The sequence below is a fragment of the Macaca fascicularis genome, chromosome 5 (assembly GCF_037993035.2).
Source record: "Macaca fascicularis isolate 582-1 chromosome 5, T2T-MFA8v1.1".
NCBI classification, from domain to species: Eukaryota; Metazoa; Chordata; class Mammalia; order Primates; family Cercopithecidae; genus Macaca; species Macaca fascicularis.
The window spans coordinates 1,762,397-1,831,490 of record NC_088379.1 but is presented as its reverse complement, the minus strand read 5'-3'; the positions used below and the strand labels follow the sequence as shown (position 1 = coordinate 1,831,490).

At 54.6% G+C, this 69,094-nt stretch overlaps 1 protein-coding gene across 10 annotated transcripts; it reads left to right on the top strand.

The window, feature by feature from the left end:
* The first annotated feature begins 12,337 nt into the window (after positions 1 to 12,337).
* FAM53A (family with sequence similarity 53 member A) lies at positions 12,338 to 59,408 on the top strand. Of its 10 annotated transcripts, XM_065544660.2 has the most exons (6): positions 12,462 to 12,552; positions 29,484 to 29,556; positions 30,536 to 30,775; positions 42,907 to 42,961; positions 44,702 to 45,447; positions 58,877 to 59,408. In XM_065544660.2, the coding sequence occupies exons 3-6, from the start codon at positions 30,701 to 30,703 to the stop codon at positions 59,189 to 59,191; spliced, it is 1,191 nt and encodes a 396-aa protein (XP_065400732.1). In that variant the 5' UTR covers positions 12,462 to 12,552; positions 29,484 to 29,556; positions 30,536 to 30,700; the 3' UTR covers positions 59,192 to 59,408. The 10 variants fall into 10 exon arrangements, with proteins under 10 accessions (XP_073895316.1, XP_005554331.3, XP_065400732.1 ...); XM_074039215.1 differs by lacking the exons at positions 12,462 to 12,552; positions 29,484 to 29,556 and adding an exon at positions 12,338 to 12,389 and having other exon boundaries at positions 44,707 to 45,447; XM_005554274.5 differs by lacking the exons at positions 12,462 to 12,552; positions 29,484 to 29,556 and adding an exon at positions 12,338 to 12,389.
* The last annotated feature ends 9,686 nt before the right edge of the window (positions 59,409 to 69,094 follow it).

Here is a 69,094-nt window from a genome sequence, read left to right as displayed (position 1 = left end):
ATGCTGTGGTGGGGTGAAACTTGGAGGCCTTGGCAGGGGATGAGCATATCTTGGTTTTGGAGGATTGTAAATGAGTTGTGGCCAGAGGGTGGACTGTAGTGATCTGACTGCTGGAGCAGGGGAGAGGGATAGGGTCAGGGGAGGGTGCTGTGAGAAAGGCAGCAGCTGTGCTTAAGTACAGTGGGCAGCCAGGGGCCTTGGGCAAGGGTGTGATTCCCGTTGTAGAAGAATAGCCTGGACTGCTAGGTTTTGCTTCACATTTACATTTTTGGAATGCTCTTTTTGTTATTTTGTTTTTTGAGATGGAGTTTTGCTCTTGTTGCCCAGGCTGGAGTGTGATCTCGGCTCACTGCACCTCTACCTCCCGGGTTCAAGCGATTCTCTTGCCTCAGCCTCCCGAGTAGCTGGGATTACAGGCACCCACCACCATGCCTGGCTAGTTTTGTATTTTAGTAGAGACAGAATACAAAACAGGGTTTCACCATGTTGGTCAGGCTGGTCTCAAACTCCAGACCTCAGGTGATCCACCCACCTTGGCCTCCCAAAGTGCTTGGATTACAGGCGTGAGCCACTGCGCCCGGGCAAAATTCTTGGAATGCTCTTAAGCACTGAGGAAATAAATTTTCAGACTTTAGTTCTTGCCTCTCTTAACTGCTGTTAACATAATCTAGTATTTTTTTTTTTTTTTTTTTTTTTGAGACAGAGTCTCTCTGTCGCCCAGGCAGGAGTACATTGTGCAATTTCGGCTCACTGCAACCTCCGCCTCCTGGGTTCAAGTGATTCTCCTGCCTCAGCCTCCTGAGTAGCTGGGACTACAGGTGCCGCCACCACGCCCGGCTAATTTTTGTATCTTTAGTAGAGATGTGGTTTCACCACATTGGCCAGGCTGGTCTCGAACTCCTGACTTTGTGATCTGCCTGCCTCAGCCTCCCAAAGTGCTGGGATTGTGGGTGTGAGCCACCGTGCCCAGCCAACATATCTAGTATTTTCTGTATGAGTGTTACAAATAACCAGTGGGCTTGGATTGAGTTGTCTTTATTCTTGACTCTTCTACATCGAACCAAGCGTCAGAACTAAAGTAAGTTTGCCCAGCATGATTAATTCTTCACAATCCCACACTGATTGCTTGCTATCTCATCCCCATCAGTGAGTCATTTTCTTGTCTTTCCACACACAGCTGGGGTCAGCTTATCAGGGCTGTCATCCCACATCCCCTGACTGACTTTTTCCATGTATTATGAAGCTGTTCTTATTTCCTGCTGGCCTGTCAGGAACCTGTCCTTTGGGTTCTCTTTTTTAGCAATTCTGCCACCAAGTTGCTGACTCCTCCGTCCCTGTGGGAGGAAGATGTCAGTGGAGTCTCCCAGGAGTCAGCAGCCTCTGCCGAGCCCAAGGTCCAGCCACTTTTGGCTTTCTGGACCCATGGGGATGGCTCTTATGATTAACTGGGTTTCAGGATCTTTTATTTGATTTAATTAATTATTATTATTTTTGATACAGAATTTCACTCTTTCGCCCAGGCTGGAGTGCAATGGCGCAATCTTGGCTCACTGCAAGCAACTTCTGCCTTCTGGTTTCAAGTGATTCTCCTGCCTTAACCTCCCAAGTAGCTGGGATTACAGGTGCACGCTACCACGCCCGGGTAATTTTTGTATTTTTTTTTTGGAGAGACAGGGTTTCACCACGTTGGCCAGGCTGGTCTTGAACTCCTGACCTCATGATCCACCTGCCTCGGCTTCCCAAAGTGCTGGGATTACAGGCATGAGCCACCGAGCCTGGCCTAATTTATTTTTTGAGACGGAGTCTTGCTCTGTCACCCAGGCTCAAGTGCAGTCACTCGATCTCAGCTCACTGCAGTCTCTGCCTCCTGGCTTCAAGCAGTTCTCCTGCCTCAGCCTCCTGTGTAGCTGGTATTATAGGGGCCCGCCACACCTGGCTAACTTTGTATTTTTCGTAGAGACAGGGTTTCACCATGTTGGCCAGGCTGGTCTCGAACTCCTGACCTCAAGTGATCCACCCGTCTCGGCCTCCCAAAGTGCTGGAGTTACAGGCGTGAGCCACCGCGCCTGGCTGGGTTGCAGGATGTTTTGTTTTCCACAGAGGCAAATTTGAAAAGTCCGCTAAGTGAAGTCACGTTTCAGTGCCTGGCGAACAAAGTGCCTGGCACGTTGGCGTGTTGGCTTCTACTTTGAACCTTGGTTGGTTTGCGGGGAGAAGCATGCCTATTTGATCACCTGTCAGCATATAATTGTACATTTAAGGATCTTGGCTGGGTGCGGTGGCTCACACCTGTAATCCCAACACTCTGGGAAGCTGAGGCATTCAGCTTGGCCAACATGGGGAAACCTCATCTCTACTAAAAATACAAAAATTAGCCGGATATGGTGATGCATGCCTGTAGTCCTAGCTACTCAGGAGGCTGAGGCGTGAGAGTCACTTGAACCTGGGAAGCAGAGGTTGTAGTGAGCCGGGATTGCATCACTGAACTCCAGCCAGGGTGACCCTGCCTTAAAAAAAAAAAAAAAAACAAACAAAAACCCAAAAAACTTGGTTTGTTTTTCTTTGTGCTTTGCTTTGTTTGCATTTTAATGTGCAGATGCAACCCAAGCCAGTTGGCAACAAACACACTGCGTAAAGTTTTCAGGAAAAGCCACTCTCAGACTCAATAGCTGAGGTTCCAACAAAGATGCTGTGTAGGATATTCGTGGCACCTGCTGCCTGGCCTGGCACTTTCCCTGTGGTGGGGTGTGGAATGCAGACCTGTCATCTCATCCCAGTTCTGCTGCTTCATAGCTGCATTACTTGGCCTTCATGTTCCTGTCTGTGAAATGTGTATAGCATCTACTGCAGAGGATGGCTGTAGGGGCTAAACAAGCTGGGGTGGGGTGCCAACTGCATAATAATAATAATGCAAGACAATGGTAGCTGTTGTTGCTGAGGGCCCCACTCATCCCTTAATTCCTCAGGCTGCACTAATAGGCTAAGGTCTTCAGGCAAGGATAACAACAGCAGGCACTTAGGAAGTGTGACGTTCACGGGGGCATCCACACTGCTTCGTGGAGGCTGAGAGGGGACGGCTCTGCCCAAGGGGATCCCGGTCACCCCCTGCCAAGCCTCTGGAACCCAGTCCTCGTTGTGAACATGAACATGGGGGCATGCAGCATCCCCTGGTGGTGGCCCCAGATGCGGTTTTGAGAGGGGTTTCCAGGTGTGACGGCTGACAGCACTGGCTATGGGCTTCAGAGAAAAGGCAGACGGAGTTTCCAGAGGCACCCCCACCCCTTGGGCAGAAGTGCCGAGGCAGGGGCCTGCCACAGACGCGGGCAGGCAGCGTGAGCCCAGGTGAGTCATTAACGCTGCGTAACAAATCACCCCAAAGCCTAGTGGCGTATGAAACGGTCTTTACTATCTCAGTTTCTGGGGGCCAGGAACCTGGGCGTGGGTTAGGAGGGTCCTCCTTCCGACTCCCACAGGCTGCACTCAAGCTGCTGGCTGAGGCCAAGCCCTCATCTCAAGGCTGGGCCAGGAGGACCCACTTTCAAGCTTGCGCATGTGGCTGTTAGCCTAAGTGGGCCCTCAGTTTCTGGCTAGGTGGGCTTCTCCACTTGGCAGCTGTGTCATCATCCTGCGCAGGGGGCACAGGAGGGTGTGAGCGTGATGGAGTCCTGGCCTTGTACGGCCTGATTTGGTGGCGATGGCCTGTCTCTGCTGTCGGTTAGAAGCAAGTCAGGCTGCTGTTGGGGGAGGGGATTACACCAGGGCGTCAATCCTAGGAGGTGGATTGCTGGAGGGCCTCTTAGAAGCCTGCCTCCCACAGAGGCCCTCGTGCTGCTGCCCAGCACCTTGGCCTCCTGAAATCTCCCTGCTTCCTGATTCCAGCCTTTGGAGGGCCCCTCGAGCTCCTTGAGGGGAGGGGGACAGCAGCCCTTGACTCCGTGGGACAGGGTGGGCCTTCTCTGCCATCGAGCCTGGAGCCGGGGAGGGCCCGTCTTATTCTGGCTGGGGGCTGGGGCGCTGCTGATCTCTCCTGCCAGGACTCCTCACCCCAGAAACTCCAAGATATGCCCTCGCCTAATCCTCTCCTTGGTCTCAAACTTGTCAATCCAGCTGCAAGCGGACAGCCCTGCTTAGGGGCGGGCAGGTACTAGGAATGCACAGAGTGCGCCTGCTCTGTGCCCGGCTCCATCCAGTCTAAACGTGCTGCTCTCAGCCTGACCTCCAAAGCTCACCCAAACCCGGGGATCTGGGTGGGGCACCAGCTTCTAGCTCTCTCCAAATCCCCACAGAAAAACAGGCAGGGTGGCAAGCCCAGGCTCTCATGGACAACAGTTATGACCAAGCCATGTGACAAGATATTTTCACAAAACCCAGATGCAAGTGGTGGAGCAAACCCTTGACAGCCCCATGGCCTGTGTGGCAGCAGAAACTGGTGGGGAAGAGGGAGGCGGTGACCCAGAGGCTGAGGCCCTAAGAACAGGGGAGCCCAGAGGAGCTGTCCACGTCCCTGGAAGCCCCTCAGGCTGGTGTGGGAGGAGCAGCCATGCCTTTGCCCTCTCCATAGGGTGAGTGAGGGCCATGGGAGGAAGACACATGGGCTAGAGCCATCCAAATCCTGGGAGGTCCCCAAAATGACCACCAGGAGGATCCACTTTCAAGCTTCAGCATGTGGCTGCTGGCCTAAGTGGCTCCAGTGCTAAGTGGAACCAAAGGGGCAAGAGGGACAGACAGCCCAGTCTCTAAGAAGCTTTACAAACACAAAGGAGAGGGAACTCGGGGAAGGTGGACACTTTCCTGAGACGCATATGGTCCTAAAGGTTAAGAAACATGAGTAGAAAAATGTCCTGGTCAAATCCCATGCAGCATGACTATAAGAGAAAAGAGACTGCAGAGCAGGATGCCATGCCTAAAAATATTTTTTTTTAGGTCGGGTGCAGTAGCTCACACCTTAATCCCAGCACTTTGGGAGGCCGAGGCAGATGGATCACTTGAGGTCAGGAGTTTGAGACCAGCCTGGCCAACATGGTGAAACCCCACCTCTACTAAAAATACAAAAATTATCCGGGTGTGGTGGCGTGCACCTGTAGTCCCATCTCAGCTACTCAGGAGGCTGAGGCATGAGAATTGCTTGAACCTGGGAGGTGGAGGTTGCAATGAGCCTAGATTGTGCCACTACACTCCAGCCTGGGCAACAAAGTGAGACTCTGCCTCAAAACACAAAAACAAAAGGCCGGGTGCGGTGGCTCACGCCTGTAATCCCAGCACTTTGGGAGGCCGAGGTGGGCAGATCACTAGGTCAGGAGATTGAGAGCATCCTGGGTAATGCAGTGAAACCCCATCTCTACTAAAAATACAAAAAATTAGCTGGGTGTGGTGGCAGGTGCCTGTAGTCCCAGGGAGGCCGAGGCACGAGAATTGCTTGAACCCGGGAGGTGGAGGTTGTGGTGAGCCTAGATTATGCCACTACACTCCAGCCTTGGCAACAAAGTGAGACTCCACCTCAAAAAAAATTTTATATATATATTTATATATATATATTTATTTATTTAAACTAGAATACTTAGTTTCAAATCTAACAAAACATGTATGGGATCTGTATGCTGAAAACTGCACAACACTGATGAAATAAAGATCTAATACGTGGAGAAATGTAACATGTTCATGGATTGGAAGACTCAATAAAGATGTCAATTCTTGGGCCAGGCACAGTGGCTCACACCTGTAATCCCAGCACTTTGGTGGGAGGCTGAGGTGGGCAGATCACCTGAAGTCAGAGTTTGAGACCAGCCTGACCAACATGGAGAAACCCCATCTACTAAAAATATAAAATTAGCTGGGTGTGGTGGTGCATGCTTGTAATCCCCACTACTGGGGAGGCTGAGGCAGGAGAATTGCTTGAACCCGGGAGGTAGAGGTTGCAGTGAGCCAAGATCGTGCCATTGCACTCCAGCCTGGATAACAAGACCGAAACTCCATCTAAAAACAAAAATAAATAAAAAATAAAAATAAAATTAGCCTGGTTGGGCATGGTGGGTCACACCTGTAATCCTAGGACTTTGGGAGGCTGAGGAGGGTATATCACCTGAGGTCGGGAGTTTGAGACCAGCCTGACCAACATGGAGAAACCCTGTCTGTACGCAAAATTAGCCGGGCGTGGTGGCGCATGCCTGAAATCCCAGCTACTTGGGAGGCTGAGGCAGGAGAATTGCTTGAAGCTGGGAGGCAGGGGTTGTGGTGAGCCGAGATCACGCCATTGCACTCCACCCTGGGCAACAAAAGCGAAAGTCATTCTCAAAAATAAATAAATAAATACATAAAATAAAAATTAGCTGGGCATGGTGGCACAGACTTGTAGTCCCAGCTACTCCAGAGGCTGAGGTGGGAGGATCCCTTGAGCTCAGGAGTTTGAGGCTACAGTGAACTATGATCACACCAGTGCAACCCATCCTGGGTGACAGAGTGAGACCCTGTCTCAAAAAATAAAATAAAATAAAATAAAAATAAAAACTTTTGTTTTACCAAATACCCTGTTAAAAGAATGAAAAGGGCCGGGCGCAGTGGCTCACGCCTGTAATCCCAGCACTTTGGGAGGCCGAGGAGGGTGGATCACGAGGTCAGGAGATTGAGACCATCTTGGCTAACACGGTGAAACCCCGTCTCTACTAAAAATACAAAAAAATTAGCCAGGCGTGGTGGCGGGTGCCTGTAGTCCCAGCTGTTGGGGAGGCTGAGGCAGGAGAATGGCTTTAATCTGGGAGGCGGAGCTTGCAGTGAGCCGAGGTCACGCCACTGCACTCCAGCCTGTGGACAGAACGACACTCCGTCTCAAAATAAATAAATAAAAAATGAAAAGACAAGTTACAGATTAGGGGACAAAAATGTAAAGCCACAGGTACCCAGCCCTTGGGCTGGGGACTGGTACCAGTCCGCGGCCTGTTAGGAACCAGGTCACACAGCAGGAGGTGAGACAGCGTTACCGTCTGAGCTCCGCCTCCTGTCAGATCATCAGCAGCATGAGATTCTCACAGCAGCGTGAGCCCCACTGTGAACTGCGCATGTGAGGGATCTGGTCCTTATGAGAACCCAGCTAATGTTTGATGATCTGAGGTGGAACAGTGTCATCCTGAATCCATCCCCACTCTGTCCGTGGAAAAACTGTCTCCCATGAAACCAGTCTCTGGTGCCAAAAAAGTTGGGGACCGCTGGTGTAAACCACATATCCAACCGAGGACTTGTATCTTTATGAGAATAATTTTTTTTTTTTTTTGAGACAGGTCTCACTGACTACAGGCACGTGCCACTGCACCCAGCTATCTTATAATTTTAAAGTGCACAGTTCAGTGGCATTATGTACACTCACATTGTTGTATAACCATTATCACTACCTATCTCCAGTACTTTTTTGTTTTTTTTGAAATGGAGTCTTGCTCTGTCGCCCAGGCTGGAGTGCAGTGGCGCGATCTCGGCTCATTGCAAGCTCCGCCTCCCGGGTTCACACCATTCTCCTGCCTCAGCCTCCCGAGTAGCTGGGACTATAGGCACCCACCACCATGCCCAGCTAATTTTTTTTGTATTTTTAGTAGAGATGCGGTTTCACCATGTCAGCCAAGATAGTCTCAATCTCCTGACCTCCTCATCTACCCGCCTTGGCCTCCCAAAGTGCTGCGATCATAGGCGTGAGCCAGTGCGCCCGACCTTAAATTTTTTATAATAATAAAAAATAACATTAGGCCTGGTACAGTGGCTCACACCTGTGATCCCAGCACTTCGGGAGGCTGAGGTGGGCTGACTGCTTGAGGCCAGGAGTTCCAAGAAAAAAAAAAAAAAAAGGCCAGCCATGGTGGCACACACCTGTAATCCCAGCTACTCAGGAGGCTGAGGCACAAGAATCATTTGAACCTGGGAGGCAGAGGTTGCAGTGAGCTGAGATTGCACCACTGCACTCCAGCCTGGGTGACAGAGTGAGACCATGTCTCAAAAAAACCAAACCACAACGATTACTCCAGAACAGTGGAAACAAGTAAACAAGGGAGAAAGAACAGATATGATACACAGAAAAATAGAAAAAAGCAAGGTGGCAAATAATCAACTATACTGATAACCACATTAAATATAGAGGGTCTAAATAATAAGAGTCAGAGACCGTCAGACTGGATAAAAAAGTAAGACCGGCCGGGTGCAGTGGCTCACGCCTGTAATCCCAGCACTTTGGGAGGCCGAGGTGGGCGGATCACAAGGTCAGCAGATCCAGACCATCCTGGCTAACATGGTGAAACCTCGTCTCTACTAAAAATACAAAATAGCCGGGTGTGGTGGCAGGCACCTGTAGTCCCAGCTACTTGGGAGGCTGAGGCAAGAGAATGGCATGAACCCGGGAGGCGGAGCTTGCAGTGAGCCGAGATCGCGCCACTGCACTCCAGCCTGGGTGACAGAGCGAGACTCCGTCTCAAAAAAAAAAAAAAAAAGTAAGACCCATGCTGCCTACATGAAACCCATTTTCAATATAAAGGCATATATAGGTTCAAAGTAAAAGGATAGAAAAAGATACACTGCATTAACACAATGAAAAGAAAGCTTGAGTGGGTATATGGTATATTAATATTAGACAAAGTAGGTTTCAGAACAAGAAATGCTAGTAGGGAGAAAGCAATTTCCTAGTGATAAAGGGGTCATTTCTGCAGAAAGATTAGCAATCCAAAATGGGTACACACTTGATAACACAGGTTAATAACACACAAAATAAAAGGCTGATATAAGTCAAATGAAAAATAGACAAATCCAGAATTATATTTGGAGATTTCAACACTGCTCCCTCAGTGTTGATAGAACAAGTAGATTAAAAAAATCAATAAGGTCCGGGCATGGTGGCTCATGCCTGTAATCCCAGCACTTTGGGAGGCCGAGGCTGGCGGATCACGAGGTCAGGAGATCGAGACCATCCTGGTTGATACGGTGAAACCCCGTCTCTACCAAAAATACAAAAAATTAGCCGGGCGTGGTGGCGGGCGCCTGTAGTCCCAGCTACTCGGGAGGCTGAGGCGGGAGAATGGTGTGAACCTGGGAGGCAGAGCTTGCAGTGAGCCGAGATCGTGCCACTGCACTCCACTCCAGTCTGGGCGACACAGCAAGACTCCATTTCAAAAAAAAAAAAAAAAGGATATAAGTGTGAGCCACCTTGCCTTTAATTTTTTTAAATTGTGAAAGATACATGAGGTGTACAGAAGAGTATGGAAAATAACATAAAGCCTATGCACACATAACCAGTTTTGTCAAATCTTTGCCAAGATGGCTTCCAGATCCTTTTGTTAGTTTTTTTTTTTTTTTTTTTTTTTGAGATGGAATCTTGCTCTGTCACCCAGGCTAGAGTGTAGTGGCACCATTTCCGCTCACTGCAACCTCTGCCTCCTGGGTTCAAGAGATTTTCCTGCCTCAGCCTCTGGAGTAGCTGGGATTACAGGCGCCCACCACCATGCCCGGCTAATTATTGTATTTTTAGTAGAGACAGGGTTTCACCATCTTGGCCAGGCTGGTCTCGAACTCCTGACCTCATGATCCACCTGCCTCAGTCTCCCAAAGTGCTGGGATTACAGGCGTGAGCCACCCTTGTTAGTTTTTATGGAGGTGAAATTCATATAAAATAAAGCACTTAAAGCATACAACTTAGTGGCATTAATACATTCACAATGTTGTGCGACCACTCCCTCTATCTAGTTTCAAAACATTTTCATCACCTCAAAAGGAGACCCAGTACCCAGTAGGCAGTTGCTCCTCATTCCCCCCAGACCCGCTAATCCACTTGTTATTTGCCTATTCCGGACATTGCATGTAAATGGAATCATCCAGCATGTGACCTTTTGTGACAGTGTTTCTTCAGTCCAACAGTCAGGCAAGGGAGACTTGGTCAGGCCCGTCCTAGGGTCCCTGCTACCCAAGCCAGCCCCATCCCAGTGGCTCCAGGGAACCTGCCCAGAAGAGCCCTGCAGCACCAGAAAGGTGTGGGCACCAGGCCAGCCCCGCCCTTCCCTTCAGGGCTTCATCAGCGCCAGGCCACCATGGACCCAAGACAAGGTGGCTTCTCCTGGATGGGAGCATTCTCAGAGGGCCGTCAGGAGAGAGGGTGGTGGCAAAGCCACAGACTGTCACTATGGTGGGACAAATGCCTTTGTTCTGAGGCTCAGCTTCCTTATCTGTAAAATGGGGAGGATTCCAACATCTTCCCACGGGCTAGTCCACAGCAAGGGCTAGATAACAGGGCACTGTGATGACTGCCCCACAGCGCCTGAAACATGGCCCTGATCTGACTCCTCCCACATGAGGGAGTGGTCTGAGCTCTGAGACCCAGCAACTATCTCTGGCCTGCAAGTGTTTTCCTGCAACCTGCCCTGTAGGAAGGCTTTGAAATGCTTTTCGATTTTACTGGAGATCATCAAGTCAAATGGGACATTACTTTAAGGGGGCACAGACTCTATTTCTTTTTTTTTTTTTTTTGAGACAGTTTCACTCTTTTGCCCAGGCTGGAGTGGCGCGATCTCGGCTCACTGCAACCTCCGCCCCCCAGGTTCAAGCGATTCTTCTGCCTCAGCCTCTCAAGTAGCTGGGATTACAGGTGTCTGCCACCACACCTGGCTAATTTTTGTATTTTTAGTAGAGACCGGGTTTCCCCATGTTGGCCAGGCTGGTCTCAGCCTCCCAAAGTGCTAGGATTACAGGCATGAGTCATCGCGTCCAGTCGACTCTCAGTCGACTCTATTTCTTAATCTACTAAAAGCCCTTAATAATTACCCAAATAAAGGCTGAGAGGGGTGGGTAATATAACTGAATCAGTCACACAGCTTTGACCTTTGTGATTTGAGGTGGCTGACTCCGGTCCAGAGGGGTCAGGACGGAAACCAAGCTCAGGAGGGGCTGCTATGGGCAGAGCCTCGCCCTGGGCACAGTTGCCCTCATCCTGTTCTGGCCACTTTCTGCTCTGGTCCAGGTCACAAAGACACTTGTCCTTGGGTAACCTGGTCAGCACAACCTAACTGTTGCAGGTGGCGATCACCGGACCCCAGCAGAGAGAACGGCCTGGACGCGTGCTCCAGCCCTTCTCCCCTCCCCAGCCCCGCTGGGACTCCCGCTCTTCCAGTCAAGTGAGGCTCTTTCCAGCCCATCCTGGTGTCAGCTGGCCTGGCTTCACAGCCTGCACAGGACTAGCCTTACCAGGCCCAGAACGTGTTGGAGGCCCCAGCCTGACCCCCGGGAGCCCCGATGCCTTCCCCAACATCCAGCCCCAGGGGTGCTGCGTGGCCTCACCCAAGCCTATTCCCAGAACCAGCCGACCTCCATGCATCTGTCTCAGTGTCCACTGTGGGACCCGGCCATCGAGCCCCACGGTAGCCAAAGGACACAGGTAGCTCTTTCTCCCGTCAGACTACCCCTTCTCACCACCCCCACCAAACCCTCAGGGCTTGGGGATACACATGGGGAGGCACTGGACTGCAGGGTCCCTCAGGCCCCTCCCACCCCAGGGACCCCTCTCCAAGGGTGGGGAGCATTTTTCTCCTGCACCTTTGAGAAACCATCTGGTCCGAAACAAATCCCACCCTCCCTCAGTGGAATCTGCAGAGTCGGCGGATATCCACACGGCCCAGGGCCATCACACCTGGCCGTCAGAGGCCCGCCCTGGGTCAGGTGGCTCATCTCACCCAGGACACACCCGACCCCCAGCAAAAGAGGCTGGAGAGGGAGGCAGGGACCCCTTCCTGGGAGTTTGCTGGAGACCCCGAGAGCGGGGCACGGCCTCCTTCCGCTGCCCGCTACCTTCTCCTCTGCAGGGTGCTCATCACCAGGGACCCCCAAGAGCCCGGTCTCCCTGGGCCTGCTGTGCTCAGACGGAACCAGGCCCCAACCCCGCCTATCGCCAGAAGGAGCCCTGCAGCACGGTCCCCCCGGGCGCCCATGAGCGAAGGCCTAATTCACACTGTGCCGGTGCAGAAAAGTGCGACCCGAGAGCGCGAGTGACCTGCCCACGGCTACACAGCGGGCAGACGGCAGGCGGGAAGGCGGCGGCGGCGAGCCTCGGGCTCCGAGACTGCGCGCTCCGGGCTGGGCCACCGCCTGAGCCACTGCTAGTGCCGGCCGGGCCCTCCCCGCTGCGCATCCCTCCCCGCCGCCTCAGGTCGCCGCCGCCACCAGTCTTCCCTTCCCGGCCTGCAGAACGCAGCCGAGCGCCGGGCACGCACGCGCGCAAGGGGCGGGGCGTCGACTAGGGGGCGGGGCCAAACCGGCGCACAGGGCGCGCTCCGGCCTCGGTGGGCGGTGCGGAGGCTGGACGCCTGGAGGCCCCGCCCCCTCCGTCGGCGCAGCGCGGCGCGGCTGTGGGCCGGCGTGGAGAAGGCGGTGGCTGACGGGTTAGCGGCGGCGGAGGGGCGCGGGCGGCCAATGAGGGCGGCCGGAGGGGGCGGGGTGGCGGCCGCGGTTTTGTTCCGCCGCGGCTGAGGCGCGTCGCCCTGAGCGAGTGGGGCCTGGGCGGCCGGCTGTCCTCTCGCTCCGCCGCCCGGCGGCCGCGCTCAGGTACCGAGCCCGGGCGGAGCGCGCCGCCGTCACCTCCCCTCTTGTCCACGCCGTCCGTGCCTCGGCGCTCCGGCTCCGACCGTTGCCCGCAGCACGTGGAGGGCGCGGGCGGTCGTGGGCGCGCGGCCCTGCGCTCCGAGCCCCAGCCGTCCGCGCCGCCCGTCGGAGCGACTTCCCCGCACGAGGCGAGGCCCGGCCTGGTAGCTCCGCGCCGTGGTTTGGTGGCGCGAGAGGCGGGGAGTCGCTGCGGTAAACGGGGCCTTGGGGCGTCCCGAAGGGGACCCGGACGCGGGAGGCCAGACTTACCCGACGACCCGGGGAGGGGACTTGCGGCGGATTCCAAAGCCGCTTTTTCTGCGTAGTCTGGAGGGTGTAAATCGCCGACATTCTCCCGTGTGGAGAAGGCGCCGGTGCCCGCCCGCTGCTGCCCGACTCTAGAGGGGCGTCTTTTTCCCTTAATCTGAGCGCAGTCGCGGAGCCCCTGTTTCCCACGCAGCCTGTGTTAAGTGGCCTCGTGAGTTTTCGCACGCCATCCTTGGTGCCTCTTCTTTGAAGCTAAGCTTCCATAACTTTAAAGCACTTTTCGTTTTAAACTCAAACCAGACTCACACTTAGTGTTTCTATGATGATCTCCCAGTACGAAGAACTTTGTAAGATGGATGAGTTTGGCTTCAAGAATGTGCTTGTGGCTGGTGCCAAGGGAGTGAGTTGCCTCTGTTGCTTGTTCAGTCCGTTACAGATCGAACTCCTTGTTCCACTCTTTCCCCCTTCTCACTACTACACTTGACTAGTCTTAAAACAAAAAAGGAAAATAATGGGCTTCCGTTTCACAATATTTAAGAAATTTGACCTGAGCATATTGATGCTGATTTAAAAAACACTCTCCTGTCGCCTGAGCTTGTCCCTCATCAGAGTGGGTGCTAGAAGGGAAGTGCAGCCTTGCTCCCCGAAGGTAGAAGGCTGGGAAATGTTTTTCATTTATTCGAAGCTCTTGAATGTTACCCCAAAATGGAAATTGGCATTGTTTAGAAACAGTGGCTTTTCTTTAAATTGGGTTAGTTAGCGCAGGAAAACTAGGTGGTACTTCTTTCAGACAGTTGTAGTTTTCCCTCGTCCGGTGCCATTGTCCCCCTCCTTGAGTCCTCCTTGTGCGCTGGGCACTGGCAGTCCTGATCCCCTCCTGTGGCTTGATACATGATTCCCCGTGCTGTCCCGTGAACTTAGAGCCTGGTTCTGCAGCTTCGTCCCTCTGTTGTGTTCTGTGTTGCGACTTTGAGGGTCACACTCACTGAGGCCTTGGTAATGGTTCCGCCCCTTTGGATGGCTCCTTATGTTTCCTGACGTAGGTTGGACGTGAGGACCACAGAACGTTTTTGTTACTATTTGGAGTATATAAGAGAAAATGCCAAAGCAATTTTTTTTTTTTTTTGTGCATGCTTTTGAGGTCTTTCTAGTTATAGAGGTAGTTGCTCACATGCAGTGCTCTGCACAGGAAACAGAAATAGGAAGAGGCTCTAATCTGCGAGAGTACACATTTTTAACTGGTAGATAAAAGAACGAAGAAGGCCGAGCGCGTTGGCTCACGCCTGTAATCCCAGCACTTTAGGAGGCCGAGGCGGGCAGATCACGAGGTCAGGAGATCGAGACCATCCTGGCTAATACGGTGAAACCCCGTCTCTACTAAAAATACAAAAAACTAGCCGGGCGTAGTGGCGGGCGCCTGTAGTGCCAGCTACTCCGGAGGCTGAGGCAGAAGAATGGCGTGAACCCGGGAGGGGGAGCTTGCAGTGAGCCGAGATCATGACATTGCACTCCAGCCTGGGCGACAGAGCGAGACTCCGTCTCACAAACAAAAAAAAAAAGAAAAAAAAAAACACGAAGGAAACACTTAGGTATTTTATTTTATTTTATTATTTTTTTTGAGACGGAGTCTCGCTCTGTCGTCCAGGCTGGAGTGCAGTGGCTGGATCTCGGCTCACTGCAAGCTCTGCCTCCCGGGTTCACGCCATTCTCCTGCCTCAGCCTCCCGCGTAGCTGGGACTACAGGCGCCCGCCACCACGCCTGGCTAATTTTTTTGTGTTTTTTAGTAGAGACGGGGTTTCACCGTCTTAGCCAGGATGGTCTCGATCTCCTGACCTCGTGATCTGCCCGTCTCGGTCTCCCAAAGTGCTGGGATTACAGGCTTGAGCCACCGTGCCCGGCCCACTTAGGTATTTTAAACCGGTGTATTGGGAACAGGGAAAATGTTTTGTTTTAAAAAAGGAAATTAAGGCTGGGTGCGGTGGCTCACACCTGTCATCCCAGCACTTTGGGAGGCTGAGGCGGGCAGATCATGAGGTCAGGAGATTGAGACCATCCTGGCCAACACGGTGAAACCCCGTCTCTACTAAAAATACAAAAAATAGCTGGACGTGGGGGTGATGGGCGCCTGCAATCCCAGCTGCTTGGGAGGCGGAGGTGGGAGAATCACTTGAACCCAGGAGGCGGAGGTTGCAGTGAGCTGAGATTGCGGCACTGCACTCCACCCTGGTAACAGAATGAGACTCCGTCTCAAAAAAAAAAAAAAGGAAATTAAAAATTTTTATATAAACCCTTTTGGCGTTTTCCACAAAGATATTAAAGAAAAATCGAACTTCAGTCTTTTAAGCATTTGTTATAAGTGGTCATAATTTAAAAATGTGTGTCAGGGACTCAGGAACTGTCACATGTGTTATTTAGTTTAATTTGATTCCTTGAAGACTCATGAAGTGGGTGGTTTCTTCTCATTTTCAGTTTCCAAGGAACCCATGCCCAGAGAGGTGAGGTTACTTGTCCAGGTGAGGTTACTTGGCCTGGCTAGTGAGTGGGTCCAACTGGTGTCTGAACCCGGGGCTTTGTGCAGCTGTCCAGAGCTCACCTGTGTTCTTTACCTCACAAATTACTTGGCACAGTTTGTCTTTTTCCATATGGTGATATGGTGCAGCCTGTTCTCACCAGTGGAGTGGTTACAATGATAATCTTCATTTTACAGTTTGAATTACTTGGCCAGGCTTGGTGGCTTACACCTGTAACCCCAGCATTTTGGAAGGCTGAGGCAGGAGGATCACTTGAGCCCAAGAGTTGGAGACCAGCCTGGGCAATATAGTGAGACCCCCTTTTCTACAAAAAATAAACAAAAAATTAACCGGATATGGTGGTGTGCACCTGTAGTCCTGGCTACTTGGGAGGCTGAGATGGGAGGATTGCTTCAGCCAGGAAGGTGGAGGCTGCAGTGAGCCTAGGCAACAGAGTGAGGCTTCATCTCAAAAGAAAAAAAAAAAAAAAGATTTGAGTTTCTTCTCCTTTGTTGGGTTGCAAAAGGAATACTTCAAATGTGGTTTCAGTGCACTTAAAAATAGCGAGTTCAGCAGGGCACGGTGGCTCACACCTGTAATCCAGGCACTTTGGGAGGCAGAGGCAGGCAGGCCACCTGAGGTCAGGAGTTCAAGAGCAGCTTGGCCAACATGGTGAAACCCCGTGTCTACTAAAAAATACAAAAAATAGCTGGACGTGGTGGTAATGGGCACCTGCAATCCCAGCTGCTTGGGAGGCTGAGGTGGGAGAATCACTTGAACCTGGGAGGCTGAAGTTGCAGTGAGCTGAGATCACACCATTGCACTTCAGCCTGGGCAGCAACAGCAAAACTCCATCTCAAAAAAAAAAATGGAGTTCCTAGACACTATACCTTCTGCCCCCACACATGCAGGGCCTCCTGCATGACTAGCGTCCCCCACCGGAGTGGTGCATTGCTACAGTTGATGAACCTGTATGGACACATGCTTGTTACCCAGAGTCCATAGTTGACATCAGGTTCACTCTTGGTGTTATAGTCTATGGATTTAGACAAATGTGTAATGACCTTTGTCAACCATTATAGTATCATAGTATCATGCAGGATAGTTTCACTGCCTTAAAAATCTGTGCCCTGCCTCACCTCTGTCTACCCCTGGCCCCTGGCAGCCACTGTTTTTTTGTTTTTGTCTTTTTATTAGTCTCTACAGTTAACCTTTTCCAGAATGCCGTATGGTTGGAATCATACAATATGTAGCCATTTTAGACTAGTTTCTTTCACTTAGTGATATGCATTTAAATATCTTCTATATTTTTTGGTGGTTTGATAGCTCATTTCTTTTTAGTGCCAAATAATATTATACTGTCTGAATGTATCACACTTTATCCACTCACCTACAGGAAATCTGGTTGTTTTTAAGTTTTGGCACTTACAGCTGCTATGGGCGTCTGTGTGCAGGTTTTGTGTGGACGTAAGTTTTTGGTTCCTTTGGGTAAATACCAAGGAGCAGGATTGCTGGGTCGTGTACACAGTTGCTCCACATCCTCCTCAGCACTTGGTGTGGTCAGTGTTCTGGATTTTGGACATTCTGATGGGTGTGGAGTGGTACCTTGTGTGTAGTGGGCTTTTTTTTGTTTTGTTTTGTTTTGAGACAGAGTTTCACTCTTGTTGCCCAGGCTGGAGTGCACTGGTGCGATCTCGGCTCACTGCAACCTCCGCCTCATCCTCCTGAGGAGCTGTGATTACAGGCGCCTGCCATCACGCCCAGCTAATTTTTGTATTTTTAATAGAGATGGGGTTTCGCTATGTTGGCCAGCCTGGTCTCGAACTCCTGATCTCAGGTGATCCATCTGCCTTGGTCTCCCAAAGTGCTGGGATTACAGGCATGAGCACCACACCCGGCCCCAGTTGGTTGAGGTGTCTGTTAAAGTGTTTGCTCTACTATTTTAGTTGGGTTGGTTTCTTTCTTTCTTTTTTCTTTTTTTTTTTTTGAGATGGAGTTTCGCTCTTGTTGCCCCGGCTGGAGTGCAGTGGTGCTATCTTGGCTCGCTGCAACCTGCGCCTCCCGGGTTCAAGGAATTCTCCTGCCTCAGCCTCCCGTGTAGCTAGGATTACAGGCACCTGCCACCATGCCCAACTAATTTTTGTAGTTTTAGTAGAAACAGGGTTTCACCACATTTGCCAGGCTGGTCTTGAACTCCTGACCTCAGTTGTTCCACCTGCCTTGGCCTCCCAAAGTGGAATTACAGGCATGAACCACTGCTCCTGGCCTTTTTTTTTTTTTTTTTTTTTTTTGTGGAGACGTGGTCTGACTCTGTCACCCAGGCTGGAGTGCAGTGGCATGATCTCGGCTCACTGCAACCTCAGCTTCTGGGTTCAAGTGATTCTTCTGCTTCGACCTCCCGTGTGCCACCACGCCGGCTAATTTTTGTAGTTTTTTTGTAGAGATGGGGTTTCACCATGTTGACCAGGCTGGGGTTGTTTTCTTATTGTTGAGTTTTAAAATATCTTTCTATATTTTGGATAATGGTTCTTTGTCAGATAAGTCTTTTGCAAATATTTTCTTTCAGTCTGGAACTTGTTTTGTATTCTCTTGACAGTGTCTTTTGCAGAGCAGATATTTTTAATTTTAATGAAGTTCAACTTAACAATTCTTTCTTTCATGGGTCGTGCTTTCAGTGTTGTATCTGAAAAGTCATCGCCAAACCCAAAGTCATCTATATTTTTCTCCTGTGTTATCTATCTTCTAGGATTTTTATAGTTTTGCCTTTTACTTTAGGTCTGTGATCCATTTTGAGTTAGTTTTCGTGAAGGGTGTCCATACACTCCATGTCTTTTTTTTTTTTTTGAAATGGAATCTTGCTCTGTGGCCCAGGCTGTAGTGCAGGGGTGTGATCTCAGCTCACTGCAACCTTCGCCTCCCGGGTTCAGGTGGTTCTCCTCCTGCCTCAGCCTCCTGAGTAGCTGGGGTTACAGGTGCACGCCACCACACCCAGCTAATTTTTATATTTTTAGTAGAGATGGGGTTTCACTATTTTGGCCAGGCTGATCTCGAACTCTTGACCTCAAGTGATCCACCCGCCTCGGGCTTCCAAAGTGCTGGGATTACAGGCATGGGCCACCACACCTGGTCTCATGTCTTTTTTTCTTGTGGATGTCTAGTTTTTCAGCAGCATTTGTTGAAAAGACTGTCTGTTCTCTATTATATTGCCATTGCTCCTTTGTCAAAGATCAGTGACTATGTGGTTCTATATCTGGGCTCTCTATTCTGCCTGTTCCATTGATCCAATTGCCTATTCTTTTGCCCGTCCCACACTATCTTTTTTTTTTTGAGACAGGGTCTTGCTGTGTCACCGAGGTTGGAGTGCAGCAGTGCAATCATGGATCACTGCATCCTCCACCTCTCCGGCTGAAGCAATCCTCCCACCTCTGCCTTCTAAGTAGCTAGGATTATAGGCACGCAGGTAAATTTAAAATTTTATATAGAGATGGAGTCTCGCTATGTTTCCCAGGCTGGTCTTGAACTCCTGGGTCCGAGCGATCCTCCTCTCTCAGCCTGCCAAAGCACAGGGATTACAGGCGTGAGCCACTGTGCCTGGCCACACACTGTCTTGATTACAGCAACTTTATGATAAGTCTGAGTTGGATGGTGTCAATCCTCCAACTTTGTTCTCCTTTAATACCATGTTGGCTATTCTGGGTCTTTTGCCTCTCTCTATAAACTTTATTTATTTATTTATTTATTTATTTATTTATTTATTTATTTATTTTGAGATGGAGTCTCACTCTGTCACCCAGGCTGAAGTGCAGTAGTGCAATCTCAGCTCACTGCAACCTTTACCTCCTGGATTCAAGCAATTCTCCTGCCTCAGCCTCCTGAGTAGCTGGGATTATAGGCACCTGCGACCATGCTCAGCTAATTTTTGTATTTTTAGTAGAGATGGGGTTTCACCATGTTGGCCAGGCTGGTCTCAGGGTGAGTTCTCTTGGCATCTGAAGGGAGGACGCAGCCACTGCATCCCTCTGCAGTGAGGCAGCACTGCCCTTCCCTCTGTGTGTGAATGGGGAGCCAGAATGAGCAACATCAGAGGAAACTTCCAGTCTGAAAGCAGAAGCCAGGAAAAGCAGGGAAGACCGAGGGAGCTGAGATACAGAGTGCAGGGACCAGAAAAAGTAATTTAAACCCCCCGTGAAAAGCAGCCCTGTATATATAGGCTTAGAGATAAGTGTGAAGATGGGTCCCGACATGGGCATTTGGAGAAGAGGAGGGAGCCCTTGCATGTGAAGCATACACACGTCATTGGAAGGGTTGGAGGAGCAGAGGACAAATCCTAGAACAGCGGCAACAGCAGCAAGCGTTGGACACGGAGTCCAGGAACAGACGGAGATGCAGACCAGGGTGGAGCAGAGAGTGTGCCATGAGCCAGGCCGGAAGGACGTGGTCTCTGGACCAAAGAAGGTGCCTTAAGCATTTTCTAAAGCTGGGGCGAGGGAAGACCCTGAAAGCTGAGCAGGCATCCTGGGAGTGGGCTCCTTACAGAAGTGGAGGAGAGAAGAGGTGTGGTCTTCACGTGCCCCCCTTCTCAGGAAGCTGCAAGATGAGGGTGAGGGGTGCCCTGAGTGGGCTAGAGCACACCCCTGCCAGCCCTGAGCACAAGGCGGGACTAGGAGCAGAAGGGCTGAAGGTGTCCTGACGTCTTTGACCAAAGGGCTCGTTCCTAGGAGGTTTGTAAATCTGCTGGGGAGTTTGGGGCAAGAGTTTATACTGGGCAGAAACTTTGCATTCGTAAAAAGGATGGAATTATGAACTTTGGAGAACAGACCCCACTGTGTGGCCTAACTGGAAACACTATTTATAGTGACATGATAATGTCAGCGATGACTTGACAGAAGGTTCACACAGCCCTATTGGGAGGTGTGGAGTGGGGCTGTGTTGGCAAAGAGATACACCCTGACGTGCCTTCCAGCCAGCAGATGATGCTCTGAGGGGTGCGCTGGGGGACAGTCCAGGAGCAGCGGTGCCTGCGGGCTGTGTGCGTAGTGGTAGTAAGTACCCGAGGACAGGGCTGAGGGATGGAAGTGCCCACTGCAGAGTGGCAGGGGTGAGGCCTCTGCACGCTTGGGAGTCGCTCAGTGTTGGTTTGTGAGCCAGCACCCTGTGTGTGTTGCCATGGGGAAATAAAATACAGCTGGTTATGGGCTGAATGACGTCCGCCCCCAAAGTCACACATCGAAGTCCTGACCCCCCAGTACTTCAGAATGTGCACTTACTTGGAAATAGGGTTGTTGGAGATGTAATTAGTTAAGATGGGATCACACTGGAGCATGGTGAGTCCTGCCCCAAAATGACTGATGTCATTATAAAATCGGGAGACTTGGACACAGGCACACACAGGGAGAATGCGGTGGGAAGATTGGAGTGACGCCAGAGCCGGAGGGGGGCCTGAGCACATCCCTCCCCAGAGCCTTCAGAGGGGCGTGGCCCTGCTAGCATCTTGGTCTTGGACTCCCAGCCTCCAAGGACAGCTGGCTAGTTCATTTCTGTCCTAAGCCACCACTTTGTGATAGTTGGTTGTAGGAAACTAATTCATGGCTCTACGAATGCTGTATCTGACTCCATGTGGATCGAGTTAAAACACAGAAAAATAGAAACTGCTTTGGTGCGTTTTGGAGGATGGAGTCCTGGAGAATGAGAGTGGCCAGAGCCGCCAGCCGAGGGCATTTTGCCACTGTCCCGTGAGGCGGCCATATGAGCGGAGGCATTGCCTGTGGTGGGGACTCATCCCTGCTGCCCCCGTGGAACTCCAGCTCTGCGTTTGACCCTCCTAGGGGTCTGCAGGGCACTGGTGTGGCCAGAACCCAGGGAGCGAGAGGAGACGATGGGATAGTTGGGGGACCAGGGTGAGGATTTTGGCCTCTGTCCTAAGGGCTGAGGAGGCTGTTTCTGGGGGCCAGAGTGCCATGATCTGCTTTCCGTTGAGGTCGAGCCAAGCGTTGCCCAGTGGATGGGAACGGGTGTAGGCTGCTGCGGCCCTCCAGACCTTGAGGATCAGGCTTAAGCTGGGTGCAGAGGTGGAAGGAGAGGCAGGGAAAGCCCCTGGGGTTGTCGGCTGAGTCACCAGTGCAGTTACAAGGAAGGGAGTTACAGTGCAGTTACAAGGAGCCTTTGGGAGTGAGGATGGCGACTTAATGCAGGAAAAGTGGAAGTGAGTTCGTTGTAGCCGTCCTCTGAAGTGAGCCCACTTAGTGTGGGGAGAAGGCATAGCCTGGGCTCAGGGCGGTGCTCGTGGGCTTGGGAGGGACCGCTTCCTGTTCAGAGGGGCCGGTGCTGAGAGGTCCTGGAGTAGGGGCGAGGGATGCCCGATGCCAGCTGTGCCTCCCGGAGCTCAGGTTGTGGTCCTCTCCGCTGGCTCCCACTCCTCACCTGTTGGTGGCAGGGACAGTGAGTTCTAGCAGCTGGAGCCAGGTTTCTCTCACTTCCCACGTCTCTTCTACATCTACCTCGAACCCAGAGGTCTCTTTTCCCACTTGTCCTGGCCTTTGTCTCCTTTTCCGGGCCCCTCTTGTTTAGCTTTCAGTCCTGGCTTCAATATCACTGCCTTAGAGGGACCTCTCTGATCGCCCCTTGAAAAGGCTGTCCTGCCGTGGTGGGGTCCTGCGGCATCTTCACCGCCACCATCCATCACAATTTCCATATCTCTGGGCTTTCCCAGCTCCGGCAGGGGCTTCCTCTGGTCCTGAACTCCTCCTTCCCCAGACTTCCCTCATGCAGACTGGTCTCTGAGAACTGCCAAGGGGGAGGGACTTGCTGTCCATCATGCCTCATGACTGGTGCTGCATCCTCATGGCTCAGTTTATTGTAAGGGGAGACGGGCCTGGCATTGTGTGTGTGGAATTGCATCCCCCAGGAGGTTATGTTCAAGTCTGCACCCCCAATACTTGCAAATGTGACTTTATTTAGAAATACAGTCTTTGCAGATGCTATTGTAATTTTTTTTTTTTTTTTTGAGATGGAGTCTCACTCTGTTGCCCAAGTTGGAGTGCAGTGGCATGATCTCAGCTCACTGCAACTTCCACCTCCTGGGTTCAAGCAATTCTCCTGCCTCAGCCTCCCAAATAGCTGGGACCACGGGCATGTGCCACCATGCCCAGCTAATTTTTTGTATTTTTAGTAAAGACAGGATTTCACCGTGTTAGCCAGGATGGTCTCGATCTCCTGACTTCGTGATTTGCCTGCCTCGGCCTCCCAAAGTGCTGGGATTACAGGCGTGAGCCACCGTGCCCGGCCAGATGCTATTGTAATTAATGTAAATTAAGATGGCGTAAAAACCCGGGAGGCGGAGCTTGCAGTGAGCTGAGATCCGGCCACTGCACTCCACCCTGGGCGACATAGCGAGACTCCGTCTCAAAAAAAAAAAAAAAAAAAAAAAAAAAAAAAGATGAAGTCATATGATTAGAGTGGGCTCTCACTCAATTATTGGTGTCCTTATAAGAAGAGATAGTGACACAGAGACTCTATGGCAATGGGAAGAAGGCCGCGTGGTGACAGAGGCAGAGATTGCAGTGGTACAGCTACAAGCCAGGAAATGCCGAGGACTCCTGGAGCCGCTGGAAACTGGAGAGAGGCTGGAACCGGTTCCCCTCAGCCTCCAGAAGGAGGCAGCTGTCGATACCTCCGGTTTGGGCTTCTGGCCTCCAGAACTCAGAGTAAACTTTTGTTATTTGAAGCCCCTCAGTTACGGGAGATTGGTATAATGGCCCTGCTGGCATCTTGGAAGCCAACACACGTGTCGGTGACGACCTGAGTAACGCCTTCCTTCCTGCGGGAAATGCGTGTTCCACAGGAGGGTCTCCTCCCCTCCCTGCGCAGCACTCACAATCCCCGTCTCCTGGGCTCCCAGCAGGGAGCTGCCGTTGGCAGCAGACGTGGTCCCTCCTGTGCTGCATGCGCCTCTCGCGTGTCAGAGCTGCTGCTTGGACACCGCTAGGTGCTCCGCATTGGCGCTGCTGGACACTTGCCCTGGCTGCTGCTTTGCGAGCACACTTTATCTGATTTTTTTTTTTTTTTAAATGGAGTCTCACTCTGTCACCACGCTGGAGTGCAGTAGTGTGATTTCGGCTCACTGCAACCTCCGCCCCCCGGGTTCAAGTGATTCTCCTGCCTCATCTTCCTGAGTAGCTGGGACTACAGGTACGTGTCATCACACCCAGCTAATTGTTTTGTTTTTTTTTTTGAGATGGAGTCTCACTCTGTTGCCCAGGCTGGAGTGAGTGGCATGATCTTGGCTCACTGCAAGCTCCGCCTCCTGAGTTAATGCCATTCTCACGCCTCAGCCTCCGGAGTAGCTGGGGCTACAGGCGCCCGCCACCACGCCCGGCTAGTTTTTTGTATTTTTAGTAGAGACAGGGTTTCACCTTGTTAGCCAGGATGGTCTTGATCTCCTGACCTCGTGATCCACCCGCCTTGGCCTCCCAAGGTGCTGGGATTGCAGGTATGAGCCACTGTTCCCGGCCACGCCCAGCTAATTTTTATATTTTTAGTAGAGATGGGGTTTCACCACGTTGGGCCAGGATGGTCTCAATCTCCTGACCTCATAATCCACCCGCCTTGGCCTCCCAAAGTGCTGGGATTACAGGTGTGAGCTACCGCGCCCAGCCTGTCTGATGTATTAAAGTCTGTGAGTTATGAGAGTGTGACTCTTTGTGACTCTTTTTTTTTTTTTTTTTTGAGACAGAGTCTTGCTCTGTCGCCCAGGCTGGAATGTAGTGGCGCGATCTCAGCTCACTGCAAGCTCCGCCTCCCAGGCTCACGCCATTCTCCTGCCTCAGCCTCCCAAGTAGCTGGGACTACAGGCGTCTACCACCGCACCTGGCTAGTTTTTTTTTTTTTTATTTCTAGTAGAGACGGGGTTTCACCGTGGTCTCGATCTCCTGACCTCGTGATCCGCCCACCTTGGCCTCCGAAAGTGCTGGGATTCCAGGCGTGAGCCACCGCGCCTGGCCGAGAGTGTGACTCTTGTGCACACATGTCATCGTTTCTCTATGGAGGGCGTGCAGACCCTCCAGGCGTTCACATCTCACGTGACCACAGGCAGTAGTCATAGCCAGTAGTGCAGCGTCAGTGTGGCGTGGTGCTGGCATCTGACGGTGCTCAGGCAGATTTGGGACACGTCCTCCCTGCCCTTTTTCTGACCCAGTGTCACGTGCTGCATTGGGACCCCCTCCAGTCTGGGCCGGGCCTCGCCGATCTCTTTCCTGACCCGATGCTTCTGAAGGTTTCTGGCTGATCATTTTGTAGGGTTGGTCTGTTTTGAGATTGTCTGACATTTCTTCAGAATCAAATAATCAGGTTCCAGGCCAGGGGTGGTGGTGATACATGCCTGTAATCCCAGCACTGTGGGAGGCTGAAGTGGGTGGATCACCTGAGATCAGGAGTTTGAGACCAGCCTGGCCAACATAGCGAAACCCTATCTGTACTACAAATACAAAAACTAGCCGGGTGTGGTGGCGTGTGCCTGTAATCCCAGCTACTTGGGTGGCTGAGGCAGGAGAATCGCTTGAACTCGGGAGGCGGAGGCTGCAGTGAGCTGAGATCGCACCACTGCACTCCAGCCTGGGCGACAGAGAAAGACTCTGTCTCAAAAAAAAAAAAAAAAAAGGGGAAATTCAGGTTCCTGTGTTTGCGTCCTGGGTGCCCCGCAGGAGGCTCTTGGGGTGTTCACATTGATTGCTGGGTTCAGGTGCCTGCTGGGTACCCCTGCTGTTACTGTTTTTCCTTGGTGACTGCCGAGCATCTTTTGGGGGTCACTTTGAGGCTGTGAGCTCTGTTTCTCACCATATGTTCTCTGCGGGTCCAGCATCATGGATGCATCTTGCCTGAGACTGTTGTGTTGGGATGTTGGTCGAGTGATGGTTTTAAAGCACTTCCCTCATTCTCTCTGCACTCACTCGTGGCTCCCCACCGCCCCGTGAGGAGGTGCTTTCCCGCCACCCCCACCTCACCTGGGTCCGTGGGTTCCTGTGTTCCTGATTCCTGGGTTCGTGGGTCTGTGGGTTCCTGGGTCTGTGGGTCTGTGGGTTCCTGGGTTTGTGGATTCCTAGGTTTGTGGGTTCTGCATCCATGGGTCTGTGGGTTCCTGGGTCTGTAGGTTCCTGGGTCTGTGGGTTCCTGGGTCTGTGGGTCTGTGGGTTCCTGGGTCTGTAGGTTCCTGGGTCTGTGGGTTCCTGGGTCTGTAGGTTCCTGGGTCTGTGGGTTCCTGGGTCTGTGGGTTCCTGGGTCTATGGGTCTGTGGGTTCCTGGGTCCGTAGGTTCCTGGGTCTGTAGGTTCCTGGGTCTGTGGGTCTGTGGGTTCCTGGGTCTGTGGGTTCCTGGGTCTGTAGGTTCCTGGGTCTGTGGGTCTGTGGGTTCCTGGGTCTGTAGGTTCCTGGGTCTGTAGGTTCCTGGGTCTGTGGGTCTGTGGGTTCCTGGGTCTGTGGGTTCCTGGGTCTGTAGGTTCCTGGGTCTGTGGGTCTGTGGGTTCCTGGGTTTGTGAATTCCTAGGTTCATGGGTTCCTGGGTATCTGGGTTCATGGGTTCCTGAGTTCCTATGTTCGTGGGTTCCTGGGTTCCTGTGTTCACTGCCGCTTGCTTTGCTCTGTGTTACCGGCAGGCTACTGGGGAGCCATCCTCACTTCCTGCACCTCGACAGGTTCCAACTCTTTTCCCTGCCCCAGCCCTGAAATCAGCCATTTCTACACAGACTGTGAAGACTGTTTTTAAAATAAAATCCTAGTTATTATTTTTCAAGTTATAGTGTGGCTGCTGTCCCCTTTCTAAGGTTTTGTGTGTGCTTTGTGCAACCAGGAGGGTTCAGAATGTGGGTGTGCAGCCCCTCATGGTGCATGGTGTGAAGGGAGCTGGCCCTCGCCATGCAAGAATGGTTGGTGGAATTAGGGAGGGAGGCTGGCTTGTCAGCCATAGAGCCCCGTCCTGTGAGGGCTCTGACGCTGAGACAGAGGTGAGGCCGGGCCGTGGCTGTCAGCTGGGGGCTCTGAGCTGGGACAGAGGTGAGTCTGGGCCGTGGCTGTGAACTGGGGGCTCTGAGCTGGGACAGAGGTGAGTCTGGGCCGTGGCTGTGAACTGGGGGCTCTGAGCTGGGACAGAGGTGAGTCTGGGCCGTGGCTGTGAACTGGGGGCTCTGAGCTGGGACAGAGGTGAGTCTGGGCCGTGGCTGTGAACTGGGGGCTCTGAGCTGGGACAGAGGTGAGTCTGGGCCGTGGCTGTGAACTGGGGGCTCTGAGCTGGGACAGAGGTGAGTCTGGGCCGTGGTGTGAACTGGGGGCTCTGAGCTGGGACAGAGGTGAGTCTGGGCCGTGGCGTGAGCTGGGGGCACTGAGGCTGGGACAGAGGTGAGTCCGGGCCGTGGCTGTGAACTGGGGGCTCTGAGCTGGGACAGAGGTGAGTCTGGGCCGTGGTGTGAACTGGGGGCTCTGAGCTGGGACAGAGGTGAGTCTGGGCCGTGGCTGTGAACTGGGGGCTCTGAGCTGGGACAGAGGTGAGTCTGGGCCGTGGTGTGAACTGGGGGCTCTGAGGCTGGGACAGAGGTGAGTCTGGGCCGTGGCTGTGAACTGGGGGCTCTGAGCTGGGACAGAGGTGAGTCCGGGCCGTGGTGTGAACTGGGGGCTCTGAGCTGGGACAGAGGTGAGTCTGGGCCGTGGCTGTGAACTGGGGGCTCTGAGGCTGGGACAGAGGTGAGTCTGGGCCGTGGCGTGAGCTGGGGGCACTGAGGCTGGGACAGAGGTGAGTCCGGGCCGTGTCTGTGAACTGGGGGCTCTGAGCTGGGACAGAGGTGAGTCCGGGCCGTGGTGTGAACTGGGGGCTCTGAGCTGGGACAGAGGTGAGTCTGGGCCGTGGCTGTGAACTGGGGGCTCTGAGCTGGGACAGAGGTGAGTCCAGGCCGTGGCTGTGAACTGGGGGCTCTGAGCTGGGACAGAGGTGAGTCCGGGCCGTGGCTGTGAACTGGCGGCTCTGAGGCTGGTACAGAGGTGAGTCTGGGCCGTGGTGTGAGCTGGGGGCTCTGAGCTGGGACAGAGGTGAGTCTGGGCCGTGGCGTGAGCTGGGGGCACTGAGGCTGGGACAGAGGTGAGTCCGGGCCGTGTCTGTGAACTGGGGGCTCTGAGCTGGGACAGAGGTGAGTCCGGGCCGTGGTGTGAACTGGCGGCTCTGAGGCTGGTACAGAGGTGAGTCTGGGCCGTGGTGTGAGCTGGGGGCTCTGAGCTGGGACAGAGGTGAGTCTGGGCCGTGGCGTGAGCTGGGGGCACTGAGGCTGGGACAGAGGTGAGTCCGTGCCGTGGCTGTGAACTGGGGGCTCTGAGCTGGGACAGAGGTGAGTCTGGGCCGTGGTGTGAACTGGGGGCTCTGAGCTGGGACAGAGGTGAGTCTGGGCCGTGGCTGTGAACTGGGGGCTCTGAGCTGGGACAGAGGTGAGTCTGGGCCGTGGTGTGAACTGGGGGCACTGAGGCTGGGACAGAGGTGAGTCCGGGCCGTGGCTGTGAACTGGGGGCTCTGAGCTGGGACAGAGGTGAGTCCGGGCTGTGGTGTGAACTGGGGGCTCTGAGCTGGGACAGAGGTGAGTCTGGGCCGTGGCTGTGAACTGGGGGCTCTGAGGCTGGGACAGAGGTGAGTCTGGGCCGTGGCGTGAGCTGGGGGCACTGAGGCTGGGACAGAGGTGAGTCCGGGCCGTGGCTGTGAACTGGGGGCTCTGAGCTGGGACAGAGGTGAGTCCGGGCCGTGGTGTGAACTGGGGGCTCTGAGCTGGTACAGAGGTGAGTCTGGGCCATGGCTGTGAACTGGGGGCTCTGAGCTGGGACAGAGGTGAGTCCGGGCCGTGGCTGTGAACTGGGGGCTCTGAGCTGGGACAGAGGTGAGTCCGGGCCGTGGCTGTGAACTGGGGGCTCTGAGCTGGGACAGAGGTGAGTCCGGGCCGTGGTGTGAACTGGGGGCTCTGAGGCTGGTACAGAGGTGAGTCTGGGCCGTGGCTGTGAACTGGGGGCTCTGAGCTGGGACAGAGGTGAGTCTGGGCCGTGGCTGTGAGCTGGGGGCTCTGAGGCTGGTACAGAGGTGATTCCGGGCTGTGGCTGTGAAGTAGGGGCTCTGAGGCTGGTACAGAGGTGAGTCTGGGCCGTGGTATGAGCTGGGGGCACTGAGCTGGTACAGAGGTGAGTCTGGGCCGTGGTGTGAGCTGGCACCCCAGTTGCTGGTGGCTTTCCCCAGCTGACATTGACCAGCATTGGGTGTGCAGTGTGACTGGCTCTGATTTGTGCTGCTTAGTTTGAGACTATTTGAATGGAGCCACTGCTGCAGAGAGACCTCCTTCTGAAGCATCACAGTGGGCCCGGCTGACCCTGACCCAGCGCAGGACACCCCTCTTGGAGTCTGGGGCTCTTGGCTGTGGGCTGGAGATGACAGTGGTGGCTGCCGAGGGTGGTGGGAGTGGGCAGCGCCGAGCGCGTGATTTCAGACCCAGTGAGCCAGGTGGTCACAGCCTGATTTCAGACCCAGTGAGGCAGGTGGGCACAGCCTTTAGCTGGTGTGTTGTGTCCCCTGGCCTGGAACAGCCCTATGGGTGGGTGGCACCTATCAGGACCTGTGCACAGACCCTGCCTGGATTTGGTCTGCCCAGTCTCCTGGACCTGACAGCAACAGGGCTGTGCCTGGTGACGGGAAGGCTCTGAGCCAGGCCGGGTGGCCCACTGTGCGCGTAGCTGCTGTGTTGGTGGCGCCTTTGCCCTGGCCCTCGTTTGGGAAGATGCTGGCTTTTGGGCTCTAGGGAAGTGTCTATGGGTTTCTGTTGAGAGCAGTTGTATATGCACATTTTAAGTGTGGAACGCAGGTATTGAACCGTGTTGAAACCTTTCCAGCATTGGCAGAAGTGTGCGTGTGAGTCTCCTTTGCCCTCTACTTTACTGGCAGGTGGCATGGCCCAAGTGGCCGGCGGTCCTTCCAATGGGGCGGCCCACGTGCCTCCCACGTGCCAGGCTTTTAGGGCAGATGCTTGTGAACGCTGCTGCCTATGGGTTGCCTTCATTGGTGGAGGTGAGGCCTCAGCTTTGGCGTCCTGTCCACCCTTAATCCTTGCCTAGGAGCAGTCTGTGGGCCCCAGAAGACTGGCCAGAAGCTGGAGCTGGGCGGCAGCTGAGGACGCGCACCTTGGAGGTTGTGTGGAGGTTCCATCACTGCTGTCTTAATTCCCAGGCACTCTTCTTTTTCTCTGGAAGTTCCTTTTTAAGGGTGTCCTGGTCTTCATGGAGGTGCCGTGTCACTCCGAGCGCAGAGGGCTGCTGCTGAGGAAGTCCTTACCCTCCCACCTAGGGCTCTTCTCCAAGTTGCTGGTTTTGCTTGTTTGCCCCTTGTCTGTTTTGGCCTCTGTTGGGTCTGAACTAGGTGGCCTTGGCAGCTCCTCACACCCAACAGTGGGAGCCTGAGAAGGGTCAAAGCTGGGGCAGGTTGGGGACACGCTGGGCGCAGGGCCACCTTGCTGGGCACCTCGGCCCGTTGGTGTCTGTTGGGAGCAGCCCTGGGGCAGCCCCGCAGCCTCTGCCGGCAGTACAGACAGAGCTGCCCATTCCTGGGGCTGGAGAGCTCAGGGCCTGAAAGACCCCCCGAGCCCTCGCCCTTCCTCTGCCGGCCCCTTGCTGTCAGCAGACCAGGTGCGGACCCTGGTAGGCTTCCTCTGCCCCAGCTTCCGTGGAGAGCGCTTGCCCAGCTGGCTGGCGGGAGTGGGAGGGGTGTTTGGCCACTTGGAGCAGAAGGGGGTGGGTAGTCAGGGTTTCTGCATTCCTGGCTTGATACTGGCTTTCCAGCAGCTTCCCAGCTTCCAGAATGTCCTTGCCATCATCTCCCATCCTATTTCCCCTTTTTTGGAGCAGGAGACTGGGATGGCCTATCTTTTTCTTTCAGTTGAGGCTTCCAGGGGGCGAGATGGGTCTAACATGTGCCTTTGCCTTTAGCCAGAAGACCACCGTGATCAGATTTTCCAGAAAAGAACTTGCATGGTAGTTTTGAAAATGGGAGGGTGTTTGTGAGGCAGGATATCAGAAATACTTTATACACAGGGGACCTGGCATGTAACAGAAACACCAACAAAATGATTTTGCGTATAATCACATGGTGATTTATCTCTTCTGAGAAACAGGCACAAATCCTGAAGAGCCTGTGGCACGGACTGCTCATCTGTAAGGAAAGTGGAGACATGACCTTGAGATTTAGCTCAGAACTAGCAATGCCGGGGCCTTCGAGAGTCTGATGTTCCAGCACTCTAGTGCCGGTTGGTGTGGACGGAGGACACGGGGCCCCAACCATGGTCACACTCATCACTGAGAAGCTACAGAGCCAGAGCCTGGACGACCTCACCTGCAAGACCGAGGCTGGTCCGGTAAGCAGCTGCAGGTGGCACAAGGCTGGGTGCCCCTCTCCCGTGCTGTCACAGGGGAATGGCCACACTGGGAAGTGGAGGTGAGGGCTAAGTTCTCAGAGGCCTGGGAGGCACTGCTAGGCCAGGCATGGTGGTGTCTGGTACACAAGTGGGCCCCAGAGCCCATCAGTGTCATCACAGCGGATTTTCAGCATCATTTAAAAAAACAGACTTATTAAAAATGCCAGCGGGGCACAGTGGCTCACGCCTGTAGTGCCAGCACTTTGGGAGGCTGAGCGCGCAGATCAATTGAGGTCAGGAGTTTGTAACCAGCCTGGCCAACATGGTGAAATCGCATCTCTACTAAAAATACAAAAACTAGCCGGGCGTGGTGGCAGGCGCCTGTAGTCCCAGCTACTCGGGAGGCTGAGGCAGGAGAATGGTGTGAACCTGGGAGGCGGAGCTTGCAGAGAGCTGAGATGGCGCCACTGCACTCCAGCCTGGGCAACACAGCGAGACTCCGTCTCAAAAAAAAAAAAATGCCTTGAGTTGCTATTTAAAAAGATAGGGTTTTACTGAAAGGCTGACTTACACACGGAAGCTGGAGCCCCAAGCACAGGTGTGCCTGTTAGCATCCAATCAAGCAGCAGCATGTGCCCCACTGGCCTCCCTGTCCCTCCCCTCCTAGCTCCACCTCCCAAGGGAGCCTCTGTCTTGGATTTGATCACCACATTAGCTTCCCACAGGCAGATTGATTTTCCTACAGTCATGGTGAAGTGAACTTTGGATGTGCCACCTTCAGGACCCACCCCCCGCCCTGGTTAGAAGGCATATCTAGAAGGAGGTGGCTGATGTCTAGCCTGGAGGGTCTTGCCAGGCCCTCAGAGCCAGCAGAGGTGCTTGGAACACCTGCCTGTCCTGGGCCCGGCTTGGCCGTGGCTCTGGAGGCGTGAGCACGCTGCATTTGTAGCCCCGTGCATGTTATGGAAATGAGAGGGTGAAGGGAAAGCTGTGGGTCTCAGGCCTTTGGGCTGGACACGTGTGACCCATCTTCACCGCAGGGGGTTCCAGCAAGGGTCTGCGGGTCCAAGCTGAAGCCTCTCCTCCCAAGAGCTGGCGAGCATGGGCGTTGGGCTGTGGGAGGTGGCATGCGGCCTGAACCTTTGCAAGCACTGCTTATGGGGCCTGGCGCTCAGGGCCACGATGACCGAGGTGACCATGGCAGTCAGTGCTGGCTGTGTCCTGTAGTCAGTACGTTTCTGGCTGTCAGCCCATGGGTAGGGGTGGCTGAGGCGGGGAAGGCAGTGCTTGCCTGATGTCTCAGTGCCTTGCTGGCTGCAGAACCGTGTTCTTTCCAGACACCGTGGCCAGTTCCCATTTTTTCTTCTCTTTTTCTGGAGACAGAGTCTTGCTTTGTCATCCACGCTGGAGTGCAGTGGCACCATCTCGGCTCACTGCAACCTCTGCTTCCTGGGTTCAAGTGATTCTTGTACCTCAGCCTCCCGAGTAGCTGGGGTTACAGGCACACGCCACCACACCCGGCTAAATGTTTTTTTTTTTTTTTTTTTTGAGATGGAGTCTTGCTCTGTTGCCTAGGCTGGAGTGCAATGGCACAATCTTGGCTCACTGCAACCTCTGCTTCCCAGGTTCAAGCAATTCTCCTGCCTCAGCCTCCTGAGTAGCTGGGATTACAGGTGTGTGCCACCAGGCAAGGCTAATTTTTGTATTTTTAGTAGATGGGGTTTCACCATGTTGGTCAGGCTGGTCTCGAGCTCCTGACCTCATAACCTGCCTGCCTCGGCCTCCCAAAGTGCTGGGATTACAGGTGTGAGCCACTGTGCCTGGCCTAAATTTTGTATTTTTAGTAGAGACGGAGTTTCACCATGTTGGCCATGTTGGCGAGGCTGGTAAGTGATCTGCCCACCTTAGCCTCCCGAAGTGTTGGAATTACAGGCGTGAGCCACCACGCCTGGCCCTATTTTTCCTTTTGATTAAATGGAGAAAACGTTTTTAAGGAATCTCTAACCAAGACCAAAGGATACAGAGTGGCATATGCCTGTCAGATGGCTGTGTGCCTCCGAGGACATTTTTGGCAAGTGGATGTCAGCCAGGGCGTGGGCAGCTTTCCAGGGAGGTGGCTACACAGCGTGTCTGCTGGGCCTGGGAGGTGTCTGGACAGATGTCCTGGTTTGGAGTGACCCACAGGCCCCCACATCCTCTGTGCTTTAGGTGGCCACTCTTCACCTCTTGTTTTCAGCTTTGATTTTAGATACGGGGGTATATGTGCAGGTTTGCCCCTTGGGTGTATTGCATTCGGGTTGTGAGCATAGTACCCAGTAGGTAGCTCTTCAGGCCCCTGCCTCCTTCCTCCCTCCCGTTCTTCATCTCTTTACGGAGCACTTGTCCCTTGACAGAGAGAAGGCAGCGTGGGCAGTTCCTCGGTCAGCCTCAGCCTTGGGACAGGAGCCCTGGGGGCCCTGCAGGGTGAGTGGTCATGAGGGTTCCATCACAGCCTGCTCTTGCTCCTGCTCCTGCTGACCCGGCTCTATTAGTGGCCAGCCAGGCCCACTGTTGCGTCTTCTGCTGTCAAAGATGGTTTTTCCCAGTGACTCCTGTTTTCTTAAAACACGGCCTGTGAATATGGCGGTGGTTTCTTTCTGAAATGGGAGGACAAACCTTTTTATCCCTAAGTGTAAACCTTTTTACTTTTTTTTTTTTTTTTTGAGATGGAGTCCTTGCCCTGTTGCCCAGGCTGGAGTGCAGTGGAGTACTAGCATGTCACTGCAACCTCTGCTTCCAGGGCTCAAGCGATTCTCCCGCCTCAGCTTCCTGAGTAGCTGGGACTACAGGGGTGTGCCACCATGCCCAACCTATTTTTTAATTTTTAATTTTTTTTGAAAGGGATGGAGTCTTGCTCTGTCGCCCAGGCTGGAGTACAGTGGTGCAGTCTTGGCTCACTGCAAGCTCTGCCTCCCGGGTTCAAACGATTCTCTTGCCTTAGCCTCCCGAGTAGCTGGAATTACAGGCACCACCACCATGCCCAGTTAATTTTTTTTTTTTTTTGTATTTTTAGTAGAGATGTGGTTTCACCATATTGGCCAGGCTGGTCTTGAACTCCTGACCTCAAGTGATCCACCCACCTCAGCCTCCCAAAGTGCTGGGATTACAGGCATGAGCCACTGTGCCCAGCCTTTATCAGGATTTTAAAATTTTATGTATTTATTTTCATTTTTTTTTTTTTTTTTTTTTTTTTGAGACGGAGTCTCACTCTGTCGCCCAGGCTGGAGTGCAGTGGCCAGATCTCAGCTCACTGCAAGCTCCGCCTCCCGGGTTCACGCCATTCTCCTGCCTCAGCCTCCCGAGTAGCTGGGACTACAGGCGCCCGCCACCTCGCCCGGCTAGTTTTTTGTACTTTTTAGTAGAGACGGGGTTTCACCGTGTTAGCCAGGATGGTCTCGATCTCCCGACCTCGTGATCCGCCCGTCTCGGCCTCCCAAAGTGCTGGGATTACAGGCTTGAGCCACCGCGCCTGGCCTATTTTCATTTTTTAGATGGAGTCTCGCTCTGTTGCCCAGGCTGGAATGCAGTGGTACGATCTCGGCTCACTGCAACCCCTGCCTCCCAGGTTCAAGCGATTCCCCTGCCTCAGCCTCCTGAGTAGTTGGGATTACAGGCACATGCCACCAAGCCCAGCTAATTTTTGTATTTTTAGTAGAGACGGGGTTTCACCTTGTTGGTCAGGCTGGTCTCGAACTCCTGACCTCAGGTGATCCACCCCCGTTGGGCTCCCAAAGTGCTGGGATTACAGGCCTGAGCCACTGCACCCGGCCGGGTTTTTTGATCTTTGTGATGAGGACAGTGTGATTGCCTGTGTTGAAGAAACCCAGTTACTCAGTGATAGACTGTTTACACGTGAGACCAGCTCTCCCACGTAACTTGTGAATATCTAAACACAAGTTACTTCTAACATTCACGGAAACAAGTCAGTATTTTAAGTAGCCAATTCGTTGCATAAAAATAGAAATTGATGTTTTCAAAGGTGACTTAAAATAGTATTTTTATGAAAAATAAGTGTAGACAATTGTACAGAGTAGAAACTCATACATTCATGTGTGAGTTTCTGTGTGGAAGTATGTCTTCGTACATACCCACGGCCTGGCCTCAGTGAGCAAGCAAAGCGGGCGCCGTTAGCTCAGGGCTCCTTGTTTGATCTGTACCTTCACCCAGTCCCCTCCTGCCATGATTTCATAGTGCATTCTAGACATACTTTCTCTGCAAATATCTCATTCTGTATCTCCAAAAGATAAAGACTTTAAGACACATGACCAGAATGTCATTTTCACACCTAAAACCCTCAGAGATTCCTTAATATCTCTAAATATCCTGTCAGCGTTCAAACTTCCCCAATTGTCTGAGTTTATGAATTTGTTCAGGGAGTCCAGATTCAGGGTGTCTCTTGTCCCTTTTCCCCGTGGGGTCCCCCTTGGAGCTTGTGTGTTGAGGACGCAGCTACTTGTCCTGGAGTGTCTAGGCTGCATGCCCTGGCTGGCACCTCACGCGCTCCCCTCCCATGTTTGTTCCGGAGTTGCTGGTTGGAGCCAGTGCTGCCCTGCCTCCTATGGTTCCCTCTAGTTGCACATGGAATTTTTTTTTTTGTTGTTGTTGTTGTTGAGTCAGAGTCTCGCTTTGTCGCCCAGACTGGAGTGCAGTGGCTGGATCTCAGCTCACCGCAAGCTCCTCCTCCCGGGTTCACGCCATTCTCCTGCCTCAGCCTCCCGAGTAACTGGGACTACAGACGCCCGCCACCTCGCCCAGCTAGGTTTTTGTATTTTTTTAGTAGAGACGGGGTTTCACCGTGTTAGCCAGGATGGTCTCGATCTCCTGACCTTGTGATCCGCCCGTCTCGGCCTCCCAAAGTGCTGGGATTACAGGCTTGAGCCACCGCACCCGGCCGCACATGGATTTTTAAACTGAAATTAAAGTTGATTTAGTGATTTAGCTTTTTTTTTTTTTTTTGAGATGGAGTCTTGCTCTGTCGCCCAGGCTGGAGTGCAGTGGCACGATCTCGGCTCACTGCAAGCTCCACCTCCTGGGTTCATGCCATTCTGAGTAGCTGGGACTACAGGCGCCCGCCACCACGCCCGGCTAATTTTTTTTTTTTTGTATTTTTAGTAGAGATGGGGTTTCACCATGTTAGCCAGGATGGTCTCAATCTCCTGACCTTGTGATCCACCCGCCTCAGCCTCCCAAAGTGATGGGATTACAGGCGTGAGCCACCGTGCCCAGCCTTTTTTTTTTTTTTTTAAAGACAGGGTGTCACTAATTTGTGAACGTATTTGGTAGAGACAGGGTCTTGCTGTGTTGCCCAGGCTAGTCTCTAACTCCTGGCCTCAAGTGACCCTCCTGATGCGGCCTCCCAAAGTGCTGAGATTGCAGGCGTGAGCCACTGCGCCCAGCCTACGGTTCGTTAAAGTAGAACCCACATAATGCTCTTTCCCTCTTGGACCAGACACACTGCTAGTGCTCACTGTCTCTGGGTGGCTGGTGGCTGCCGTGGTGGACAGCACCAGTATGGACAGCCTGTCGGCTGTCCCTCACCACAGAATGTTCTCGCAGGTGGTGCTGTGAGGCTCGAAGCCTAATCAGGTTTGTGTTTGAGAGACCACCATTTGCTCATCCGTTTCTCTGTTTTTGGACCTTTGGGTGGTTTCCATATTTAAGTATTAGGGATAATGCAGCTGTGAACATTCATGTGTGAGTTTCTGTGTGGAAGTTTCATGTGTGAGTTTCTGTGTGGAAGTTTCATGTGTGAGTTTCTGTGTGGAAGTTTCATGTGTGAGTTTCTGTGTGGAGGTTTCATGTGTGAGTTTCTGTGTGGAGGTTTCATGTGTGAGTTTCTGTGTGGAGGTTTCATGTGTGAGTTTCTGTGTGGAGGTTTCATGTGTGAGTTTCTGTGTGGAGGTTTCATGTGTGAGTTTCTGTGTGGAGGTTTCATGTGTGAGTTTCTGTGTGGAGGTTTCATGTGTGAGTTTCTGTGTGGAGGTTTCATGTGTGAGTTTCTGTGTGGAGGTTTCATGTGTGAGTTTCTGTGTGGAGGTTTTATGTGAGTTTCTGTGTGGAGGTTTCATGTGTGAGTTTCTGTGTGGAGGTTTCATGTGTGAGTTTCTGTGTGGAGGTTTCATGTGTGAGTTTCTGTGTGAAAGTATGTCTTCATTTCTTTTGGGTGCAAACCTAGTTGTGGGATTGCTGGATCATATGGAAATTCTATGTTTAACATTTTGAGGAACTGCCAAGCCGTTTTCCACAGTGTCTGTACCATGTTCTGTTCCACAGCAATACATGAGAGTTGTAATTTCTCTCACTCTCGTCAACGTGTGTTATTGTCCATTTTTTTGATAAAGGCCACCTTCATGGGTGTGGGGTGGTATCTCATTGTGGTTCTGATTTTCATTTCCCTATGGTTAGCTATGTTGAGCATGTTTTCACGTGCTCATTGGCCATTTGTATCTCCTTTTGAGAAATAGCTAATGAAATCCCATTTTTACTTTAAAATTGGGTTATTTCTCTTTTTAGTTATGAGTTGTAAGAACTTTTTTTTTTTTTTTTGAGACAGGGCCTTGCTCTGTTGCCCAGGCTGGAGTGCAGGGTCTCAATCACTGCTCACTGCAGCCTCGACCTCCTGGGCTCAAGTGATCCTCCTGCCTCAGCCTTCTGAGTAGCTAGGACTACAGACATGTGTGACCACACCCAACCTTTTTTTTTTTTTTTTTGATGGAATCTTGCTCTGTTGCCCAGGCTGGAGTGCAGTGATGCAATCTCAGCTCACTGCAACCTCAGCCTCCCGGGTTCAGGAGAGTCTTCTGCCTCAGCCTCCTGAGTAGCTGGGATTACAGGCATCCGCCACTACGCCCGACTAATTTTTTTTTTTTTTTTTTGAGACGGAGTCTAGCTCTGTTGCCCAGGCTGGAGTGCAGTGGCCGGATCTCAGCTCACTGCAAGCCCCGCCTCCCGGGTTCATGCCATTCTCCTGCCTCAGCCTCCCGAGTAGCTGGGAGTACAGGCGCCCGCCACCTCGCCCGGCTAATTTTTTTTGTATTTTAGTAGAGACGGGGTTTCACCGTGTTAGCCAGGATGGTCTTGATCTCCTGAACTCGTGATCCGCCCGTCTCGGCCTCCCAAAGTGCTGGGATTACAGGCTTGAGCCACCGCGCCCGGCCCACCCGACTAATTTTTATATTTTTAGTAGAGACGGGGTTTCACCATGTTGGCCAGTCTGGTTTTGAACTCCTGACTTTGTGATCCATCTGCCTCGGCCTCCCAAAGTGCTGGGATTACAGGTTAGAGCCACCACGCCCAGCCCACACCCAGCTATTTTTTAAAAATTTATATCTTTTAGAAAAGGGGTCTCACTGTGTTTCCCAGGCTAGTTTCGACCTCCTGGACTCAATGGGTCCTCCCGCCTCAGCCTCCCAAAATGCAGGGATTACAGGTGTGAGCCACGACACCTGGCCAGTAAGAGTTTTTTATAGTTTCTTCCCCCGCTCTGTCATTCTGTCATCTCGAGAATGGTCTGTAAGTGGAGTGACACAGTGCGCAAGCATTTGAGTTCTGCCTTTCTGTCAGCATGCTTCCCTAGAGGTCCTTCCAGCGGTTCCTCTACGCCACCAACAGGTGCTCCATAGCGTGGAGGTGCACTCTGTGTAACCATGTGGAGGAATGCCGCAGTCCTAATACAAATCATAACGTGATTTTTAGGGTTCTGTCCTCAGGGGGGGCCTACACAGACGACCAGTGACCACAGGCATGAGGCGGTGGGAGGGCAGTGGGCACGGGTGCCTTGCTGAGCTGCCCGAGCAGCAAAGAAGGTTCGAGGTGTGATGGCAGCTGAGTGCTGGAAGATGGGCAGGGTCTTAATGTTGGGGTGGGCAAAGACCATCAGGGGCCACAGGGAAGGGGACATGGTGGGTGGGCGGGGCCAGCATTACACTGTGCTCTGGCTGGGGCTTCCCCAGAGAGCCCGGGGCAGCAGCCAGGAGACGGCAGGGCCTGAACGTCGCGTGTGAAGGTCATTCAGTGCGTTGGGGTGTCCCCACGGCACTGGCTGTGCTGGGTTAGCAACATGGTGCTCACTTCCTGCAGGGAGGCGGGTGGGAAGCAGGTGACTGAGGAGTCGTGATGGTACATCAGGAAAAAAGTAGAGCCCAAGGGGTGCTGGGAGTTTATATAGGGCGCCTGGTGTTTATATGTGACCCCTGGGTGGAGCTGGAAAGTGGGTGGTGAGCCGTATGGACACCTGGGGAGAGTTAGCCAGGCGGAGATTCCCATGACCGTGGGAGGCTGTGAGAGTGGGAGCCTGGGGGCACAGGCACCTGGGATCTGACTCTCAGGAGTCCAGAGGGCAGAGTAGAGGGCCACAGCCAGGACCAGAGCGGCAGTTCCCGGGCTGAGGGGCGGAGAGCAGGGAGAGCTGAGAATGTCAGGGTGGAGGAGAGAGGAGGCGGTGTGATGGGGCTGTGCTGGGGGCCATGGGCGCAGGGAAGCTCACTGTGCCACCAGCCTGGCGGGCATGGTGTGGGTGGGTGGCGGGCTGTGGTGTCCTCCAGCTCTGTGCCACTGTGCAGATACAGGCTGGGATTGATTGGTAGAGAGTTGGTTTTTAAAAACTTTTAGGTTTTGGCCGGGCGCGGTGGCTCAAGCCTGTAATCCTAGCACTTTGGGAGGCCGAGACGGGCGGATCACTAGGTCAGGAGATCGAGACCATCCTGGCGAACACGGTGAAACCCCGTCTCTACTAAAAAATACAAAAAACTAGCTGGGCGAGGCGGCGGGCGCCTGTAGTCCCAGCTACTCGGGAGGCTGAGGCAGGAGAATGGCGTAAACTCGGGGGGCGGAGCTTGCAGTGAGCTGAGATCCGGCCACTGCACTCCAGCCCGGGCGACAGAGCCAGACTCCGTCTCAAAAAAAAAAAAAAAAACTTTTAGGTTTTGTTTGTTTGTTTTTTGTTTTTGAGACGGAGTCTCGCTCTGTCACCCAGGCTGGAGTACAGAGGTGTGATCTCTGCTCACTGCAAGCTCTGCCTCCTTGGTTCACACCATTCTCCTGCCTCCGCCTTCTGAGTAGCTGGGACTACAGGTGCCCGTCACCACGCCCACCTAATTTTTTGTATTTTTAGCAGAGATGGGGTTTCACCGTGTTAGCCAGGATGGTCTCGATCTCCTGACCTTGTGATCTGCCCGCCTCAGCCTACCAAAGTGCTGGAATTACAGGCGTGAGCCACTGCGCCTGGCCTAAAAACTTTTAGTTTTTTAAAGACAGGGTCTTGCTGTGTTGCCTAGGCTGGAGTGCAGTGCACTCAGTTGCTCACTGCAGCCTTGATTTCCCCAGCCCAAGCAATGCTCCCACCTCAGTCACTCACTGCAGCTTTGACCTCCCCAGCCCAAGCAATCCTCCCACCTCAGCGTCTTGAGTAGTTGGAATCACAGGCTCATGCCATCACATCAGCTCTTTTTTTTTTTTTGTAGAGACCAGGTTTCCGTGTGTTGCCTGGGCTGGTCTCAAACTCCTGGGCTCAAGTGATCATCTCACGTTGGCCTCCCACAGTGCTGGGATTCCCCTGTGTCCAGCCCTGAAGTACAGCTTTCTTTTTTTTCTTCTTTTTCTGAGACAGAGTCTCGCTCTTGTTGCCAAGGCTGGAGTGCAGTGGTGTGATCTCAGCTCGCTGTAGTCTCTGCCTCCCGGGTTAAAGCGATTCCCCTGCCTCTGCCTCCCAAGTAGCTGGGATTATGGGCACCCACCATCACACCCGGCTAATTTTTGTATTTTTAGCAGAGACAGGGTTTCACCATGTTGGTCAGGCTGGTCTCAAACTCCTGGGCTCGAGCAATCCTTCCGCCTTGGCCTCCCACAGTGCTGGGATTCAGGTGTGTGCTTCCGTGCCCAGCCCTGAAGTCCAGATTTCTTGAGGCTTAAGGGGTGCATGTTCATGTTCCCCGAAATCCGGATGTTGAAATCCTCACCCTCAAGGGGATGGGATGAATATTTGGAGGTGGGGCCTTTGGGAGGTGATTAGGTCATGGCGGCAGTGCCTCATGAATGGAATTAAGTGCCCTTATGAAAGAGGTATCAGAGAGGAAGCCAGCCCCTTCGACCATGCATAGATACAACCAGAAGAGCCATCTGTGAACCAGGAGGTGGCCTTACCAGACACTGAATCTGCCGTCCCTTGATCTTGGACTTCTGCCTCCAGGACTGTGAGGAATAAATGTTTTTGATAAGCCTCCGTCCTAAGCCTGTGGGACCTGGCTGCCCGGCCTCTCCTGGCTCCCGGGGACCCTGGCTCTGTTTGTCTGCCGTGCGCACATCCCACACGGCCAGCACCACTGGGAGTAGCTGCTGCCCCTGGCATGTCTTTGCACAGAAGTGGTCACATCTGGGGCCATGCAGGCTTGTGGCTCCTTCAGGCTGCCCATGAGAGCCATCTATGCCGGCTGGGATGGGAAAGTCCTTTCCTTGCTAGACATTTTCTGTGGCCGCGTCAGGCTGGGTGCTGTTCATGTGACCCTGGAGACAGGTGCTGTGTGGAACAGGAAGAGAGTGAGGTCCTGGTGCTTGCTAGGGGAGGCCCAGAGGTGGGAAGATCTATAGCGACAAGGGTCCCTGTGGCGTGAAAGCCTTCAGGTCCTCTAGCAGAGCTGCCTGGGTTCCGAGGTGGGAGAACCTGGAGGTCATGTGGTTCCCGTGCCTGCACCAGGCCCCGTCCTCATGATGTGGCCAGGTGCTCACAGCTCGACACTGCTGTGTTGGCTGAGGTGGGACCCCGTGTGTACGTGGCCTGTCTGTGGATGGGTGTCTTTTTTTGGGGTCACAAACCCAACTTTTAACTTAATCCCTTTATGGGAAGCAGCGAAGGATTTCCTTTTAATTTTATCATGTTTGGGAATGTTATCACAGGATGCAGTGCCGTGGACTTAAGTGTTAACTGAGAGGTTCTGAGGTATGGCAGAGGAGCCCTAGAACTCTAAGGCAGAAAAGCAGAGGGGCTGCTGTGCCTGGACCCTGTGGGACAGCCATGTCCTTGTCACAGGGTGGCCTTTTGTGTTCTCACAGACCAGGAGTCTCTGGGAGGTTAGGGAGCTTGCTGGGTACCTGGCAGGACACCCCTCCTGTGCCCCATCCTCTGCAGGGCCCTGTGTCCCGCCTGCACGGGCCAGCGTGTGGAAGCAGACACGTAATGGCCTCCAAGCCGCTATCTGCCAAGCAGCTCCCTGACATTTCATGGGGCAGGGAAGAGAGCCCTGTGGCATTTCCCTTAGTGCCCTCCATACAGACCCTCAAGTTGCCACCATGCCCAGTGGCTTTCCTGCTTCCAGGGTGGGAGGCCCCCCTCTGGATGTCTCCCTGGACCACGCCACACTCCAGAGCTTGGCTTAGGGGCTCCGGTCCTGTGTCTGAGCTGTTGCAAATGGGAAAGGGCCCCCTGGGTCTTGGCTGAAGTTCTTGCCGAAAAGTAAGTGGTGGTGAGGTTTGCGAAGATGGCTGCAGTCGAGGCTGCCGAAAGGCAGGAGGGCCTGAGCTTCAGGAGCAGGGACAGGATGCATGCCTGTGGCTTGGAATAAAAATGTCTGAGGCCAGCCTTCAAGTACTTGTGAGGCCAAGGCAGGCAGATCACGAGGTCAGGAGATCGAGACCATCCTGGCCAATATGGTGAAACCCTGTCTCTACTAAAAATACAAAAAAAAATAAATAAATAAACTAGCCGGGCGTGGTGGCGGGCACCTGTAGTCCCAGCTACTCGGGAGGCTGAGGCAGGAGAATGGTGTGAACCCAGGAGGTGGAGCTTGTAGTGAGCTGAGATAGTGCCACTGCACTCCAGCCCGGGCAACAGAGCGAGACTCTGTCTAAAAAAAAAAAGTCCGTTTAGTGTTAACAACTCTTTTAAAAAGATAAAACATTTTTAAAAAAATTTAAAAATGTGCATTTACTCAGTTGAATTTTGTTAGGTTTTTTAATACAACTGTGCTTATTTTAATCACGAGAAAGAAAACACTGGGGAAAGGCAGAATGTGCTGCAGTGATGAAAATGCAGGGATGTTATTGCCAAATTCTCATGTGTCAGTCACGGTATTGAAACTTCTCTTTCCTGTCACTTGCAGTATTCTGCCGAAACCCTGAACAGCAGCGGTCGTCTGTTCCCTTTGGAGCTCAATGGTGAGTGCTTTAGGAGCCGTGGCTGGAGGCCTGAGCAGGGCTGGGACCAGGCTCCTGGGCTGGGAGGGTCCTGGACGCAGAACATGAGCCTGATCTGCGGAAGCCAGGAAAGTGTTCGTGTGCCCTGCACTGGGGCATGGAGTGGTCCCTGCTGCTGTCCCCGCATGGCTGGGCCAGTGGTCAAGAGTGGTCTGTGAGCAGGACGGCTTGTGTAGAGTGCAGGCCCAACCAGGTCTCTCCCTCCTCAGCTGGTGGGCCCAGGGGTCTGCTGCACCCTTTCTGGAAGGTGCAAGGCCCACCCTGTGGCCACTAAAAGAACAGGATGGTGTGGCCGGCAGGGCTTGTAGTGTCAGCTGGAGCGTGCCGTGGCATACCGGGCAGCCCACCTGCTGTCTGTGCCGTGGAGGGCGTGGCTGTGCCTGGCTCACCTGCAGGTGGGCCCTTCATTGATGGGGAGCAGGTGCTCCGAATATGGGGGCTGGCGGTGTTCATGGGCCAGGTAACCCTGGGGTCCCAGGTCCTCCCCCAGCGAAGGTCCCAGGGCATCTCTGTTGGCCCTGCTGACCCGACTGTGACGCGCCCAGTGCCCTGTGTCACACAGAGTAGGCCCATTAGGAGGATCACCTTGCTGAGTGCCAGATTACCAAAGTGAAGGTGTTTTACCAGATTCTTTTACAAGTAGATGGAAGTAGGAAGTGTGAGGCCCCAGATGGCCTGAGCCCCACCCTCTGCCTAGCTAGCTGTGGTGTGATGTTCTCACATCAGCCTCCTGGGGTTCATCCTGCACACGGGGCCAAACCAGCTACCCCGTACATCCTGGCTCAGAGCTCCACAGGGCTTCCTACACTCCTCACCTGGTTGGCCGCTCTCCTTGCCTACACCTCCACACCTCCTCCCCACAGCCCCCATCTCTCTCCTGGCCGCCCCAGAGTCACCCCAGGGCCTTTCCCCCTGTGAGGCAGGTCTCACAGTCTCCACTCCAAGTTTCTCAGCTGGATAGTGACTGCACAAGCCACTGGGGGAGTCCTGGGGGTCCAGATGACCCCGCCCAGGCGGATTCCATGCCAGGCCCATGCACCTGGCCTTGCTTTCAAGGCTTCTCCAAACCAGGTGGCAGGGGGACTGGGGAGTATGTCAGGCGGGCGGCCCCAGGACAGTTGCACAGGAAGTGAGACTTGAGGAGGGGCTCCAGGCCTGGACCTGGTGGCTCTGAGGTTTTTGAGGAGTTCCTGGGGCTCAGACTCTCCCTGAAGACCCTGGCAGCATGTGTGACCCTGTGTTGCCCATGTTACCGAGGGACCTGAGCTGCTTTAAGAAGGGGCTCTGGGGAGTCCTGGCCAGGGAAGCTGCACATCCTTGAGATGCCTGGTCACAGAGGTGGGGGAGTGTTTTGCGGATGCAGGAAGAATGTTTTAGCAAAGGCTGTTGGGAGAGCAGAGCCATGCAGTTCTCAGGGAGGCACTGGTGGGGAGACTGACACCTCCTTCAGACACGGCGTCCCCTTAAAGAAGCGAGCCGAGCCCTGCAGCTAACCTGGCAAGGGCAGGCGGGGCTGGTGCCCACTGTGCGCCATGGACATCTCGGAGAAGCACGTCCGGGGTGATGGCAAGGGGCTGTGCCCTTGATGGCTTTGCCAGGCTGTTTACCAGGACAGATGTCACCCCACATGGTGGGAAGAGGCTAGGCCTGCTCTGTGGCTCACCTGTCTCTTCCACTGCCACTTTGTGTCTTTTCTGGTAGACCAGAGTCCCTGGAAGGTCTTAAGTGGAGGACGGCCCGTTGGAAGCCAGGCAGCCACGAGACCTGATTTCTGCTTCCTGCCAGGCCTGTCTGCTGCTGCTCACACCATGGGTCTTCAGTGGCGGCCAGAGTCCCCGGGCCCAGGTGTGGGCCTGGGCGCAGCCAGCACTGTGGACCCCAGTGAAAGTACAGGCTCGTCCACGGCCCCACCGACCAAGCGACATTGCCGGTCCCTGTCAGAACCTGAGGAGCTGGTGCGCTGCCGGTCCCCCTGGCGCCCTGGCAGCTCCACGGTCTGGACTCCAGTCTCCAAGAGGCGGTGCAACAGCGGTGGGAGCGCAACATTGCAGGGAAGCCCCGGCGCCGTCCTGCCGAGGAGTGCCGCGTGGTTGACCGGTCCCACCTCACCCGCCACGCCCCGGCCGTCCTCGGCCAGCAGCGGCTTCGTGGACAGCAGCGAGGGTAGTGCAGGCTCAGGCCTGCCCTGGTGTTCCGCAGAGCCCTACTTGCTCTCCGTGAGGCGACGCCTGTCCCTCTCACAGGAGCAACTCGCAGGTGTGGGCACTCCCCTGCCCTCGGCCAGCAGCAGCCCCACGTCCACGCCTGAGCTGGGCCGGCACCGTGGGCTGCTCCGGTGCCGCTCACAGCCCTGCGTGCTCAGTGGGAAGAGGAGCCGGCGCAAACGGAGGCGTGAGGAGGACGCCAGGTGGACACGCCCATCCTTGGACTTCCTAAAAATGACCCGGGTGAGGCTTTCTTGTTCCCAAGGGCTCAGAGGGGCATAGATCTGGACGTGGCAGTGCTGGGGTGAGGCTGGCTGATTCTCTGGGAAGCAGCTGCTATCATCCAGCTGGTCTCCTCTGGGCTGGGAGGAAAGGAGTGAGGAGAGCCGTCCGGAGTGGGTGGGAGTGATCGGGGCCTGTCCCAGTGTCAGAACACCCAGCTTACCCTGCCTGCCCCCACAGAGACAGAGCCCCACACACGGCCCAGGGTGGCTAGCCAGGCTCGCACGGTGTGGCCTGGGGGAAGCAGCAGAACAGAGCTGTGGGTTTCTGGCCTAGCTAAGCCACCCGCCTCAGCTGCTGGGGAGCCCCCTGACTTTTTCTGGCGTGGTGATGGCTCAGGAAGTAAGAGGCTGTCCTGGGAGCCCCATTCGAGGCAGAGCCCGGGGTCCTCTCTTGTGGGAGCCGGTGGGTGTCCATGCTGCAGCTCAGAGCCCAGCAGGGCCTGTGCACTTGGGACTCTACAGGCACCTCCTGCAGAAACTGTCTGGATGTAGGAGAGAGCCTGCACCCACTTGAAGATTCTCAGTGCTGCCCACCTGCTCACCTCTCCACCTGCCGTCACAGGCTGTGGTTGGCACAGAGTTAAGGAAGGGAACAGGACTGAGGAGGCTTTCCCAGGTCTTGCTCTGTGTTACTAAGGGGGTGCGTTCACCAGAGACCTCTGGGGGCCCTGGCAGCGCGCGGGGAGGGAGATAGCAGAGCCGTGACAGAGTAGGGTGGGCTCTGTGCACACTCACTGAGTCGTCTGTGTTTGGGAGCTTTGGGCAGTGGCAGAAATTAATAGGACTTCCCGATGCCAACTCTGAGTGCAAGCCAGGACTGAGTGGGGCTGTGGCTGGGGTGGGGTGGGATCAGTGTCAACCTCTCTCCTCAATGACCTGTGGCCTTGGCAACCCGCCGAGCTCTTGCCCCCAGCCCCATCCTCTGGGCCACAGGCCTGCCCATGCCCTGCCTCTGGGGAGAGTGGATGTGGGTGGAGCTGTGCACAGTGCGGCTGCACTGTCTTGCTCGGGTGGGCTGGACCTGGGCACCCTGTGGGGACAGTAACTGGAGAAGGGGCACAGATGGCCCATGTCCTGCTCGACCTGGCCACAGCTCAGGGCTGGAGAGCAGTGTGGCTGGCGTGCTGGGTGGGATCCCCCAGGGTCCTCCGGGACGCTGGTGCTAGGCCACACTGAGGGCACTGTGAGCTTTGCCTCTTCTCATCAGTGGGTTCTCCAGTTGATTCTTCCGGGGGCCTTGAGGTGAGTTGAAAACCCGGACTTCCCTGCTGTGAAACTTTTCTGCAGAGAGCAGGGTTTAGAGAAGAAGGCTCTAGTCTTTTGCTATGAGATGGGCTGACCTGGGGAAGCCAGTAAATGCTGGAAAGCTGGTGGTGAGCTTTGGATATAGCATAAGCAGGCCGTCCCTGCTTGCCAGGGCTTGCGGTGTGCACAGCGTGGGTGTCAGTCCCCGCGGGGACCGGGAGGGACGGGAGTGGAGGAGGGAGCTGCCGGTTCAGCACGTTGTGGGGTGGGGAATGATGGTGCCAGGGACCTACTGATGACCAGACAACAGTCCTGCTGTAGAGGTGGCCCTGGGTTTCTCAGATGCCTTGGGAGACAGACCAGGTGGTCGGCTGAGTTGGTGATCAAGGACCCTTGGTTGAGGCTGCATGGGGCTCAGTCTGGAGATGGGGTACCCCCGGCAGAGTGTGAGGTGTGGGTAGCAGCAAGGACTTGCCAGACCCAGGACCAGGGCTTATGGGCACCCAGGGTGTGTGGTGTGTTGGGGAGACTGGTGGGAGGAGGGCAGGGCTGCCGTCAAATGCTGAAGAGTGTGTGTGTGTGTGTGTGTGGCACATGTGCTGTGTGCTGTGTGGTATGTGTGGTGTATGTGGTGTGTGGGGTGTGTGACGTCTATGTGTTGTGTGTGTGTACTGTGTGTGGTCTGTGGTGTGTGATGTGTGTGGTATGTGTGGTGTGTGCTGTGTGTGTGGGATATGGGTTGTGTGTATGTGGTGTAGTGTATGTGTGGTCTGTGTGGTGTGTGTGGTATGTGTGTGATGTGGGGTGTGTATGGTGAGTGCTGTGTGGTGTGTGTAGTGTGTGGCGTCTGTGATGTGTGTGGTGTTTGGTGTGTGTGTGCTGTGTGGTGTGTAGCATGTGTGGTGTGTGGTGGGTAGTATGTAGTGTGTGTGTGACGTGTGTGGTATGTTTGGTGTGTGCTGTGTGGTGTGTAGTCTGTGTGTAGTGTGTGTATGCAGTGTGTGGTCTCTGGTAGTGTGTATGGCGTGTGTGTGGTGTGTGGTCTGTGGTATGTGTGATGTGGTGTGTGGTGTGCGTGATGTGTGGCCTGTGTGTGGTGTGTGTGTGGTAGTGTGTGGTGTGTCCTGTATGTGTGGTAGAGTGGTGTGTGGAACATGTGGTGTGTTTGTGACGTGTGGTGTGTGTGATGTGTGTTGTGTGTGACGTGTGGTGTGTGGTGTGTGTGGTGTGCGTGTGATGTGTGGTGTGTGTGATATGTGTAGTGTGTGTGATGTGTGTGGTGTGCGTGTGATGTGTGGTGTGTGTGTGGTGTGTGTGTATGGTGCGTGACGTGTGTAGTGTGTGTGTGTGACGTGTGTAGCGTGTGGTGTATGTGGTGTATGAGGCGTGTGTGGTGTATGAGGCGTGTGTGTCTGGTGTGTATGGTGTGTGTGGTGTACGTGTGACTGAGGTGTGTGGTGTGTGTGATGTGTGTGGCATGTGTGGTGTGTGATGTGTGTGGTGTGTGTGGCATGTGTGGTGTGTATGGTGTGTGTGATGTGTGTGTGACTGTGGTGTGTGTGTCACTGTGGCGTGTGTGGCATGTGTGGTGTGTATGGTGTGTGTGGTGTGTGTGTGACTGTGGTGTGTATGTAACGTCTGTGGTGTCTGGTGTGTGTGGCATGTGTGGTGTGTGGTTGTGTGTCTGGTGTGTGTGTGGCATGTGTGGCATGTGTGGTGTGCATGGTGTGACTGGTGTGTGTGGTGTGTGCAGTGTGTGTGTGGTGTGTGTGGCATGTGTGGCATGTGTGATGTATGGTTCATGCGTGATGTGTGGTTCATGCGTGATGTGTGTGGTGTGGTGTGCATGGTGTGTGTGGTGTGGTGTGCATGGTGTGTGTGGTGTGGTGTGCGTGGTGTGTATGGTGTGTGTGGTGTGTGTGTGGTGTGTGTGGTGTGTGTGAGTGCATGGTGCGTGTGTGACGTGTGTGGTGTATGTGATGTGTGGCCTGTGGTGTGTGTGATGTGTGTGACGTGTGGTGTGTGTGTGACTGTGTGGCATGTGTGGTATGTATTTGTGTGTGGTGTGTGTGGTGTGCGTGTGTGGTGTGTGGTGTGTGTGATGTGTGGCCTATGTGTGGTGTGTGTGACATGTGTGGTGTGGTGTACGTGGTGTGTGTGGTGTGTCTGGTGTGTGTGGTGTGTGTGAGTGCATGATGCGTGTGTGATGTGTGTGGTGTGTGTGATGTGTGGCCTGTGTGTGGTGTGTGTGATGTGTGTGATGTGTGTGTTGTGTGTGTTGTGTGTGGTGGGTGTGGTGTGTGTGATGTGTGGCCTGTGTGTGGTGTGTGTGGGTGCATGGTGCATGTGTGACGTGTGTGGTGGGTGTGGTGGGTGTGGTGTGTGTGTGTGTCTGATGCATAAGTGGGTGTCTGGTTTCTCTCTGGGAGGAGAAACCCCCGTTGTTTGGGAACTGGAGCCGTGACCCCCAGGACTGGGGCTGCACGGGGTGTCCCATCCCTCAGATCCATGTAGCCCCGGCTTTGGGCCCCTTGCTGAGCCTGCCTGTCCCTGTCCATGCAAGCGCTGGTGGCCCAGGCTGGTGTCCCGTCCTCTGGATGTTTCTCCAATTCAATCTTCCTTCCTCTTGACCCCAGTTGTTCTGCCTCAGGCCTTGATACCCTTTTCAGCTACTGAGACTTCATCCTAGTTGGCTTTGTTGCCTCTAAGCTCCATCTTTTTTTTTTTTTTTAAAGACAGAGTTTTGCTCTTTTTGCCCAGGCTGGAATACAGTGGCACAGTCTTGGGTCACTGCAACCTCCACCTCACGGGCTCAAGCAATTCTTCTACCTCAGCCTCCCGAGTAACTGGGGTTGCAGGCATACACCGCCACACTTGGCTAATTTTTGTATTTTTAGTAGATAAGATTTTACCATGTTGTCCAGGTTGGTCTTGAACTTCTGACCTCAGGTGATCTGCCTGCCTTGGCCTCCCAAAGTGGGGGGATTACAGGCATGAGCCACCATGCCCAGCCCTCCCTTAATCTTTTTTTTAAGAGACGGAGTCTCGCTGTGTCCCAGGCTGGAGTGCAATGGTATGATCTCGGCTCACTGCAACCTCTGCCTCCCGGATCCAAGGGATTCTTCTGCCTCAGCTTCCCAAGTAGCTGGGATTACAGGTGCCTGCCACCACTCCAGCTAATTTTTGTATTTTTAGTAGAGACAGGGTTTCACCATGTTGGCCAGGCTGGTCTCGAACTCCTGACCTTGTGATCCACCTGCCTTGGTCTCATTTGAGGTCAGGTGTTTGAGACCAGCCTGGCCAACATGGTGAAACCCCATCTCTACTAAAAATACAAAAATTAGCTGGGCATGGTGGTGGGTGCCTATAGTCCCAGATACTTGGGAGGCTGAGGCAAGAGAATCGCTTGAACCCAGGAGGCGGAGGTTGCAGTGAACTGAGATCGCGCCACTGCACTCCAGTCTGGGTGACAGAGTGAGACTCTGTCTCAAAACAAAAACAGAAACAACAAAAAAACCCAAAACCAAAAACCACCACACCCGCGCCACCTCACAGACACCACGCCTGTGCCACCTCAAACACTACACTGTGCCACCTCAAACCACGCCCGCACCACCTCACAGACACCACGCCCGTGCCACCTCAGACACACCACTCCCGTGCCACCTCAGACACACCACGCCCACGCCACCTCACAGACACCACGCCCGTGCCACCTCAGACACACCACGCCCGCGCCACCTCACAGACACCACGCCCGCGCCACCTCAGACACACCACGCCCGCGCCACCTCACAGACACCACGCCCGCGCCACCTCACAGACACCACGCCCGTGCCACCTCACAGACACCACGCCTGTGCCACCTCAAACACTACACTGTGTCACCTCAAACACCACGCCCACGCCACCTCACAGACACCACGCCCACGCCACCTCACAGACACCACGCCCACGCCACCTCACAGACACCACGCCCGCGCCACCTCACAGACACCACGCCCGCGCCACCTCACAGACACCACGCCCGCGCCACCTCACAGACACCACGCCTGCACCACCTCACAGACACCACGCCCGCGCCACCTCAAACACTACACTGTGTCACCTCAAACACCATGCCCGCGCCACCTCACAGACACCACGCCTGCGCCACCTCACAGACACCACGCCCGTGCCACCTCAGACACACCATGCCTGCGCCACCTCACAGACACCACGCCCGTGCCACCTCACAGACACCACGCCCGTGCCACCTCAGACACACCACGCCTGCGCCACCTCACAGACACCACGCCTGTGCCACCTCACAGTCAAACACCACGCCTGTGCCACCTCACAGACACCACGCCTGTGCCACCTCAGGGGTCCAGGAGGCCGGTGGGGAGGCTCTGCTCAGGCCTCCTTGGAGCTCAGTCAGGAGGCTGTGGTTGCCTGGAGGCTCGACCAAGGCTACAGGACCTGCTTCTAGGTTCACCACATGGCTTTTGGCAGGAGGCCTCGTTGCTTTGTCACATGGGCCTCTCTGAGGGGCAGCCTGAGTGTGTTCACGATATGGCCACTTGGTTTCCCATAGCGAGTGACCCCAGTGAGCGTGAGTGGGCCCCAAAGAGCCCTGTGTGCCTGGTCCTCACCAGCTGAGGTTTTGTCTGCTGCTTGACTCTGTCTAGCCCTTACTAGTACAGTGGGAGGAAGATCGGGCTCCACTTTTTGAAGGGAGTGATTTCAAAACCTCTCTTCTCCGTAAGGAGTGCCGGTCAGGAACGGTGCTTGTGGAATGGTGTTGGCGCTGGTGCTGGTTCTGGAGCCCCCACCCTCCTTGTGCTGGAGTTTGGTTGGCCACAGACAGGTCGGGGCTTACAGAGAGTACGCAGGTGCAGAGCTTTCTTTCTTTCCTTGTTTCCTCCTTTCTTTCTCTTTCCTTTTCTTTCCTTCCCTCCCCTTCCCTTTGCCCTTCCTCTTCCCCTTCCCCTTCCCCTTCCTCTTCCCCTTCCCTTTCCCCTTCCCTTTCCCTTTCAGTTTTGCTCTTGTTGCCCAGGCTGGAGGGCAGTGGCATGATCTCAGCTCAGTGCAACCTTTGTCTCCCAGGTTCCAGAGATTCTCCTGCGTCAGCTCCCCAAGTGGCTGGGATTATAGGCGCCCACCACCACACCTGGCTAATTTTTGTATTTTTAGTAGAGATGGGTTTCACCATATTGGCCGGGCTGATCTCGAACTCTTGGCCTCAGGTGATCTGCCTGCCTTGGCCTCCCAAAGTGCTGGGATTACAGGCGTGAGCCATCACACCCGGCTTGCCCCGTTTTCTTCAGTGACTTTGTTAATGAGCCAGAACAGTAATGTGGGTGCTGCACACCCCATTCTGCTCCTGGGACTCAACCCCATGTGAAACAAAAGCTTTTTGTTTATTTGCTTCTTGTGGGGGCCAGGTGATACCTGCCTGCCCTGGAGTGTGCGCTGCCTTAAATTCAGCCGCTTCGGTCTGCTTGCTCACCGGTGTCGTCAGTGTGACAGTAGTCATCACTTTCTGGTAAAAAGAAGGTTTATGGGGAGAGGCCTCATCAAATGTCAGCAAAGCCCCTGAGGAGACAGGCAGTGTCTTCAGGGGCCACATCTGCAAACCCAGAGCCCTGCTGACCGCGGCTGCGGAGGACGGCGCCAAGACTCCCGAGGCCAGCGCTGCCTGCTCTCCCTCTTTCCAGCTCTTTGCTCATCCCATCCAAAAACTGGCTCCCACCTTTCTCCTTGTCCCACATCTGCCATCTTGCACCCCCTCCCTGTCAGCCAGCCAGTCTTCACCCCCACCCACCTGCCCCTGCCTGCATCATAACACCTGAACAGGTGGTACCTTTGGTGAACAGGTGGCTCCCAGCCTGGGTTACCTGTCAGTTCTTGGTTTGGTTTTGGTGTTTTGGAGACAGGGTCTCTTTCTCTCTGTTGCTCTGGCTGGAGTGGAGTAGCGTAACCACAGCTCACTGCAGGCTCCATCTCCTGGGCTCAGGCGATCCTCCCACCTCAGCCTCCTGAGTAGCTGGGACCGCAGGTGCACACTCCTGTGCCCAGCTAATATTCTTAATTTTTTAGAGACAGAGCCTTACTGTGTTGTCCAAGTTAGTCTCAAAGTCCTGGGCTCAAGCCATCCTCCTGCCTCACCTCCCAAAGTGCTGGGATCACAGGCGTGCGCCACCAGGCCCAGGCTTTGCCACTTCCTGTTTGTGTCAAGCTCCTATCTACCTCAGGGCCAAAAAGAAATGCTCTGATTTTTCTCTACAACTTTTATAATTGTGTGTTACCGGACAATTAGTCCTGACTCTGGGTGGCACACCCACACACACCATGCACACTCACCCCCATGCTTATGTACACACTCAGGTGTGCACCCCCACTCATGCGCACCCCTGCACGCTCGTGCTCACTCACACCTGCACCCCGGTTGTGCTGTGCTTGCACCTGGTGGACTGGGTATGTGCAGCCCAGCTCTGGTCCGGCGTCCCTGGCGTGTGTTGTGCAGTCTGCGTGCACTGCTGGGACGGTCTGGCAGTCATCCTCAACCCCCCGCTACCCCCGCCGTCTGCTCTGAGTCTAGGCTCACACCAGCTTCCCCAGGTGTCAGAGGGCTGCTCTCTTCCTGAGCAGGGTGCAGGGGCACTGCCTTCCCTGCCTTTCCCTTGGAGACAGTGCGTGTTTTCACAGAAAACATTTAGGATTTTCTGCTTTTTTTTTCCCCCCGAGATGGAGTCTCGCTCTCTCACCCAGACTGGAGTGCAATGGCGCCATCTCGGCTCACTGCAACCTCTGCCTCCCAGGTTCAAGCGATTCTCCTGCCTCAGCCTTCCGAGTAGCTGGGATTACAGGCACCTGCCACCATGCCTGGCTAATTTCTTGTATTTTTAGTAGGGATAGGGTTTCTCCATGTTGGCCAGGCTGGTCTCGAACTCCAGACCTCAGGTGATCCACCCACCTCGGCCTCCCAAAGTGCTGGGATTACAGGTGTGAGCCACCACGCCTGGCTTTTACTGGAGAAGCTACGTTTTCTGTTTTTATTGGCAAAGCTATGTTTCAAAGCTGAAATTAAAATATGATGACTGACAATATGTACATCAGTTATCGTTCCAGCAGAATGTGGGAGCAGCTGCTGGTTTCTGTAAAAGCGTGTGCTTTTAGGGCTTTGCAAAGCTTTTGCCATGTAGCGAAGGCGCTCAGCCGCCTCTAGAGAGACCGAGGCTGCTGCAGAGAAAGAAGGAACTCCCTGTGTGCCCTGCAGCCGGGTCACCTGGAGCCTGAGGAGTTCTTCAGACAGGCAGGCAGCTTCGGGGCCAGCGATTACCTCGCAGGCTAGAACCTAAGGACAAGCTGGAGGTGCGTGTGGCCGTGTTTATACCTTCAGGCCCGCTGCGTTTTTGGAGGTCTTGGGTTTAGTGAGCAGACGGTGCCTTCCACAGCCTCAGTCACAAGGGCACGAGGCTTGTCCTCCATGGGGGCCTCTCCTGCACCTGCTGAGCTGTTTTTTTTGTGCCTCCTGGATGAAAACTGAAAAACCAAAAGCTTAGAGCAGCTCCTGGTACCAAGAAAAGGACTGACTTAGTTCGTTTGTGCTGCTGTAACAAAAAACCACTGATGAGGTCACTTATAAATAAGAGAAATGTATTTCTCCGAGTTCTGGAGGCTGGGAACCCAAGAGCCAGGCCCCAGCATGTCTGGCGTCTGGTGAGAGCCTGGCCTCTGCTTCCAAAATGGCCCCTTGTGTCTGTGTCCTCACCTGGCGGAGGAGGTGGAGGACGTGGAGGACTGAGGCTGGTTCCCTCCAGCCCTTTATGAGGCACTCGTGTCCTGTGTAGGCCCGCAGGACCTGATCACCTCCCAACACCATGGTAGAGATTTGGAGGGACACGTTCAAACTATAGCAGGGACCATCAAGAACACGGAATGTTTGAGACGGCACAGACTGAAAATCTGGAATTTGCAGCTGCTGATTTTTCTTGCTCGTTTTCTCAGACCTTCTCTCCAGGAGCCACGCCCAGGGTGGTCAGAGGTGGTGAGTGAGGTGGTGGAAGCGAGTGCTGGGCAGGGGACATACTGCTGGGCACTCACTCCACACCTCCTGACGGGCACCGGCTGCCCCATCCCCCTTGGGGTGAGGAGCCGACACCATCAGTGGCTGCACGGTCGGGGCGGAGAGTCCCCTCCTCCTGCCTCTGTGTGGAGGGCTGGGGAGACAGGGAGGATCTTTGGCCTCCAGCTTCCCGGCTTTGTAAGGCTGTGCACCCCTCACAGCCCAAGCAAGATGTCTGAGCAGGGCTCACTCAGCCCGTTTTCTCCTGTGCCGTCGGCCAGCTCCCCTGTCTAGAATGCTCCAGTCCGTACTTTCCTAATGAACCTCTCTTCTGCAGGGTTGGGAGGGGGCTCACCAGAGGCAACAAGGGGTCTAGGGTGTCAGTTCTTCTCACACTGGCCTCCTCGCCTGACACGTGCACGGAGCTTGCTGTGGCCATCTCTGTCCCTGCCCCTGCCGTGGACATTCCCGCGCCCTGTGGGCCTCTGTTGCTTGGCTTGGCTGGCCCGTTCCTCCCTTTGGCAGGCGGGAGGTGCTTGGCTCTGCTTGGCTGCCTGTTTCAACACGCACTGTGCTGTGCTCCAGGCACTGCCGGGGCCATGGGGAGCCCTCCCCACCCTTGACTGCTGCCTGGCCCTGCTGCAGAGTGGCCCAGCGGCCAGGGCCGCCTTGGCCGTGAGGGGACCACGTGAGCCCCACCCACACGGCACACGGTGGAGGGAGCTTGCGCTTTCACGAGAGTAAACCAGTGTTTCAGTTTGGCAAAAGCCAGAGGCTTTGGCAAGGGGTAGGTACAGATGTGGCTGAGACAGGGCCTGGACGTTTACTGAGTGACATCAGGTCAGCTCATAGGAGGCTTCCCTGACCTTCCAGGGTCTCACCGGCTTCTGGTAGCTGAGTTAACCCACTTCAGATGCTGGAGGCCCTCCAGCTGTCAGCTGGGGCCCCTGCACTCCCCAGACTGACTGAAGGGCTTCGCACACAGTTTGAAAGGCCTCTGCGCTTTGGAGCCTGATTTAGAACTTGAAGGCTTGACCTTTATGTTTTGGACAACTGTTTTGTGTTTAACCTCAGATGGAGGTGACCATCAAACCAGCGTGATGGTAGCAGGAGCTGGGACGGAGCCCCGGGGCTGATACCAAGGGACAGGGGGCGTGAGGCGGACGGGCGGCGCAGTCCAGGCCAGCACCGGCCCCACGGGCCTCGGTTTCCATGGTCTCTACAGTGTGGGTGGCCCCTTCAGCTCCGTGTGGCCTTCGCTAGCGGTGCTGGGCGCTTAGTTCTGCAGCTGCCGCGTCTGTGGGCAGCAGTTGTTTCTCCTCCACCGACTGTCATCCAGAGGCGTTCAGAGCCTGCTGTTTTCACGCACTAGCCGCACAGCTGCGCCCGCGAGTGCGAGTCCCGTGTCCGAGGCTTCGCGTGGCTCTTGCGCCATCTGTCAGGTCAGAGCATTCGGTCCAGAGGGTTGACCCTGAATCAAAACAAAATGTTGTGGTTTGAAATGGAAGGAAACCTGGCCCCCGAAGGTGTGTAGCGTCCCAGCCACCTCTGGTGCATGCATAGTGCAGCCTGGCGGTGCCGTGGGTTGGAGGCCATCCTGAGTGGGCAGCACGGCAGCCAGAGTCTGCAAGGTCATGGGTGGCACCAGACCTAGCCAGTGAGACCTGGACCTCCATGCCATCCAGCAGGGGCCCAGGAAACCAGCCACATCCTCATGCTGGCCCTGGGGCTTGTATGTACAAGTGATGTCGATGGGCAAATTCACTTTGATTTGAATGAAAAAGAAATTATGCATCCTTATTTTCTGACCAAAACATGTGGCCAGTTGTATCTTTAAACATTTGAGTGGGGCTGGGCGTGGCGGCTTATGCTTGTAATCCAAGCACTTTGGGAGACGGAGGCAGGAGGATTGTTTGAGCCCAGGAGTTTGAGACCAGCCTGGGCAACAAAGTGAGACCCCATCGCTACAAAAAATACAAAAATTAGACCGACATGATGGTGTGTACCTATTGTCTCAGCCACTTGAGAGGCTGAGGTGGGAGAATTGCTTGAGCCTGGGAGGTTGAGGCTTCAGTGAGCTATGATTGCACCACTGCACTCCAGCCTGGGAACAGAGCAAGACTCTGTCTCAAAAAAAAAAAAATTATTCTTTAGAATTTTACTTCTCAGTGATTCACTTTTTATAGTAGAACCACAAAGACAGAAAATATGTCAATTTGTCTTTTATTTATTTATTTATTTGTTTGTTTTTGAGACGGAGTCTGGCTGTCGCCCAGGCTGGAGTGCAGTGACCGGATCTCAGCTCACTACAACCTCCGCCTCCCGGGTTCACACCATTCTCCTACCTCAGCCTCCTGAGTAGCTGGGACTACAGGCGCCGCCACCTCGCCCGGCTAATTTTTTGTATTTTTAGGAGAGACGGGGTTTCACCGTGTTCGCCAGGATGGTCTCAATCCCCTGACCTCCTGATCCACCTGCATCGGCCTCCCAAAGTGCTGGGATTACAGGCGTGAGCCACCGCGCCCGGCGTCCATTTGTGTTTTAGAGCCCAATAATATCCTTAGAAAAAAGGAGCTCTGTCCCCGAGGGCCATGTGCTTTTATAAAAATCAGTCGCTGGAAGTGTTTCCAGGAAGTATTTGAGGTTCCTGTCTGTGGGGCGTTTCCTTGCTCTGGACGAAGGTGGTTTGGGGAGTTTCTTGGGTCCTGTGGAATTGGTGAGCTTGTGCTCTAGGTCATAACTTTAGGTGGCCGAGGTTGCTGTGTCATTGCGGTCTCATCATCGGCATCACAGTGCCCCTGTGCCCTGCAGTTGTGGTTGATGGCACCCACGTGCCCTCACCCACGCGTCCTCACAAGCCAGAGCCATGAGGTGAGGTGTCTGAGGCCAGCGTGGGTGTGGTCCAGGAGGGGAACCTTGACCCTGAGGAGGCCTGGAGGTGACCAGGGAGGTGGGGCTGGGTAGGAAGGCTGCTCCCAGTGGCAGTGGACGAGTGGCGTGGACGGTGCTGGGCACCACAGACAGGGGGCTTGAGGCAAGGACTGGGAGGTGGCAGGGGGTGGGGGCCCAGGCGTGCTGAGGGGCTGCTGCCCTGGCCATGGCCGTGGACTCATGCCCCAGCTGGACACACCTGCTGGGTCTCAGGGCCCTGGAGACGCCCAAGAGAGCACACCAGGGTGGATGGAGACTGCCTGCCACTCAGCGTTCCGGTTCGGGGGTGAAGCCTGGGGGAACCCCTTATCCCTAACAGGCCTTGGGAAGGGGGGCTACTGAGTGAGATTTGACTGGGGGTCAGAGTGAGAAAGGGCTGGTGGCGGCACCTCCGGAGAGCAGAGGGAGGGCCGGAGCCTGGCACTTAGGGACCTGCTGTGGACAGGCCTGGGCGTGGCATGGAGGTACTGGAAGCTGCCCGCCTGGGACGAGGGTGGGCCTTGCCCAGGGGAGACCCCTGTGTGTGCACCTGTCTGTTGCATGTGTTTTGAGATGAGAAGGATTTGCATGCGTTTCTATTAGGAGAGGAGGTGCAAGGACAGAGAAGGTAGGAGCTGCGTCTGGCGGGCCCGTGAGGACATCGACGAGGTGGGGTTCCAGGGGCCTTATGGGGGCAGGTGGAGGAGAGACGGAGCCACTGCAGGGCCTCAGAGGTGGCTGTGAGGTGCTTGCTGAGAGCAGCCCTGGGTGGGGCTGTTGTCAGAAGTGGAGGCACGAGGCACCCTCCCTGGCCAGGCCACCTGCCGAGGCCAAGACTGGGACAAGGCTGTCCTCTGTGAGCCCCTGGGCGTCTTGAGGCTTGCTTAGGTGTCAGGTGCCCACCAGCCTGGTCCATTTGGTCTGGGCAGGGCCAGGCTGTGCGTCTCTGCCCACACCAGCTGGGCAGGGGCCGAGGAGAGCTAAGGGGCCAGGGCACGTGTGGGCAGGGTCTGAGGAAGGGGCTCTGCGAGCTGTGACTGATGTACAGGGGACAAGCCCCTGCTTTGTGTGGTCTTGGGGATGGCCAGAGCTCCAGCACACCGAGCCCTTGATGGGTTGGTGGGACGCTGCCTCCCAAGTCATCTGCTAGAAATGCTTTAAGCCCATATCTTTTCTATTGCAGACTTTAAAAAATTCAAAAAGCCTTTGCTCCCTCAATTACGAAGATGACGATGAGGATGACGCCCCAGTGAAGATGGTTGTGTCCTCCCCGTGTGAATCCCGGGGCCTCCCTGGCATCACCATGCCTGGCTGCAGCCAGAGGGGCCTCAGGACCAGCCCTGCCCACCCCAACCTGTGGGCCTCAAGGGAGTCGGTGACCGGTGATGGCTCGAGCAGGAGCAACGGGGACCCCAGTGATGGGGACAGCGCCGGGGAGGAGGGTGTCTTCCTCCGGGCCCGCGGGGAGCTGGACCTGGAGCAGATCGAGAACAACTGAGGCTGGCGGGGGCTGGTTTGGGCCACTGCTGCCGCCTGCACCTGCCCTGGGGCACAGAGTAGGTTTCATGTGACTTGGAACATTGAGGCATAATTTTGATTCAGTTTTTCCTAAAGAAGTATTTTGCATTTTTATGGCTTTTGCAGTTCAGGAGAAAGCTTCTCTATTTTGGATGCATTTCAGAAGGGCATTTTATTAAACATGAATCTGCAAACAGGTTAACACGGGTCTGTGTTCCTCATGAAAAGTCTGCCATGCAGGGCGCCTTGAGTGCTTTAGTTGCTAGGAAACCCCAGGCGCTGGTGGTCAGGGCCCCACTGGCCCTGTGTGTCCCCTCCTTCCCGAGGGGTCATGGTGCTTGGGGCTTGTGCATGGGCATCTGTGGCCATGAACCTTGTCACCCACGTGCCAGTGAACCACCAGCTTGTGGTTGCCTGTTTTCCACCGGTGGCGGTGATGGCCTTTGGGGCAGGCCGAGCTGCCGTGAGTCCATGCTTCCCGTGGCCTGGGAGGGCCCTTGTGCCTTCAGGTAGGGAGCGGTGCCAGGCCTCTGGGAAGGCCGTCCTGCCGGCAGCTCCCGTCAGCACCCACTCTGTGAGTTTAATACGAGGCGTTTTATTTGAGTGTATGACTTCTGATTAATTTTCGTTTCCACCACCTGAAGTGGGCCTGGCTGCACCTCGGGCCTCTGGTCTCTGGCTCAGAACCAGACAGGGCAAGGGATTTCCTGTTTTTCATGCCTGCACTTTTAATGAAATTGTAGAGGTTTCGAGTTTGTGATAGCAAAAGAAATCATTAATAATTTTTTGAAATTTTCTTGATTTTTTTTTTCCCCAGTAAAATTCATGAAAGATCATTGAAGTTAATCAATGCCACTTTCTTAACTGACATGGGCCACAGATCAAAGGTGGGCGAAGGTGGCGAGTGATGTGAGTGATGTGGTTTTTTTGGATCAACTTTCCTGAGGCCGAGCTGCTTGGGTGAAAGTGGGGTTCCGGCTCTCAGGTGACCCTCCTGCCTTTGCCCTGCAAGACGGGGCATGGGGCTGGGGAGTTTGGGGCCTTAGCAAGTGGGAGCCCCGTCCCTGGCCAAGCCCTGCCCTCCTCCGTTGAGGCAGTGCCTACTGTCCTGGTGCTGGCCCGGGGTCAGGAGCCGCCCTGTCCTTGGCAGGCCCTGGGTGGCTCCTGTGCTGGCACTGATGGAACAGGGGCTCAAGAGAGTGTCACCTGCTCCCCAGAGCCACCGCTGGCCTCGTGTGGAGGGAAGGGAGGGCCTCTGGCATTGGGCTTTGACACAGTTGCCAGACTGCACAGGAAAGTTGTGTTTTGGGTTAAATTTGTGGAGATCAGCTCCGGGTAGTTTAGCAAAAGCCACAGTCACCTGCGTGGTCGGGTCACCATCCAGGTGTTGGGATTTGGGGTGGGCTGGGTGGTGCTCTGAGATGACTTAGTACAGGGCAGGGTCCCTCAGGTCAGAGGCTGGCTGTGGGGCCGGAGTGGCCTCCAGGGCACCGGCCACTGGCCTGCAGGACACGGCAGTCTGGACAGCAATGGGAGACGGGGCTGTGGGGCTGGCATGGTGGTGGTGTCAGGCCTGCCAGGGTCCCGCTGGGCCCTCGGCTACAGGCCGAGGAGGGTGTCAGAGATGAGGCAGGGCTTGTGGCCGTGGCTGCAGAGGACCCCGAGGTCCCCACCCAGGCCTGGATGCCCTGGGGACAGGTGGGGCCTCGCCCCCTCCCTGCAGGTACTCTCCAGGGCACGGCTGAGTCCACCCAGTGCCCCCTGCCGCTGGATGGTGACCCAAGTTTGGGAGATCTGTCCAGTGTGTCACCTGGAGTCTGGAACAGGTCCCAGCCAAGTCTCCCTACCTGAGTCCCCTTCAAGGACAGGCAGGAGGAGGGAGACCAGTGACTCTGCTCCTACCCCAGCCCAGGGCCCTCGGGCCCCTCAGCAGCTCTGAGCCTGGCCTGGGTGTATGGGAGCGAGGGGATGTGGGGTGAGCTGGGGTTTACGTGTGGAGTCACCAGCCCCCCTCCCACCCCTCCGACGCTCCCCTTCCCTTGATGGAGCCTCTGGTCCTGCCTGCAACCCTTGGATTTGCCACCTTCCCGCAGGGCTTCCCCACCTCTCTCACCTCCTGCCTTACCTCATCTCCTCCTTCCCCAAACCTCTGGCTCTCCTGGGCAGAACCCTCCCCGCTGGCTGGTTAGTGGGGCTGGAGGCGCCTCCTGTGGGTTAGTGGGGTTGAGGCCCCGTGGCCATTCCCCTCGGTGCCCTTGACGTAGGGTGTCTGGTGGGTGGGGCCCTCAGCAGGGCAGGGCAGCCGGTTCTTCTGCAGTGCCGACCTGCTGTGTCCTCTGCGGGTGGGATGAGACGGAAGGTTCAGGGCACTCATGGGTCCCCTGTCTGCCTGGCACAGGGTGGCGTGTGTGTGGGAGTGGCTTGTCCCCAGGGCTGTATTTTCCCCTGGGCATGTCTGTGTGTCTCCTGGGATGGGGGGCCAGGACCCTCACCAGGGGCATTTGAGACCCTTGGTTGGCCCTGTGGGGTCACCTGCCTGAGGCCGGGGGCAGCCTGGGGGGTTGGCCTCCTGCCTCGGGTAGATGCTTGGCCCCTTGGGGATGGAGAGAGGCTGCTGCTGAAGCTGCAGGAAGTGCTGGTGGGGTGGGGGCTGCTCAGCTGTGTCACCCACGGTGGGCCTGGACTTGGTCCTTCCTCGACTGGCCACAGGCAGGGAGTCCCAGGGCCCTCTGCGGGGGGACCCCAGAGCCGCAGACAGGTGGATGGAGGGCATGGGGGTCTTGCAGCACAGCGCAGCCCCTGGGTCCCTGGGACCTGCTTTGGGTACCCACCTCAGGTCAGCCCCTGCAGGATCCACTGGGCTGGGCAGACGTGGTGGGAGGGCCGGGGTTGTGCCTGGTACCCTGGGACAGCTCCCTTCCTATGCCAGAGGCCTGTGAGGCCACTCCTCAGTTCCAAGGCTGGGATCCTCCAGACAGGCCCCTCCCTGCCCCTAGCCCCCAGCACTGCTGCAGCGGCCCACCCCCGCCGGGCTGCCTTGAGGCCCCCAGCCCTCCCCCTTTCCTGGGGCCTTCCCCACTGCAGGACTTCTGTCCCCGTGGAGGGCTCCTGTCCCTGTGGAAGGCTCCTGAGGGGAAGGGGCTGAGGCGAGGTGGGACAGGGATACTGGGATGAGAGAGGCATGGCTTCCCCATCCTTCCCTGGGCATCCACACCTGTGTTTTCTCCTGAATACGCCTCCAGGCTCCCTCTGCCCCTCGAGGGCCGTCCTCACCCCACTGTTCCCTCCAGCCCTGCCCAGAGCCTCTGAGACCCGGGGAGGTGGGGATGGCCTGGCTGGGAGCCTCCCTGGCAACCTGGGGTGGCAGCCTCTGTGCCAGGACCTCAGAGCCAGCCAGCCCCCTGCGGTCACAGGCCCCGTGCTTGTCCAACCTTTTGTTCCTTGTCCTGGGCCTATTCTCTGGCCATCTGCCCCCGAGCATGGGTGCTGGAGGAAAGGCAGCCCAGCCCAGCTGAGAGCCCGGGACCTCCCTCTGCCGAGAGCTTGTCTGCCCAGGTACTCCCCAGGCCCAGACAGCTGTGGCTGCTGAGGCAGTGGCCCTCACCAGGAGAGGGGCCTGCCCGTCCTCTGGTACAGCAGGAGCTTCTCGTTCTCGCGCTCGCTGCTGCATGTGCATCTCAGCCAGTGCCCTGGAGGGAGGAGGGGCAGATGCTGGGGGCATGGGTGACACTGGAGGGGCACTCTTGCTGTTCCAGCCCTGCAGATGGGACCCCCCGCCCCCAGAAAGAGCAGGAATTTCAGCTCTCCCCTTGGCTGGCCTTTGGGTGGAGGGAGGGAGGTCTCCCTTGAGGACCCTGAGCCCCATGCTGGCCCCGTGGCCTCCTGATGCCTGGCCTGGCAGACGCAGACACAGACCCCTCTGTACCAGAAAACCCCAGGTCTTGGGCAGGCATGCACTTTCTTCTCTGACAGAGGTGGACTGGCCAATTCTTGGGTGCTGCTCTAGACTCAGGAGGTGAGGGCATGGGATCTAGGGAAGTAAGTGAGTTCCACTCAGGACAGCCGGTGTGAAGGCCCGGAAGGTCCAGTGAGCCAGGTGCCTGAGCCCGTGGGCTCAGGTGGAGGGCGTAGCAGTTAGTTCACACGCAGCGGGAAGCTTGACACGTGAGGACGGATGGGATCTCCCGTGAATGGGGCAACACCATGAAGTTAGCTGTTTCCAAAAGCCATAAGCTGCAGCAAAACCCAGCCAACTGCAAGGAGAAATTCACAAACCCACCATCCTAGGCAGAGGGCTCGGTAATCCTCTTAGTGGTTAATCGGTCAAGTAGACTCAAAAGGAAACAATAAGGATACCTGAGGTTTGAGGGTGCTGGTTCCTGGGCTTGAGTGGAGGGACGTCTATGGAATGGGGCTCACCCAGCTGGGAAATCACATTAGTTTCAGGCACACATGGAGCCTGTCAGAATAGGCCAGAAAGCAAATGCCAGTACATTTCAAAGAATTAGTGTCATGGCCAGGTGTGGTGGCTCATGCCTGTAATCCCAGCACTTTAGGAGGCTGAGGTGGGTGGATCACGAGGTCAGGAGATCGAGACCATCCTGGCTAACAGGGTGAAACCCCGTCTCTACTAAACAAAATACAAAACTTGCCGGGCATGGTGGCGGGCGCCTGTGGTCCCAGCTACTCGGGAGGCTGAGGCAGGAGAATGGCGTGGAGGTGGAGCTTGTAGTGAGCCGAGATCGCGCCACTGCACTGCAGCCTGGGCGACAGAGCGAGACTCCATCTCAAAAAAAAAAAAAGAAAAAAAAAAATGTGTGAGTGTCATACAGATCCTGTCTTCTGACCGCAACTCAATACCAAAAAGCAAACAAAACCTCGTGTGTTTAAGAAATTTCAGAAACACACTTGACGTAACTCATGGGTTATAGAAGAAATCAATGGAAGTGAGAAAAGAGAACCAGATGGCAGCGGGCGCGGCAGATCCATGCTTGTGGAGTAGATCCCAAGTGGTGTGTAGAAGGGAGTTTACAGTCCTCAGTGACTGTATTAGAAGAAATAGGAGTGAAAAATAGCCGGGCACAGTGGCTGGCGCCTGCAGTCATAGCACTTTGGAAGGCCAATAGCGGGGAAGATCGCTTAAGCTCAGGAGTTTGGGACCAGCCTGGGCAATATAGCAAGACCCCGTCTCTACTAAAAATAAAAAAAATTAGTTGGGTGTGGTGGCTCATGCTTGTAGTCCCAGATCCTTAGGAGGCTGAGGTGGGAGGATTGTTTGAGCCCCGGAGGCTGAGGCTGCAGTGAGCCAAGATCACACCACTGCACTCCAGCCTGGATGACAGACTGAGACCCTGTCTCAAAAAAACAAAACAAAACCAAACCAAACCCAGAAATGAATGAAACTGACAACAAAGCCACAGCAGAGAAGACCCACACGTTTTTTCCTTGCTAGACTAAATGATTGGCAAAAGTCTTTCACCTTTATTGAGAAAAGGGGAGAACGAGCAAATACTGCTACTGGGAATGAAAAGAGAGGCAGAGCTAGAGATGCAGCAGAAATTATAAAGATAGAGAACATTATGAATGACTTAGAGGAAATGGACAAATTCGTGGAAAAATACTGCCAAAAACTGACTCAAGGAGAAAGAGAACCTGTAAATAGTCCTGCAGCCACTTACCAGAATGAAACAGTAGTTTAAAATCTTCCTGCAAAGAAAGCCTCAGCCCCAGACGAGTTTATTTTTTTATTTTTATTTTTTGAGACAGAGTTTCACTCTTGTTGCCCAGGCTGGAGTGCAGTGGTGCAATCTTGGCTCACTGCAACCTCTCTCTCCTGGGTTCAAGTAGTTCCTCTGCCTCAGCCTCCCAAGTAGCTGGGACTACAGGTGTGCACCACCGTGCCTGGCTAATTTTTTTGGGTTTTTAGTAGAGATGGGATTTCACCATGTCGGCCAGGCTGGTCTTGAACTCCTGACCTCAGGTGATCCACCTGCCTTGGCCTCCCAAAGTGCTGGGATTATAGGCGTGAGCCACTGCGCCTGGCCCCCGGATGATTTTATAGGCGACCTCCACAAAATGCATAAGGGAGGCAATTCGGCTTTTCATAATTCCATTCAGGGAATGGAAAAAAGGACCATCCCCAGATTATGGCCCAGGCACGTATGATCTTGATGTGGAACCAGACAGGAACAGGGAGGGAGCTGCTGGTTGATGGCTGAACATGGTGGCCGAGGTGGTGGCCCTGAGAGCCGCATGAGACCTCAGGGCTGACTCCGCCCCTCCCCTGCTTTCCCCCGTGTGTGTGTGTGGGTGTGGAGGGGATGTGGGGGCAGAGATGGAGCTCAGAGGGTAACAGAAGCCCCCAGCAGAGACCTCTTCCCTCCTGCCCACCCTGCCCTGTCTGCATTGGACCCCATACAGGGAAGCCCTGTTTGCACGAAGCAGCTTAGACACCTCCTGCCACACCCCAAGGTCAGTGTCAGAGGCAGGCAGAGTCCACTGTGGGCTCTAATCCAGTTTCCCTGCCAGTCCCCAGAAAGCCAGCGAGGAGGCCCCGGTTCCCTCACAGGCTGCAGACCCCTCACTCCCTATGCTGCCTGCTACTCACTGCCAGAGAGCCCCTCGCTGGGCCCCTCCTGGTGTTCTGCTGGTCCTCCCGGGTGTCCCCGAGATCCTGGCGCTCCCCCAGCCACAGCCTCATTGCTCTGAATGGTGGGTCCTGCACTGGTGCTGAACGGGAAGTGAAGTCCTGTAGCCAGACCCCCCAATCATGCCCCTTTTTCTCTTTTCCTGCAGTTACGGATATAGGTTTTTTTTAAACCTCTTTAAGTTAATTCTGGTAATTTATATGGTCTTGGAGAATGGTCAGTTTTATGAGGAATATCAAATGCATTAGCTGTCACTTTCAATCTCCCGGGCTGCTCTGATCCCCTCTCGGTCCCGGGCTCCCTTGCTTCCCGCTCTGTAGATGAGGTGCTTGGAGTCTTGCTTATTTTATTTATTTATTTATTGGGAAGAACCGGCTCTTGGATTTACTGATGGGCTCACCCATTCTTCTTGTTTCCAATTCATTAATTCCGCCTTTATCTTCGTTCCCGCCCCTCCTGCCTCCCGTGAATCTGCTTTATGGCTGTTTCTGCCTCCTGTGTCGAGTGTTTTGTTCATTTATTTCCAGTCTCTCTTGCTCAGTAATAAAAGCATTTAAAGTTGTGAATTCTCCACCAACTCCTCCTGAATCTGGCTTCATGGACCTGCAGTTTCTCTTTCCACATAATTACAAAATCGTCTCTCAAGGCGAATTTTATTTACCCTCTGACCCAGGAGTTGTTTAGGAGAGCATTTCTAAACTTTCAAATCATCTGGCTGCTTCTTTAGACCTTTGCATTCATTTCTAGGTTTATTGCATTGGTGTAAATTATGGTTTAAATAATGAAGCCTGTGAGTGTTTCACCGTTTGGAATGCAAGGAGATATGCGCTTGTGCGTGTGAGCATGTGTGTGTACCTATGCCTGCGTGCACCCTGTGTGCACATGCATGTATGTCTGTGCGTGTGTGCACACGTGTGTGCATATGTGCCTACAGGCGTAACTATATGTGTGCCTGCATTGTCTGCATGGGAGTCTGTGTGTAAGTGTACCTGCGTGTGTGCACATGGAACTGTGTGTGTCCACAGGTATGTCTGTGTGCACATGGGCATGTGTGTCCATGTACAGCTGTAATACACACATGGGTGAGCACTGTGTACTGTGTGCCCGCGTGGTGTGTAATACACAGAGGTGTGCAAACTGCCCACGTGCATGCATGCCTGTGGAGCATTCTGTGGCTTCGGACAGCTGCCGAGTCAAGGATGGTGATGAGAGGACTCAGGCTTCGTTCCAGCTTTGTCCACGTGGCTCTATTCCAAGGGTGCTGATGATAAAACATCACGAATGGGTGTTGCTTTTATTATTTGTTACTTGTCTGTTGAGACAGTCGTGTGATATTTCTCCTGTCATCTGTGGGTCGGTCTTCTTGGGGGGCCATAACGGAATACTGCATACTGGGCTTAAACAGCAGAGTCGTCTCTCCTCCCAGTTCCGGAGGCTGGAAGTCCAAGACGGAAGTGTCAGGAGGGCCACTTTCTCCCGGGGCCTCGCTCTGTGGCTCAAAGGTGGTCACCATCTCCCTGTCTGCACGTGGTCGTCCCTCTGTGTGTGTCTGTGTCCTCATCTTCTTCCTCTTTCTAGGAGGACACAGGTCAGATTGGATTAGGACCCACTCATGACCTTATTTAACCCTAACTACCTCTTTAGAGACCCTATCTCCAAATACTAAACATTAGTGGTTTTTTTTGAGATGGAGTCTTACTGTGCTGCCCAGGCTGGAGTGCAGTGGTGTGATCTCGGCTCACTGCAAACTCCACCTACCAGGTTCAAGCGATTCTCCTACCTCAGCCTCCTGAGTAGCTGGGATTACAGGCGCCCGCTACCACACCCCGATAATGTTTTGTATTTGTAGTAGAGACGGGGTTTCACCATGTTGGCCAGGCTGGTGTCAAACTCCTGACCTCAAGTGATCCGCCACCTTGGCCTCCCAAAGTGTTGGGAGTAAAGGCGTGAGCCGCCGCGCCCGGCCGTGGCTTGCATACTTTAAAAGAAGCAATTTTGTTGTTGTTGTTTCCTTGTATATCATGTGTCCCCCATCCTCAGGAAGCTTTTAAGATCTCTGTATTTTGGTTTTCAGTGGGTTGCCTGTGGCAAATCTAGGAGTGGCTTTTCTGTGTGTTTATTCCACGTGTTTACTGGTTGGTTTGGCTATTTTTTTAGCTTCTTGAATCAGTGTTTCTATAGCTTTCTCCTTCTGTAGGGTGCCCCAGTCTCACCACTGTCTTTCTCTGGGGCGTCTCAGAGGCTGCCCAGCGCACCGTGGATATGGCACCCTCCTTCTGTGGCTGGGCGCTGTTTCCTCGGGACTGCTGTGTGCCCTTCCCTGAGGAGTTCCCAGGCAACCAGGGACACACTCCAGGGACAGGAAGCCACGATGCCCAGCGCAGGAGCCCCACAGTGCTGTCCCTGGACTCTCGGAGGTGAGCATGCATGGGAACGGCCTGGGCTGGACGCTGGCCTCACTGCCCCTGAACTGAGGCCCAGAGACCTGGCTTTGCCTGGGACATGGGGTTGACGGAGACCTTTGCTGCAGACAGCAGGCCTGGGGCTGCTTCTGGCTTGTCCACCGCTGCTCTTGGAGCTCCCGGGGCAAAAGGCTGCTGGGAAGTCCGGAGCAGGGCCTCTGCCTGCCTCAGCCCCAAGCTGTGTGCATCTCAGCTGGCAGGTGGCGGAGTCAGAGCCATCCTTACTCCAGTCTTTCTCCTCTTAAGTGTTATAATAATTTATTGGAGGCCGGGCGCGGTGGCTCAAGCCTGTAATCCCAGCACTTTGGGAGGCCGAGACGGGCGGATCACGAGGTCAGGAGATCGACACCATCCTGGCTAACACGGTGAAACCCCATCTCTACTAAAAAATACAAAAAACTAGCCGGGCGCAGTGGTGGGCGCCTGTAGTCCCAGCTACTCGGGAGGCTGAGGCAGGAGAATGGCGAGAACCCGGGAGGCGGAGCTTGCAGTGAGCTGAGATCCGGCCACTGCACTCCAGCCTGCGCGGCAGAGCGAGACTCCGTCTCAAAAAAAAAAAAAAAATAATAATAATTTATTGGAAACATTCTTTTTCTTGTTAGTGTTAATAAATTTCTGAATGTATCATTATATTATTTGTGAGACAGGGTCTCCCCCTGTCACCAAGATTGGAGTGCGGTGGTGTGATCATGGCTCACTGCAGCCTTGACCTCTGGGGTTCAAACGATCCTCCTGCCTCAGCCTCCCGAAGTGCTGGGACTGCAGGCGTGTGCC

Excerpts from the sequence above, each read along its gene's own strand:
- FAM53A (XM_005554274.5), top strand. The coding sequence starts at position 30,701 with ATGGTCACACTCATCACTGAGAAGCTACAGAGCCAGAGCCTGGACGAC. Across the intron at positions 30,776-42,906 it reads GCAAGACCGAGGCTGGTCCG|TATTCTGCCGAAACCCTGAA; the intron begins GTAAGCAGCTGC and ends TGTCACTTGCAG. Across the intron at positions 45,448-58,876 it reads ACTTCCTAAAAATGACCCGG|ACTTTAAAAAATTCAAAAAG; the intron begins GTGAGGCTTTCT and ends TTTCTATTGCAG.